Genomic DNA, 61,153 nt, shown 5'->3' with positions numbered 1-61,153 from the left:
TACGTAATAAGGCGAACCTTACTATCAACGACTTTACTTGGCACAACAAAGCACAAAACTAAGATAAGGAGAGGTTGCTACAGTAGTAAACAACTTCCAAGACTCAAATATAAAATAAAAGTACTGTAGTAAAAACATGGGTTGTCTCCCATAAGCGCTTTTCTTTAACGCCTTTCAGCTAGGCGCAGAAAGTGTGTATCAAGTATTATCAAGAGACGAAGCATCGACATTATAACTTGTTCTAATAATAGAATCAAAAGGTAACTTCATTCTCTTTCTAGGGAAGTGTTCCATACCTTTCTTGAGAGGAAATTGATATTTAATATTACCTTCATTCATATCAATGATGGCTCCAACAGTTCGAAGAAAAGGTCTTCCCAATATAATGGGACAAGATGCATTGCATTCAATATCCAAGACAACAAAATCAACGGGGACAAGGTTATTGTTAACGGTAATGCGAACATTATCAATTCTCCCCAAAGGTTTCTTTATAGCATTATCAACAAGATTAACATCCAAATAAAAAAATTTCAATGGTGGCAAGTCAAGCATATTATAGATTTTCTTAGGCATAACGGAAATACTTGCACCAAGTCACATAAAGCATTGCAATCAAAGTTATTGACCTTCATCTTAATGATGGGCTCCCAACCATCCTCTAGCTTTCTAGGAATAGAAGTTTCAAGTTTTAGTTTCTCTTCTCTAGCTTTTATGAGAGAATTTGTAATATGTTTTGTGAAAGCCAAATTTATAGCACTAGCATTGGGACTCTTAGCAAGTTTTTGTAAGAACTTTATAACTTCAGAGATGTGGCAATCATCAAAATCCAAATCATTACAATCTAAAGCAATGGGATCATCATCCCCAATGTTGGAAAAAATTTCAGCAGTTTTATCACAGGCAGTTTCAGCAATTTTAGCAGTTTCAGGCAATTTTGCACGCTTTGCACTAGGAGTAGTAACATTGCCAACACCAATTATTTTACCATTGATAGTAGGAGGTGCGGCAACATGTGAATCATTAACATTACTAGTGGTGGTAATAGTCCAAACTTTAGCTACATTATTCTCTTTAGCTAGTTTTTCATTTTCTTCTCTTTCCCACCTAGCATGCAATTCGGCCATCAATCTTATATTCTCATTAATTCTAACTTGGATGGCGTTTGCTGTAGTAACAATTTTATTTTCAATATCCTCAGGTTTAGCAGCCATTTTATTAATTAAAGAAGATTGTGACGCAGACATGTATGAGATTCGGTTTTCGGCATTTGCAAGTTTAGTTTGCAACCCAGAAATCTCCATATTCAGATTTTCAAGTTGATTTCCTATATTCTTCAACAAGGTAGATTGTTCATTCATAGTTTTAGTAAACAATTTATTTTGCTCATATTGTGATTGCATAAAGCTCTTGGTGGATCTTTCAATTTCTAACATCTTTTCCTCATTAAGTGAAACATATCTACCATAAGAGTTACCATTAGCAGGATATGGCCTAGAATTATTGTAATTGTTATTTTTAACGAAATTCACACCAACATGTTCTTTTTGAGCAACCAACGAAGCTAACGGAACATTATTAGGATCAACATTAGTCCTATCATTCACAAGCATAGACATAATAGCATCAATCTTATCACTCAAGGAAGAGGTTTCTTCGACAGAATTTACCTTCTTACCTTGTGGAGCTCTTTCGTGTGCCATTCAGAGTAATTAATCATCATATTATCAAGAAGTTTTGTTGCTTCACCAAGAGTGATGGACATAAAGGTACCTCCAGCAGCTGAATCCAATAGGTTCCGCGAAGAAAAGTTCAGTCCTGCATAAAAGGTTTGGATGATCATCCAAGTAGTCAGTCCATTGGTTGGGCAATTTTTAACCAAAGATTTCATTCCTTCCCAAGCTTGTGCAACATGCTCATTATCTAATTGCTTGAAATTCATTATACTACTCCTCAAAGATATAATTTTAGCAGGGGGATAATATCTACCAATAAAAGCATCCTTGCATTTAGTCCATGAATCAATACTATTCTTAGGCAGAGATAGCAACCAATCTTTAGCTCTTCCTCTTAATGAGAAAGGAAACAATTTTAATTTTATAATGTCACCATCTACATCTTTATACTTTTGCATTTCACACAATTCAACAAAATTATTGAGATGGGCAGCAGCATCATCGAACTAACACCGAGAAAATTGCTCTCGCATAACAAGATTCGATAAAGCGAGGTTTAATTTCAAAGAATTCTGCTGTAGTAGCGAGTGGAGCAATAGGTGTGCATAAGAAATCATTATTATTTTTGGTTGTGAAGTCAGACAACTTAGTATTTTCAGGAGTGGCCATTTTAGCAGTAGTAAATAAAGCAAACTAGATAAAATAAATGCAAGTAACTAATTTTTTTGTGTTTTTGATATAGAGTGCAAGACAGCAAATAAAGTAAAGCTAGCAACTAATTTTTTTGTGTTTTGATATAATGCAGCAAACAAAGTAGTAAATAAAATAAAGCAAGACAAAAACAAAGTAAAGAGATTGGATTGTGGAGACTCCCTTGCAGCGTGTCTTGACCTCCCCGCAACGGCGCCAGAAAATATGCTTGATACGCGTACAGCACGCGTCCGTTGGGAACCCCAAGAGGAAGGTGTGATGCGTACAGCGGCAAGTTTTCCCTCAGAAAGAAACCAAGGTTTATCGAACCAGGAGGAGCCAAGAAGCACGTTGAAGGTTGATGGCGGCGGGATGTAGTGCGGCGCAACACCAGAGATTCCGGCGCCAACGTGGAACCTACACAACACAACCAAAGTACTTTGCCCCAACGAAACAGTGAGGTTGTCAATCTCACCGGCTTGCTGTAACAAAGGATTAGATGTATAGTGTGGATGATGATTGTTTGCAGAAAACAGTAAAACAAGTATTGCAGTAGATTGTATTCGATATAAAAGAATAGGACCGGGGTCCACAGTTCACTAGAGGTGTCTCTCCCATAAGATAAATAGCATGTTGGGTGAACAAATTACAGTCGGGCAATTGACAAATAGAGAGAGCATAACAATGCACATACATGATATAATGAGTATTGTGAGATTTAATTGGGCATTACGACAAAGTACATAGACCGCTATCCAGCATGCATCTATGCCTAAAAAGTCCACCTTCAGGTTATCATCCGAACCCCTTCCGAGTATTAAGTTGCAAACAACGGACAATTGCATTAAGTATGGTGCGTAATGTAATCAATAACTACATCCTCGGACATAGCATCAATGTTTTATCCCTAGTGGCAACAGCACATCCACAACCTTAGAACTTTCCGTCACCGTCCCAGATTTAATGGAGGCATGAACCCACTATCGAGCATAAATACTCCCTCTTGGAGTTAAGAGTAAAAACTTGGCCAGAGCCTCTACTAATAACGGAGAGCATGCAAGATCATAAACAACACATAGGTAATAGATTCATAATCAACATAACATAGTATTCTCTATCCATCGGATCCCGATAAACACAACATATAGAATAACAGATAGATGATCTTGATCATGTTAGGCAGCTCACAAGATCCGACAATGAAGCACATGAGGAGAAGACGACCATCTAGCTACTGCTATGGACCCATAGTCCAGGGGTGAACTACTCACTCATCACTCCGGAGGCGACCATGGCGGTGAAGAGTCCTCCGAGAGATGATTCCCCTCTCCGGCAGGGTGCCGGAGGCGATCTCCAGAATCCCCCGAGATGGGATTGGCGGCGGCGGCGTCTCAGTAAGGTTTTCCATATCGTGGCTCTCGGTACTGGGGGTTTCGCGACGAAGGCTTTATGTAGGCGGAAGGGCAACGCGGGGGGCCACACGAGGGCCCCACACACCAGGGCCGCGCGGCCAAGGGCTGGGCCGCGCCGCCCTGTTGTGGCGGCACCTCGTGGCCCCACTTCCTTTCCCCTCGGTCTTCTGGAAGCTTCGTGCAAAAATAGGACCCTGGGCGTTGATTTCGTCCAATTCCGAGAATATTTCCTTTGTAGGATTTCGAAACCAAAAACAGCAGAAAACAGACAATCGGCTCTTCGGCATCTCGTTAATAGGTTAGTGCCGGAAAATGCATAAATACGACATATAATGTGTATAAAACATGTAGATATCATCAATAATGTGGCATGGAACATAAGAAATTATCGATACGTCGGAGACGTATCATCATCCCCAAGCTTAGTTCCCGCTCGTCCCGAGTAGGTAAATGATAACAAAGATAATTTCTGGAGTGACATGCCATATAACCTTGATCATACTATTGTAAGCATATGTAATGAATGCAGCGATCAAAACAATGGTAATGACATGAGTAAACAAATGAATCATAAAGCAAAGACTTTTCATGAATAGCACTTCAAGACAAGCATCAATAAGTCTTGCATAAGAGTTAACTCATAAAGCAATAAATCAAAGTTCACTTTGAAAGATATATCAGTAGGGCGTGGGTCTATCATTGGAAGAGATAATATAGAAGAATTTTTCACTCATGTTAGTACGGTTAAAGATTTTGAAGATAGATCCTTGGTAGAACTTGCTCCTACTTATGAAATTGCTACTGCCTCTTTAGTGCACATGTTGGAAGCTAGATTTGTTAATCTTAATCCTATAATGCAACATATGTTTCTTACACTCTCTGATATGGAAGAGGGAGAGAAGAAAGATTTTGTTTTAGAAACCATTCTTAAAGAATTTGGTGATATAGGTAGAGAAGCTAGAAAAGTATTTATTCAACATAAGATGCTTGGCTTTTATACCAATTTTGCAAATACCTTGAAAAGATGGAAAAAGATAGGGTAAAGTACACTAATGAAGTCAATTGTGAAGGGGAGATTAAAGTACCAATACCTTATAAGCTCATAGGAATGCATGAGGCACTAGAAAAAAAAATTGATTGGATTGTTCCTGAAAATTTATTTGAGGAAGATAGTAAGCCTAAAAGTAATGAAAGAGGAGCCTCTGAAACTTACATCGATAAGATACAATGCATTGTTGAGAAAATTCCCAACTCCTCTGTTGATGCTTCTTCTCTTGATGTTACTTGATTTACACTTTCTGCGCCTAGCTGAAAGGCGTTAAAGAAAAGCGCTTATGGGAGACAACCCATCATTTTATTTCTGCAATTTTTGTTTTATATTTGAGTCAAGGTGCTTGTTACTACTGTAGCAATACCTTTGTATCTTTACTTTATTGCATTGTTGTGCCAAGTAAAGTCTTTGATAGTAAGGTTGATACTAGATTTGGATTTCTGCACAGAAACAGATTTCTAGCTGTCACGAATTTGAGTCGATCTCTCTGTAGGAAACTCAGAAAAATCTGCGAAAATTCATGAGTAATCCTCAAATATGTACGCAACGTTTATTCAATTTGAGCTTCTTCATCTAAGCACGTTAAGTGCCTCTAAAAAATTCGTCTTTACGGACTATTATGTTTTGACAGATTCTGCCTTTTATTTCACATTGCCTCTTTTACTGTGTTGAGTGGATTTTTTGCTCCATTAACTTTCAGTAGCCTTGGGTAATGTCCAGAAGTGTTGGGAATGATTGTGTCCTCTCTGAACATGTGAATTTTTGATTATGCACTAACCCTCTAATGAGATTGTTTTGAGTTTGGTGTGGAGGAAGTTTTCAAGGGTCAAGAGAGGAGGATGATATAATATGATCAAGAAGAGTGAAAAGTATAAGCTTGGGGATGCCCCCGTGGTTCATCCCTGCATATTTCACGAAGACTCAAGCATCTAAGCTTGGGGATGCCCAAGGCATCCCCTTCTTCATCAACAACTTATCAGGTCACCTCTAGTGAAACTATATTTTTATTCTGTCACATCTTATGTGCTTTACTTGGAGCGTCTGTATGCTTTTATTTTTTTTGTTTGAATAAATTCGGATCCTAGCATTCCTTGTGTGGGAGAAAGACACGCTCCGCTTTTTCATATTGAACACTGGTGTTCTTAGTTTTACTTTTAATGTTCATGGCGAAGGTTGAAAGTTGCTTCGTTCATTGCTATTTGGTTGGAAACATAAAATGCTTCATGTGGTAATTGGTATATGGTCTTGAATAATTTGATACTTGGCAATTGTTTTGAGCTCTCAAATAGATCATGTTTAAGTTCTTGCGTCATGTAGTTTAAACCTATTAGTGAAGAACTACCGTAGAGCTTGTTGAAATTTGGTTTGCATGATTGGTCTCTCTAAAGTCTAGATATTTTCTGGTAAAAGTGTTTGAACAGCAAGGAAGACAGTGTAGAGTCTTATAATGCTTGCAATATGTTCTTATGTAAGTTTTGCTGTACCGGTTCATACTTGTGTTTGCTTCAAACAACCTTGCTAGCCAAAGCCTTGTACAGAGAGGGAATGCTTCTCGTGCATCCAAAACCTTGAGCCAAAACTTATGCCATTTGTGTCCACCATAACTACCTATCATGTGGTATTTTTCTGCCATTCCAAAGTAAATTGCTTGCGTGCTACCTTTAAAAATTTCATTCCTTGTCTTTGCAATATATAGCTCATGGGAAAGTAGCTTAAAAAACTATTGTGGTAAAGAATATGTCGCTTATGTATCTTATTTCTTATAAGTTGCTTGTTGAGCGGTAACCATGTTTCTGGCGACGCCATCAACTGTTATACTTTTGTTGAATATCATGTGAGTTGCTATGCATGTTCGTCTTGTCTAAAGTAAGGGTGATTTGCCATGAGTTGAATGATTTTAGTATGCATATTGTTAGAGAAGAACATTGGGCGCCAACCAAAGCCATGTATCATGGTGGAAGTTTCAGCTTGGACATTAATCCTCAATCTCTTATGAGAATATTATCTGTTGTTGAATGCTTAAGCATTAAAGAGGAGTACATTATCTGTTTTCTATGTTGTCCCGGTATGGATGTCCTCAAGTTGAGATCTATCAAAATTGAGAAATCAAATGCGATCTATCTCCTTGGACCTTTGTACAGGTGACATAGAGGTACCCCTTTGTGACACTTGGTTGAAACATATGTAATGCAATGATAATACATGGAAATCCGAGCTAATTAGGACAAGGTGCGAGCACTATTGGTATTCGATGCATGAGGCTTGCAACTTATAGGATGTTTTATGCATAACAATATGAATTATTACTACCGTTGACAAAATTGTTTCCATGTTTTCAAAATAAAAAGCTCTAGCACATGAGTAATCCCTGCTTCCCTCTGCGAAGGGCCTTTCTTTTACTTTATGTTGAGTCAGTTTACCTACTTCTTTCTATCTTAGAAGCAAACACTTGTGTCAATCTGTGTGCATTGATTCTTACATACATGCTTATTTGCATTCATCATATTACTTTGTGTTGACAATTATCCATGAGATATACATGTTGAAAGTTGAAAGCAACTGCTGAAACTTAAATCTTCCTTTGTGTTTCTTCAAAACCTTCTATTAAGAATATATTGCTTTATGAGTTAACTCTTATGCAAGACTTATTGATGCTTGTCTTGAAAGTACTATTCATGAAAAGTCTTTGCTATATGATTCAGTTGTTTAGTCATTATATTTACCATTGCTTTGAATCACTTCATTCATCTCATATGCTTTACAATAGTATTGATCAAGATTCTGATAGTAGCATGTCACTTCAGAGATTATCCTTGTTATCGTTTACCTACTCGAGGGCGAGTAGGAACTAAGCTTGGGGATGCTTGATACGTCTCAAACGTATCTATAATTTCTTATGTTCCATGCTAGTTTTATGACAATACTCACATGTTTTATATACACTTTATATCATTTTGATGCATTTTCCGGCACTAACCTATTAACAAGATGCCGAAGCGACAATTCATGTTTTCTGCTATTTTTGGTTTCAGAAATCCTACACAGGAAATATTCTCGGAATTGGACGAAACAAAAGCCCACGGTCTTATTTTCCACGGAGCCTTCCAGAAGTTCGAAGAGGAGACGAAGAGGGGCGACAAGGCGGCCACACCCTAGGGGGGCGCGGCCCCACCCCTGGCCGCGCCGCCCTATGGGGTGGGCCCCTCGAGCGTCCCCCGACTCTGCCCCTTCGCCTATTTAATCTCTCCATCGCGAAAACCCTAGTACCGAGAGCCACGATACGAGAAAAGTTACTGTGACGCCGCCGCCGCCAATCCCATCTCGGGGGTTTCAGGAGATCGCCTCCGGCACCCTTCCGGAGAGGGGAATCATCACCGGAGGGCTGTACACCACCATGCCCGCCTCCGGACTGATGCGTGAGTAGTTCATCCTTGGACTATGGGTCCATAGCAGTAGCTAGATGGTTGTCTTCTCCTCTTGTTCTATCATGTTTAGATCTTGTGAGCTGCCTATCATGATCAGGATCATCTATTTGTAATGCTGTTATCACCAGATTTTGGCTAAATCAGGAGGTGGGCCGCGATCAAGATGGGCTTGGAGATTACATACAGAAGAAATACGTGAATCGGCCTTGTATGCAACGTTTGGGCTAGTTTGCCTTGTATCATGTAACATATTAGATTACGTGTCGGTTAGGAGTTAGAGTTTTACCCGTGCACGGTTAGGTGCACGCCTGAATTAGAAAGTCCCTTGGACTATAAATATGTATCTAGGGTTTATGGAATAAACAACAACCAACGTTCAACACAAACAAATCTCGGCGCATAGCCAATTCCTTCGTCTCGAGGGTTTCTCCTGGTAAGCACCATGCTGCCTAGATCGCATCTTGCGATCTAGGCAGCACAAGCCTACCCACGTTGTTTATGCGTTGCTCGTGCTGAAGCCTTTTTTATGGCGAGCAACGTAGTTATCTTAGATGTGTTAGGGTTAGCATTGTTCTTCGTATCATATGCTGTCGTAGTGCAATCCTTATACATCTAGCCGCCCTTACACCTATCTCAGGTGTAGGGGCGGCACCCCGCTTGATCATAGTTTAGTAGATCCGATCCGTTACGGTTGCTCCTTGTTCTTCAAGGATTAGTTTAACATCCGCAATAGTTAGGCCTTACAAAGGGTTGGAGGATCCAGCGGCGTGTAGGGTGTAGTTTGCTAGCCCTAGACGGGATGTTCCGGGGATCAACCTCGTGTTGGTTTTTAGGCCCTGTCTAGGATCGGCTTACGATCACCGTACGCGAGCGCGAGGCCCAATCATGAGTAGGATGATCCGATTATGCGGTGAAAACCCTAAATCGTCGTAGATCGTTTTAACTCTATCTTGATCAAGCAGGACCACCATATATTCGTGCACCTCGTACGAATCATGGGTGGATCGGCTCTTTGAGCCGATTCACGAGACAACCCGAGAGCCGATCGAGGCTCGTATTTAACGTTTACGTGTATGCCCTGCAGGAAACTAAGCGAGGAATCATCCAACACCTTCCTGACCAGGTATAGGTCAGGTGGCACGCCCTTGCGACAGCATCGGACGTGTGACCAGAAGGCTTTGCGGGCCGTCGCTCTGAGGGACTGGGGCCAGCCGCAGCCCTAGTTGTTCCCGGCTCTACGGTGTTGCCAGTCGCTGCCCGCCGGTGGGTTTCTGACCGCAACACATTCTGGCACGCCCGGTGGGACGATCGTCGACATCCACCGCATCGCCATCTACATCCGAGATGGCGGAAAGCGCTCCGGTCAAGTACGAGGATCTGCCTGACGAACTCAAGAAAAAGCATGACGAGATCAAGGCAGTCCTCGAGGCCGACCTCATCGGCTCTTTCCACAGAACCCGCTCCCATGGCCAACCAGGACACTTGTTCAATATCAACATGGTGGGACCTGGGCACCACTCGGTAAGGACGGAGATGAGGGCAGCTGCTCTCATAGCAAAGACACGAGAGGAAGCCGCTCCACGCGATCGGCTCCGCCAAGACGGCAAGCGCTACGTCACGAGAGGGAGAAGTGAAGAACATAAGATATCAGCGACCTCTCTCTGATCACCTCCTCAACAAGCATGTGAGTCGGTATGACCAACGCCGGCGATACAACGACGATGATGAAGAAGATCGTCTGGCTAGGGACGACAGGAGACGTCGTCGGCATGATCACGACGAGGAGCGATACGAGCGCCACGCCAAGGAAAAGTCGAGGGAGCAAGACGACGTGGATAGGCACTGGGACTGCCCCTTCTTCAGACACTGCTGGGATTCAGGAATGAGCCGATTGCCAACAATCGGAAACTGCCCAGAATGCAAACAGAAGAAGAAGGATGTATCTAACGTGTCTGTGTTCAAGCGTCTAGGGCCTCTCCCGCCTCGGAACAAGCATGCTGAGTCCGCTCGGGTGGAAGATCTCGAGGAACTAGAGGACGATGATGAAGAGGATAAGTATCATCGGCCAAGATGGTGCCCTGATGGGCTCAGCCGTTCCCAGAAGCGAAGGGTTCAACGTCTACGTGGGTTAGAAGAAGCCGAAAGGTTATACACGCACACGTTGAGGAAGGCGCGGCTCTGATCCGGCCGCCAAAATTCAGCGAACCCTGGACGAAGAAGGTCGGCCACAAAGAAAAGAGTGGCGCCCCAAGCAAAGGAAAGCCGATGATGAGACATCGGCTGGCACAAACATGGTCTTCATCCTTCCAACAGAGTTTAGCGCTCCAAGATTATATGAAGCACCTGTGGCACAACTGGACTGCGGCCCACGGCCGGTCATCTTTGAGAAGTCACGAGAAAGGAGTTACAGGCATCTGAAGGCCCTGTACTTGCGAGGATACATCAATGGGCAGCCTGTCAACAAGATGTTGGTGGACACCGGAGCGGCAGTCAACATTATGCCATACTCCATGCTACGTCGGTTGGGACGCTCTAGCTCAGATCTGATCAAGACCAATGTTACACTGAGCGATTTCAACGGCCAGGCATCTGACGCACAAGGTGTTCTGAATGTGGATCTGACCGTAGGAAGGAAAACCGTCCCTACGACGTTCTTTATTGTCGACAGCAAGAGCACCTATGCTGTCCTACTAGGGAGAGATTGGATCCACGCCAATCGTTGCATTCCATCCACGATGCACCAATGCCCGATACAGTGGGATGGAGATGAAGTAGAAGTCGTCCACGCAGATGATTCAGCCGAGATTTCAACAGCCGGCATGGACGTTTGGGAGACATCAGGCCAAGAGCCACTCTCGAGCATCAATTTGGACGATCGCGAGCGCATCGACGTGACAAAGAACGGGGTTAGGCTGGTTTTATCCACCGGACTGACCATGTAACAAGAGCAACATCGATGGACAAATGTGGCGAGGCTGATCCTTGTGATCGGCCCCAAAAATTTGTGGAGGACATTACACAACCTTCATCAAACAAGCAACATGGAGGCCGATTCCAGCAATCGGCCAAAATTATCGTCACCATCCATTCTGCCTGGGTTCAACGTTTGATTCAGCAGGGAATACCTAAAGAGCCGATACCATCAAGTCCCTTGAAAGAATCGGCTCGGGGGGGCACCTAGGTGGATAAACACGAGGATATGCAGTAGAAGCATCTTACAATGCCCAGCAGCCCAAGATATCCTTTAATGATGGGTATTGAAGTATGGGGGCCGATACATAAATCGGCCGTAAAAAATTAAAAAAAAAAAAAATTTAAGCACAGCCGATGCGCAGACATCGACTTAAGGATAGAAAGCCGATGCATGGCCATCGACTCAAGGGATACAACTGTTATAAGCAGGGGTTCAATGGAGCAGGAAGTGAGCCACGAAGAGAGACTCTAATGGAAGAACTCCTCGATGGAGTGGTTTGATGGCTCAGATCCTCTCTTCAAGAACCTCTAGATTCTTTTTGCGAGTATTCGAGTCCGCAGTATCAGCTGGGGCAGGTTTGAGGGATCATGACCCTGACCAATGCCAAGAGCAGCATGAACATGCAGATCAGGTTAAGGATGGGTTGCATCAAATCCGCCAAAGGAAAGGAGCCGATCTGACCAGCAAGACGAAGAGGTGGACTGAAGAAGACTCGGGGGGCAGCTCACCTTGAAGGTTCTCTGCTCTGGGAAGCCGATTTTGTTGGAATCGGATAGCTCTGAGGCCAATGGCGGCACATTGGGCTGACTCACCACTTTTCTCGCCTTAAGTGAGGCTCGGAGGGCAGTTTGTCCTGAAGGACCCTTTGCTATAGGGAGCCGATTTTGGTGAAATCGGCTGGTGCTGCATCATGACTTGGAAACCGATGGTGACACGTTTGGTCAGCCCACTGCTGTTCTCGCCTCGATGGAGGCTCGGGGGGCAACTGACTGCGTAGATATTCTGTTCTTAAGAAGCCGATTGAGATTTCATCGGATGGCCCTCCATCATAACCTTTTTAAGAGGATTGGGCAGGTTTGAAGAGTATCATTGAATATCTGAATGTCCAGAGGTATCGGCTTCAGCATCAAGTCGTTTCAGCAGCGGTTCTGGGGCTCTCGTTAAGGCGTTGATCTGCCTCGTTGTCCGCCAGAGCTCAAAGTCATCGGTCGGAAAAGGCGAAAGATAGATCGTGAAGGAGTGATGTTAACATCAGCTTTTGAGCGTTGAGCAAGTTCACGATCACTCCGACGTCAAAAGGATGAAGAATGGATCATGAGAGACCGGTGCGTTGTCATCGGCTCATTAAGCATTGGCTAAGTGACGATCGGCGGGATCGGTATGAAGGGAAATCGGCTAAATTGGCATAAAGGAAATCGGCAAAATCAAATTGGGGAATTTCTTCATTGATAAACGAGATTTCTTACATAGAAGAGCTGATTGCTCTCAAAAGGGAGTACCAAGGGGATACATTGCCCCGTCTACTACTACTGATCCTATGCTAAGGGTCCTATCTACGGGCCGTCGCTGCCCTCGTCGTCACCCTCGTCGCCGCTGTCGGCGCTACTCCCGGCGGGCTCGTCGTCGCTCGCCGTAGCGGCCGCCGGCAGGACCTTCGTTGTCCTCATCCTCCTCGTCGTCGTCGTCATCGTCGCTGTCGTAGTCACTGAGATTCCCCGGCCAGGGGCAGTGGCGCTTGGCCGGCGGCTCGTCGGAGGGGCTGTCGTCGTCGTCGTCCTCCTCCTCCTCCTCCCTCACCTCCTCGGAGGTGGTAAAGTCATCCCAGGAGAAGCGATCGTCATCGCTCTCCTCCTCCGATTCCCCGTCGGCGAGGAAGCGGAGGTCGCTCTCCCCATCCGTCGAGGACTGATCGTCCTCGGACCAGATGGAGAAGTCATGGTCGGGCTCCTCCCCGGCCTCTATGGCGCGGCGGGTGTTGGCCGCATGGACCTCTTGTGGGTCCCGTTCTGGCGTCGGCTTGTAGGAGGAAGAGGACTCCAGGGAAAGTCCCGATGAGGCGGAGGAAGAGGAAGACATGGTGCGCAGAAGGGCTTTTGGAGTGCTAATGCGGGGAAGATGAGGAGGAGAACTGTTCGGTGCGGTTAAATAAAAGAAGTGGGGATTTAATGTTCGAACAGTTTTCGAGGAGGTGGTGCCAAAAAACTGTCAAATCGTGCGGAGAAGTTGGGAAGGCAAGTTGTCATGATGGAAAATACTGCGACGGTTCTCGCTGCTGCCACGACATGACCCCTCGGAGGAAAAAACAGAGTGGTTTTGAAATTATCATTACCAAAACCAGGGGGCATGTGTTATCACCAGATTTTGGCTAAATCAGGAGGTGGGCCGCGATCAAGATGGGCTTGGAGATTACATACAGAAGAAATACGTGAATCGGCCTTGTATGCAACGTTTGGGCTAGTTTGCCCTTGTATCATGTAACATATTAGATTACGTGTCGGTTAGGAGTTAGAGTTTTACCCGTGCACGGTTAGGTACACGCCTGAATTAGAAAGTCCCTTGGACTATAAATATGTATCTAGGGTTTATGGAATAAACAACAACCAACGTTCAACACAAACAAATCTCGGCGCATCGCCAATTCCTTCGTCTCGAGGGTTTCTCCTGGTAAGCACCATGCTGTCTAGATCGCATCTTGCGATCTAGGCAGCACAAGCCTACCCACGTTGTTTATGCGTTGCTCGTGCTGAAGCCTTTTTGATGGCGAGCAACGTAGTTATCTTAGATGTGTTAGGGTTAGCATTGTTCTTCGTATCATATGCTGTCGTAGTGCAATCCTTATACATCTAGCCGCCCTTACACCTATCTCAGGTGTAGGGGCGGCACCCCGCTTGATCATAGTTTAGTAGATCCGATCCGTTACGGTTGCTCCTTGTTCTTCAAGGATTAGTTTAACATCCGCAATAGTTAGGCCTTACAAAGGGTTGGAGGATCCAGCGGCGTGTAGGGTGTAGTTTGCTAGCCCTAGACAGGATGTTCCGGGGATCAACCTCGTGTTGGTTTTTAGGCCCTGTCTAGGATCGGCTTACGATCACCGTACGCGAGCGCGAGGCCCAATCGTGAGTAGGATGATCCGATTATGCGGTGAAAACCCTAAATCGTCGTGGATCGTTTTAACTCTATCTTGATCAAGCAGGACCACCATATATTCGTGCACCTCGTACGAATCATGGGTGGATCGGCTCTTTGAGCCGATTCACAGGACAACCTGAGAGCCGATCGAGGCTCGTATTTAACGTTTACGTGTATGCCCTGCAGGAAACTAAGCGAGGCATCATCCAACACCTTCCCGACCAGGTATAGGTCAGGTGGCACGCCCTTGCGACAGCATCGGACGTGTGACCAGAAGGCTTTGCGGGCCGTCGCTCTGAGGGACTGGGGCCAGCCGCAGCCCTAGTTGTTCCCGGCTCTACGGTGTTGCCAGTCGCTGCCCGTCGGTGGGTTTCTGACCGCAACAAATGCTACATGTTGTGTTTGTTGGGATCCGATTAATATGGAATACTATGTCAAGTTGGTTATTGGTCTATCATATATGTGTTGTTTCTGATCTTGCATGCCCTCCGTTGCTAGTAGAGGCTCTGGCCAAGTTGATACTTGTGACTCCAAGAGGGAGTATTTATGCTCGATAGTGGGTTCATGCCTCCATTGAATCTGGGACAGTGACAGAAAGTTCTAAGGTTATGGATGTGCTGTTGCCACTAGGGATAAAACATCAATGCTTTGTCTAAGGATATTTGTATTGTTTACATTACGCACAATACTTTTTAGGCATAGATGCATGTTGGATAGCGGTCTATGTTCTTTGTCGTAATGCCCTAAGTAAAACTCATAGTAGTCATCATGATATGTATGTGCATTGTTATGCCCTCTCTATTTGTCAATTTCCCAACTGTAATTTGTTCACCAAACATGCTATTTATCTTATTGGAGAGACACCACTAGTGAACTGTGGACCCCGGTCCATTCTTTTACATCTGAAATACAATCTACTGCAATCATTGTTCTGTGCTGCTCTTTGCAAACAAACATCACTCTCCACACCATACGTTTGATCCTTTGTTTACAGCAAGCCGGTGAGATTGACAACCTCAATGTTAAGTTGGGGCAAAGTATTTTGATTGTGTTGTGCAGGTTCCACGTTGGCGCCGGAATCCCTGGTGTTGCGCCGCACTACACTCCTTCACCAACAACCTTCACGTGGCAATCATCTCCTACTGGTTCGATAACCTTGGTTTCTTACTGAGGGAAACTTGCTGCTGTACACATCACACCTTCCTCTTGGGGTTCCTAACGGACGTGTGCTTCACGCGTCATCAGTGGTACATTTGTATTCAAATGCAAATTACTTATATGCACACATGTAGGGGGAGTGCCTCTATCCTTTGCCAACATGACGGTTCCTTCTAGTAATATTATTGCAAATCCGTATATTGTCATCAAACACCAAAAAGGGGGAGATTGAAAGAACATCTCTCATATTATAGTTCTGAATGTTTGATGACAATATATATGATACACTAATGTGTGTTGAGATAGTGTATAATATATATGTGGTTGTATTTGAGTGGAGAAACAAGAGAAAAGGAAGGAGGGAAAAATTCACAGGCCGGATAATCCGGGGCCGGATATTTGCAGAATATCCGGGACCCGAAAAATGACTAAGGACTTTTCGGCAGAGCTCTTAGTATGCCCCTGGATCCAGGCCGGATATTTGGTCGGACATTTCCAGGAGGCCAGATAATCCGGCCCTTACTTAGGACGGATAATCCGCCCTCAAAAATCCACCAACGGCTCGATTTTGGAAGGGGGTATTTATACCCCCTTCTTCTTCCACCTCAAGCTGCTCAATCCTGCCCAAGTTCATCCACCATTAGAGCCACCTCAAGAAACACAAGAATCACAAGATCTCCTCCTCCAACCATCCAAAGCTCTTGATCTCTGGAGAATCGAAGGAGAAGACCCCGATCTACATCTTCACCGAATCGATTTGCATTTTCCCCTCATATGCTTGAGGGCCCCTTTGCTAGTGTTCCTCTTTTGGAAACCCTAGTTGTTTGTGGTTGTTGTTGTTGTTGTTGTTGTTGTTGTTGTTGTTGTTGTTGTTGTTGTTGTTGTTGTTGTTGTTGTTGTTGTTGTTGTTGTTGTTGTTGTTGTTGTTGTTGTTGTTGTTGTTGTTGTTGTTGTTGTTGTTGTTGTTGTTGTTGTTGTTGTTGTTGTTGTTGTTGTTGTTGTTGTTGTTGTTGTTGTTGTTGTTGTTGTTGTTGTTGTTGTTGTTGTTGTTGTTGTTGTTGTTGTTGTTGTTGTTGTTGTTGTTGTTGTTGTTGTTGTTGTTGTTGTTGTTGTTGTTGTTGTTGTTGTTGTTGTTGTTGTTGTTGTTGTTGTTGTTGTTGTTGTTGTTGTTGTTGTTGTTGTTGTTGTTGTTGTTGTTGTTGTTGTTGTTGTTGTTGTTGTTGTTGTTGTTGTTGTTGTTGTTGTTGTTGTTGTTGTTGTTGTTGTTGTTGTTGTTGTTGTTGTTGTTGTTGTTGTTGTTGTTGTTGTTGTTGTTGTTGTTGTTGTTGTTGTTGTTGTTGTTGTTACAGATATTGGGAGGCTCCAATTCAGTTGTGGATGTGTGCCCCAAGAACCTTGTAAAGGCCCGATTTCTGCCTCGAGAAAACCCTTAGTGGAAGTGGGCTAGGCCTTCGTGGCGTTGCTCACAGGAGAAGTGAGTGAAGCCTTCGTGGCGTTGCTCACAGGAGATCTGAGTGAAGTCTTCATGGCGTTGGTCTGGCTTTCGTAGCGATCACACTCCTCCAAACGTAGATGCACTTCCCTTCAAAAGGAAGGAACTACGGGAATCATCTCTGTGTCTCCGCGTGCTCCACTCTAGGTTACCTCTATCCTTATTAGCTTCCCTATATATTGTCTAGCTATATATTGCTTAGTAGTTGATCTTTTCATATAGGTAAATTCAGTGTCTTGCTTCTCGCATTTCCGTGTAGCCGCGAATATCAAGCATGGATTTATTTGTCAAACTGCAATTTTTCGTTGATTCTTTCCTGAGAAAGTAGCGCCATGGTAATTATCCTCACCAATCACCATAGCTGTAATTTCAGCATGTTAGAGATATGCTGATATAAACGTCCCAATCTTCGATGCTTTATATATATCACATATAAAGTATCTTCTCTTGCAAGGTGCCAGGGGATTGACTAATATAGAAATTACACTTTAAATACATTTGTTAATGCTCTTATTTTTCTCACGTTTTCACATTATTTTATATATGCGTTCATTTCCTTCTCTTATTTCCTAATAAATTTAGTTGTACGTAAGGTCATACTTCATTTTTTATTTTTCTTCTTCTTCAGTAAAGAATTAATGTTTTCATTGGCCTCATTGTAAATATGACTTTTATGAATAGTCATTGGAATTTCTATGGATCATAAAGTTCTGCTATCCTAACTTTTTTTTTCTATAGATGCAACTACTACTGGAAAGCTACAAGCAAGGACAACCTTAGTGGACTAATATGTATTTTTGATATGCTCACAACATTACGGATCTAAGTCCCTCCAACATTGGGTAATATGTATTTTTGTCACACGGATTCTATTATATATTCCGTAGTTTTTGTGCACCAACTCCGGACATAACACATTTAGTGTTGCAAATATTTGAACTCTGCTGGCACGGTAGTCTATCTGATTTTTCAAATCGTGAGTTAAAACTAGCAGGTAGCACCCCAATCATGAATGAGATAGTGAGATTTTGAAATGTTTTTTTCCAAGAGAATCTGAGAATACAACGGTACAATATACTCTCTATTTCATGTTTCTTCATTCGCGGTCAACAGAGATGTATAATATTCATTGCCATACTACAACTTTACCCAGTTATCAGGTACATCTTCAGATGATTGACGGTGGTGCAAATCTCTCTCTAGAGCATCCTGAAGACGTCCATTTTGTTTTTGACGGTGCGACGTCCATGACAATGATAATCAGCTCAGCAGAAAGTCTGCAGTGATTATTCCACAAATCGAGCGGTTATTTTCAGATCTAAATGTTATTGAGGTTCGCACGGAGAACACGCTAAGAAGGTATTTGTAGCTCAAGTATTCCATCATTATATATTTACCGTTGTTTGTGGATCGTGTTCTAGAAATTCCATGTTACTCAAAAACTATCACTGTGTTGTACCTTGGAGAATAAATCTATGATCTACTGGATATTCCAGGCACAAATATGATCAGGTAAGGCTGAATAAAAATTGTTTTTATTTTGAAATATTCAAGTATTTATACTTAAGCATATACTGCAAGGAGGCAAAATTTAAAAGCTAACAAACAGATACTTAGGTATTTAATTATTCATGTTTTTATTTAGAAATATTCAGGTATTTATAAGTTGTTCAGTATCAAACATATACTCTACAATGAAATAGTATACTGGTACTCCGTCTTACATAAATTAAAAAAAAACTAACCAAGAGTTATCTATATATACATCTTAAAGGACCACTCAGTACTTGATAACACCTCTTGCAATTGCATTTTCGGACTATTAAAAAAGTTACATAATATATGCGCTCACACATGTCTTCAAAACCAGTGGACACACCAAGGCTGAGCACACCACATGCTATAACCCAAATGTTCACCCGTTATTTAAAAATGCTTAGAAAAATACATCTTTGATATATATAGTTTAATTTTTTTTAAAGATGAAGTGCTAGAGTTGCATAAGATGAATAATAAAGAAGAATATCCACATGAGATGAAATGGTACCTTTCTGATACATTAAAGTTGATGCCCTCGCATTTGCGAGGGCCACTGTGCTAGTGAACAAAATAGTAGTAGCCTATAATTTTTGTAACAACGACTGAGCAAAATAGAAGTTATGATGGCTACATCTACAGAGCAGGGAATGCAAACCAAAATGTTCAATCGCTTAAAGTTAGCAATGAACTAGAAAATAGCAAGGTGTTACGGTCATAGCTAGGAGTGAACTGAAAGAGCTTCAGACAAACAAGCATCTGAACCCAGAACATGGCGCTAAAACAAGAGACTTACATTAGGAGAAGCACTCTGTGTGAGTCACAACAGATCTTCCTGGGGTTGATAGATCCGGTGATGAAGTACACTACATGTGCTACTTGGGGTTGGAGAGACGGCCATTACACTTCATGGTTACTCATCTCATCTGCAAAAACGTAACGTCGCGTCGTTAGCACAAACAGATTCCCCCAAGATTAAACAAGAACTTGCAGGCAAGCAATAGAAAAGCGACAGTAGAAGAGTTTAGATCATGCACGGCGCTGGTGAAGCAGATCCGGTTCATGCACAGCGGTGTCGGTGAGCAAGATCCGATGCGGTGGACGACGGATCCGGTGAAGCGGCTCCGGTGGGGTGGACGATACCGCAGCTGAAGCGACTGCGATAGACTGCTGGATGAGCATATGGTTTCGAGGTTCGGCGGGGATGATCCGGTCCGGTTGATGACGGCGTCGATGAAGCGGCTCCGGCAGGCAGCCGGATGATGAGGATCGTGAGGCCTGGGGTAGACCAGGGAAGTCCGGCGGGGATATTCCGGTGCAGTGGTCGTGGAGGTGGGAGAGAGAGGGACTTGGGAAGTTCCGGTGGGTGCTCTCAGAGGAGAGACTGAGGGAAATGAATTTTTTTCGGGGAGTTTCCGGAGCTAGGGAGGTGGTGATCGAAAAAAATGACGCGTAGATCCCCCACCAACCGACTTATACATGGACATTGTTGTCATCTTTACGAGGGTAGAATGGGAAGTTAGAAGCGTGTGAAATATTTGTATTTTTCGGGCCGGAAGTTTTGCCGCTGGAATGAGATTTCGAATTTGGCTACAGTCCAAGTAATAAAAAAATATAAGACCGTACTAGTACGGCCAAGTGTCACATCAAGTCATCATCACGTTGAAAATCGGTTACCACGATCATAATCATGATGTATCTTGAAAATCAATTTTGAAAAGCCCTTCCGAAATATATCGGCATTGGTAGGAGATTTTGCAGCTTGACTGGGAATTGATTTTGAATAAGGCTATGGTCTAAGTAATTTTTTTCCTTCGAAAAGGGGATATGACTCCAGCCTCTGCATCATGGTGATGCACACGGCCTTTATTAATAATCCAGTCGCAACAAAAGTATGTTGTACATATAGTCTAAGTAATATACTCGTGATTGTAATATAATGCAAGGGGTAGACCGGAACCATATCCTCTAACGTAGAGATGACAAGTCAGGTAAGCACAGTGCTTAAGTAGTGCACAACGTAGAAGAAAATTCAGGAAACTGTAACAAATACTGTACGTATTTACTGTAGCAATCACTATATATTTTTACTGTATAAAAAATTGTATAAATATTAAAAAAAGATAGTCATAATTTTGATTGTTACTAATTATTGTAAATGCATATGGCTTACATATTTTATGGAAGTTAATTTAGATCAAATTAGACTTAATCATGTAGAGAGGTGAAGCTTACCTGACTTGTCTGTTGCACGTTAGTGGATCTGCTTCCGGGGTAGACCATGCTACTTAGACTAATCATAGCGGGAGTAACTAAGGAGTATTAACATAGAGCTACATGCATTGCCAACTAGGCAAATTGATGACATTGCATGATATTAAATGAAGAAAGAGATGGTTGTGGTAACTAGCTATGTTACCATAGCACTTTTCAAGATAGAATGAGTCTACATGCTAACTAATACACTCATGCAAGATAGTACTACATCTAAGTTTCTATGCATTATGAAGGTAGTAACATAGAGTAGTGTCATATGCATACGGAAATTCAATTTGGCTCCCAGGTGCATATGCTCCCTCTACCAAAAAATCATATTTTAAAATTTCAAAAAAATTAGCACAAAAATTAACATGTACATATTCATAATGTATGTTCGTTCATCAAGTTTCACGAAAAACCTATTATTTTTGTGATCTATGTAAAAAAGAGAACACTTATCTTGTGAAAAACATTATTTTTAGTACTGAGTTTTATCTTTTTACACACGTCACATGACAAGTCGATTTTTTATGAAACAACTTTATAAGCGCGTAGCACGAGAAGATGCACATGCGAATTTTTTGTTTCAATTTTTTTGAAATTCAAAATATGTGTAAGATGCATTTCAAAATAGAGGGAGCATATGCTCCCATGTTTCAAAACACCACTCCCGCATGCGCATGACACTACTATATGTTACTCCCCACTATGACCAGAAAGAAAGTCTTAGAGCATCTCTAGTGGCTCCTCTATATGATCCTCTAAATGTGTATAGATGACCATGAGCTGAAAAAACGCTTCCAGTGGCTCATCTAAATGGCCATCTAAATATAGAGGACCATCCATTTCCTCTACTCATCCTCCAAATTTGGAGGACGGAGCGAGGACCATCCAAAGCAAAATCCTTCCCCGCGCACACGTCCCCACACACCTCTGAGATCAAGAGGTCCACTTGACAGTGACTATATCAAAAATATAGATGGTCTACATATAGACGTTCCACTGAAAAACTTAGAACATCTAAAAGGGAATCTTTATAGATGGTCATCTATATGGAGATATAGAAGTCCTCATTTAGAGGAACCACTAGAGATGCTCTTAGTAGCTCAGTTCAGCAATTTAAGGCCAGGGGTCCCATCAAGCCATCATCATAAAATCATTTACACCCAAGTTCTCCAAAGTCCAATTCGAAAACGCGTCTGAAATATTTCGGATTCATTTTGCAGGGGGTGCCTCTTGACTGACATTTTGAACTTTGCTACAGTAGAAGCAATATAAGTACTAGAAAAATTGTAGACCGGCGTAGTGCCTCTGTTAAAGAATCCAAGGCCTACGGTCACATCAAGTCATAATAACAACCAAAATCAGTTCTCATGTACTATCTTCTAACAAAACTTAAATTCAAAAACGCGTAGCGAATATTTTGGATTTTATTGGCGGGAGATTGTAGCACTTAACAGATATTTTCAATTTAGCTGGCGCTAAAAAATACTGTAATAGAAAATTTGGTAGCTTACTGTAGTACTACCTCCTTTCAGGGATACAAGGACAGGGACCCATCAACTAAAATAATGTATGAAAATGGTCACCAATGGGCCAACTAATACTTATGCTTTTCCCATGCAGCGCAATATAAAAAAATACTATAAATCAGATTAAACCTTGATTAAATATTGGTGCATCCAATCCATTCAGTTTTCATTAAATCCACATCACCAAGGAAACAACCACCCGGTACATAACAAGTGCAGATAGAAGCACCAACAAAATAGTTCAGCATCACAAACCCTTTCACACAACCAAGGGACACCTTTGATCATCGGTGTTCACTGTGGTATTCAGCATCTCCCACACTTTCTCAGGATGTTGCCCAGGTGGGCTTGACTTGCTTCTAATACTGCAGTTATGCGGTGGATGACTACTGTTTGTGCAGCCACTATTGCTCGCTCCTCTTTGAGTTGTTCCTCCAGAACATAAAAACACAATGACATGGACCTCAACCTGCGCTTGGGCTTTGACTTGGACTTGGACCTCGAAAAATTAGTTGTGAACCCAGCATTACGCAGGAATGTGTTGTTGGCTATACCATGACATTGTAGTACCTTGGAAAATGAATTCAGACATTCTTCCTGGGTTTTTTCTGTACCATCTTTCTTTGGTTTTGCCAGCTCCACTTTCATGTCAGACTGAGGAGTTTTCAGTTGTTACACATGTGTAAGAGAAGAGATTATAATATGAAGACATGTGTATGAACTACCTCTAATAATCCTACAAACTGGCATGGCTGATTACCGCATATACATTTTAGTAAGAGCATGTTACATCATATTGACATGTCTTCTATTGCTAACACGTCATAGCAGGACTATAAAAATATGCATGGATCCATGTGTAGAATTCGTAATGTGCATGATATTGCTGAGAAGTATATAAGTGAATTGTACTAGCCCTTTCCACCAGTTCGGACATTTGGTTGTGTTGGCTAGATTCTCTCTTTCATTTCAGAATATAAGACGTCTTTTAATTTGCACGATATTTAATACATGATTTTAATTACAAGTATATGTCAAGTTACATGTATAGGATTTGTATAAATGGCACTGTTGTTGTGATTATCTTGTAAAAATACCTTTTTCATAAAGCCGAGCCTATGTCCTTATGTTAAAAAAATATCTTTTTCATATGAATTTATACAAACTAGCATGGTGGCCCTCACAAATGTGAGGGAAACATTTAGATATGTTACATATTTTGTATGATGTATCGAAACTTATATAGTATGTAATCGTTACTATATACTAATATCTAAATAATCCTATAAGAAAATCATAATACTATCAAGCATTCAGTTTTAAGATATATGTCAATGTCGATTTATGGCACATATATTCTTCTTGTGTTAACAATGTAGAATAAAAGTTGAAAACATAAGGATGGAACATTGTAGCTATTTCACATATTTTTGAACCAACCTCTTACAGAAACAAAGATATGTTTTTTCTAGAAATTTTTGCTATTAGATTCTTTGCAAGGATATTGGTTTCGAACAACATAAATTTGATGGCATTGAAATCCAAATACCGTAATACAGCAGACTTGTGTAGTGATATATCCGTTTCCTCCTTAATCTTATCAAATAATTGTTGATAATGTTCACAGATACTGGTGTAGAACTTAGATTAATGATTTCACATGAACACCGATGGATCATTATAAATAACTGTGTTCTCCTCTTTCCACCTACATGTTTAGTGGTTGTATTACTATCATATGTTTGTTGCACATTTTTCGATAAAGGAAATATATTAATATCAAAAAGATACCAATTACACCCAGCCTCTGCAACAACGCACCACCCTAATGGCACTACGGATGCACACAGCCAAAAAAGGAAAAGAAAACTAAGATACCAATTACAACAGCAATACATCCACCGCCAAGACAACACCTGAAATGCAGACTCTCCAAAAACGACGCCTCCAAGAAGGGAACAGTGCTCTAACACCGTCGTTGTCCGATCAACGATCTTAGGTTTTCACCCTGAAGATAGTCCCCGCTCTCAAAAGAATGCCTCCAACGAGGTCATTGCCAGGCACAACCAGTTAAGGCCAGACCATGGGTTTTCACCCTGAAAGGTAGGACTCTGAACTTCACCTGTGTTGTCGCCCCCACTTTCATATCGCTGCTATGAAGCCCGGAACACCGAGCAAGTCCCTCAACAGCGCAGAGACTTGAACCTCCCTTAGCTAGTCCTCCCCTCCGGCCTTCATGAACTTCTCTTCTTCCGACTTTCATCATGGATCCATAGTCACTTGATGTCAACACAGAAAAAGAGCTTCGCGCCGCTCCCTCCAGAACCAATCGGTCGGAATAAAAGCATGGGTGCGCACGACCGAATACCACCGATCCAGCAAACTCCAGGCAAAAAGCATTGTTACATTCGCCGGCGGAGCATTCCGGAACTCAACACTCCGGCCAAATCACGAGTCCAGGCCGTCGGTAGGTCTTCATCTTCACGCAAGAGAGACCCTAAGACCACCGCCTTTATTCAGGTCGGAACCCCACGTCGGCGACCATCCCGGGTTGGCCACTCCAACCCTCCACCGGCGACACCGGCGCCGGCTTCCATGCTTCTCCATCTCGCCACCGGAACACGGTGATAGATCGATAGATCCACCACCACCAACCGCAGGCCGACCCTCTCCGGCGAAGAAGAGGGCCACCTCCACCATCGTACCCAAGGCTGCCGCCCTGGGCGACCTCGTGTCGCGGGTGAAGCCCGAGATCGCCTCCACTCACCGACGAGAGGCGGAGGGGAAACTGGCGCATGCCATGGGCTTGGTGCCGCCCACCACCAGCCCCTGCCGGAGTGCTGCGGAGAGCCGATGGGAGGAGGGAGACCGCGGCGCAGGCCGCCGCCGCCCATCCCATCCGCGCCGGCCGGTCCACCAGGGGAGAGCCGACGGGAGAGGGGGGCGCAGCGCAGGCCGCCGCCGCCCATCCCATCCGCGCCTGTCGGTCCGCCATGCGTCGAGGAGGGGAGATCCGGCCGCCGTCCACCACGCATCGACGAGGAAGGGCCCCCGCCGCCGCCACGCCCCGTGGGTCTTTGCCCCGGCGGCGCTACCGGCGGCGGCGGCGGTTAGGGCTGGGAGGGTGGGGTGCGGGAGGGTGGGGTAAGGATGACTGAAATTAGATCGGGACCCCATGTTTGTTGCACATATTCTTGTTTACGTTAATTCCATCAGCCGCGTTATCATCACTGCGATGTAAAATACGCCAGCTTACATTCATTAAATAATGCAAGAAATTCTATCTAACCCATACCATCCCTTGCTTCATATATTTTACTGTACCAAGTCTCTAAAATTTCACTGCAGTTTTTGGCATCACTAAAACCACTCACTAAATACACCCCATGTTACCAATATGAATATGTGACTTTTAGTGTTCTTTGACATAGTATGATATTTTTGAAATAAACACGCAATGATGCATTCAATACATTAGGGCTCAAGCAAGACGGCATGATACCTATGAGGTAGTTGAATTTGACATGCTTTACTATATGTCTAGTTAAATAATTTTTTCTCCCTTTTATGTGAACACAGGATAATACTTTGTTTTCTCGTATTGTAATGCGCACTCTATCATTGTATATTGCAAGCTTGTTGTCATACAAATTAATCGCGAGCTTCATATATAGATCCGTTTCTCAAATTTCATACTTTATATATAAACCTACATTCGTCTTCACTAATAAACTTGCATAGTTAAGGTGAATTTTAGAAAATCACCATCACCACCACATTTATGGTTAATCTTAGTCACCATCTGCACGCAACATATATGAAGCAAGGGACGATCTCACACTGGTTTATGCGATGCATACACAATATAATTCTCCTCTACGAATCGTGTAATATCTGGCCGGTCGAATCGGGATTTCAAGGAGCAGTTTGGATACAAGTACCTGAACGTAGCTCTAATTTGATATATACTTAGATATCAAATTAAAGGCAAATTCTTTTGTTTGACATGAAGAGGGCCAAGCCCAGATTTCCGAAATATCGCGCAAGCCGCTTATTCCGATTACCACCGAAAAAAACATTTTACCGAACGAAATGTACCGGTATTTATTAAATTGCTCAAATTGAAATATTTTGGATCAATTTTGGTAAAATATATAAATTCATTTGTCAAATCTTGGGCGCTATTATGAACAGTAGTTTTGAAAACCGAATACATGTGCCTAGCGGAATTGTTTTTCAAGCGAGAACAAAACCCTTTGTTAGGTTGAGCTGTTAGTTTTTCGTCATTTTTTCACGATTATATGATGATTATATAGGATTTTTATTTTATTTTTTTCAAACAGAATCATGTCGTTATTGCACCTAGTTTCTCATTAAACTATGTACGTTTTTATTGGACATGTTTTTTTAAGAGATAAAATTTATCAGCATATATAGTTAGCTCTGCTTAAGATTTGATTTATAAAATTTACCCACACAATTCCCTTTCATAGTGTTAGTTAAGATCTCCATCAACTGTACTTCAAAGTGGGAAAAAAAGAACTATGTGGTTGCCCGTTTAGAAAAAGACACGGTTCAAAGACAACAAAAAAACGCCACCTTTAAATAAAAGGACATGACCTATGTCCGTTAAATAAAAGACACTAGCTATTTCCATTTACGAAAAGGATTATTTGAAAGGGAATAAAAACTACACACTAGCTAGATATAGGAAGAGAGCTATATACACATGCTAGCTAAAAAATTTAAAAAAATTACGCAGAGCTATAGAATTTAGTATACCCATCGATGTATATACATGATTATATACAAAATAACATAACGCTGCTGGATTTTCTAATTTGAGTAGCATGCATGTGAGGATGGTTGCATGGAGCTGCTCGAGGCATGTGCTCACATATTAGACTATTTCTATACCTTTATGGTGGCACAAAAGCAAGGTTTTATTTTCTCGACCAGTATTTTCGGTACCTCACCAGAAATGCACAAAATAATCAATATTCGGGAATGCAAAAAATGATAAATATGAATAGATTTGCAAAAAAATAGATATGCAAATTCGCACAAAGATTGATCAAGCGGGCGGAAGGTTAGTCCAGTTCGTGTCATCGAAACTCCATGCCTAATACTACAATAGGTTAGGGAGAAAAAGTAGCTCATATCATTAAATTTCCGCAAATATGTTTCAACTTATCAGTAGATAGGTTAAAGTTACACCTTTGAGAATATATCCATATCTAAACTATGTGTAATTTTGAATCAAGAAAATTAACCAAAGGAAGAAATATGGATACGACTAGATAGTTTTTATAAGTTTTGGCACAATAAAGATGATACCCTCGCATTGATTTGGACAACAGAAATAACAAAAATGCTTATCATGTTGTTTTCCTACCCGTCTATTAGGCCTTCACATACCTTAAAAAACTTTAATAATTGATTTGGTCAACAAAATAAACTGACACAGAGTTAGTGTTAATCATAAAATGTGTGTGACCATATAAGACCATATTAGTTGTAATCTAATAATATTTGTATCGATGGAGTCATACATATATTTTCAAGACATTATCTAGATGTCGCCCTCGCATTTGCGAGGGATGAAAGGCAAAATATCCAGCTAACTCGCAACTCATTGAGGAGATCTATAAGTACAACTGTATTGCCCACATCCAACTTCATCACACCGTATGGTGAGGCTTGAACATCATCTCTATCAAACAGGTCTTCTAGCAGCTATATTTTGTATCGTGAAGGGCTGTTGGCACCTGAGAACAGATGCCAAGTTGCCAGCCACCGACCGAAATCAACCAAATCAGAAACAGTCACGAGGCAAAGAGCCTTGGAGCCACGTCCTGCTGGTCGTTCGGGAGGGTATAGAGGCCGAATCATCAGCAATAGTGGAGAGATCAAAGCACAACTATACGCAGGATTTTGATGTTCCCTCAATCTTTTTATAACTAGATGATACCCCGTGCGTTGCTGCGAGAAATCACGTTAATACCTATTGCTAAAACCCTTATATTATTGCAAGGATTAACAAAAATATCCTATTTGATCTGAGAAATAACATAGAAATGAAAATGCAAAGTACATCTAATATCTAAAGGTACTACTGTCAGATTCTTTTTCTGCCGGGAACACCAATGTTTGAGATATGTTGTTTACTCTTGAGATGTGAATATACATATAAACTAAAGTGAGTATACAATGTTTTACAACGATCGTCGACGAAGTTGACATATATGGTCCACCGGTTGATTAGTTAATATCTTTCATTGCCCCATTTTCCGCCCCGCTCCTTGTGTAATTCCGTGATGTGCTTTTCTCAAGCATGGCTGATAAAAAAAAATACCTACGAAAACAAATTGATTGTGAATTAACTTTACCAATAGACTGTCAAATACACTACGGATTACCCTTTTCTTTTGGCTTATCTGTTCGTAGTCTGTTTCATATTTTGTAAGGTTAAATCGTGTTAGACCAGATTGTTAGACCAGGCTACCTATTGTTTTATGGACCGGACTGCCCAGTTACGTGACAAAGGCCATGTCAAATCAGAGTGCACTTTTACGTAACTTTAATTTTTTGTTAAATCTTAGCCACATATTTTAGATCTAACAATCATAATAATCTTAATGATGTGGCTTAACGTGGTGTCTCTATTAAAACATCCTTATTTTGCTTTTAGTATATAATAGATAATAGATTTTCGTATGTCAGGTAGCTTTTTTCCGTCTTTGATTGCAAAAATAATTTTTCTTCTATTGGTAAAAGGAAAGGCCAGAATACAGCTAGGCTCTGGATGCAATGCAATGTGAGTGTGTTTTCTACTGGTTCTAAATGTATGTACTGTACATGTTTCACTTCCTGAATTATCTTGAAAAATATTACTTTTATGACAATCGTGGAGTACTTTATTTGGCCAATATTCCCGAGTGCAATCACTGAGCACTATGATCATTTTGCACTCAATATTTTCATGCCAAAAGTGCAATGTATATTACTCCCCGATTGCAATCGGAGGGGGTAAGCCAAACAAATATATTACTTTAGGCACTTAATATTTTCATGTTACGTTGCCTAGAATAAATGCAAGCCAAACAAATGTATTATATATATTAAAATAGCGAAACTTATTATGCATTGGACTGGGTAATTTATTTCCGTTTCTATGCTTAATATAGAGGTGGCGGATTTTTCAATGACCGAGTAACAAGTTAGATACGAGAAGATGTGTTACTTATATTAGTATTAGGTAAGACTTTTGTTTCAATTTTTGTGTAGTGGGACATCTTTGAGAATTGAAATCTAAGTGAAAATAAAAACATCTAAAACGATGGTACAACCAAAATCTAGGTATATTTCAAACATTAGATGTTTTGTTTATTTTAATCCCGTTGCAACGCACGGGCACTTCTGCTAGTATTACTAATGTACTGATTTGTCTAAAGTGATCTAAGCTGGCGCGTTGAAAAATAGATCTAAGTGTGTCTGTGGTTGCCAGAGCTTAGGGTGTATTCGAAGGACGAGAGTAACATTATCTCAAAATTTGAACGTGATACCAATACGATTACGTATCAACAGGCTAGCGTTGAGTGTTCCCTAGGGATCAAAATGTGCAATCCCCTGCATGGAGAGGGCGACATGTGTCCTCCTCCAATGGTCAAAACGAGTGAAATCACATGCTGACCAAGCCCCAGATCTACCTGCAGTGATGAGGCTCCCCTAGAAGCACCTCCCCTAAGTACGCATAGCATCTACCCTCCCCTGGATGTATAACATTTCTCCTGTTGGAAGCACCTCGCTCGTAGCAGCACCGCCACCACATAGCAGCACCATCACCATCGCGAAAGAATATGCCATCGTTTTTTTGCTTGCAGATCTGGTGTCGGACGCATGCAGCTCTGATGATGGCCGTTTGCAGTACCGCCCGTTCCTTCTCAGCTCCGCCACCTGCCGTTGGTAGCATCGTCCTGAGCCAGAACAGTGGTGATGCATGGCCATGGCGGTGCGAAGCTAGCGCGACGGAGAAGCATATGAAGGAGAAAGAATGTTGTACAAATTACCAAACCTACCAATTATGCCTGCAAGGGATGTTATATCATATCAGACGTGAGAACAATATTGGATTAGTGAACAGAGAGTTTTATTCGATTGTGCAAAGATACACCAACACATTTACCCGAAAACATAGATACTGGACGACCACAACAACAACGGTGTGTTTTTGTTGGCGTCCAACATGGACAACATACGCGTGTGCATGTACAAGCACGACAACGGTTGTGCTCATATCATCTGAGCTTTTATTTTTCCAGGACGGAACGTCTCATATTATTACGAGCTTGAGAGATCGATCAGTGTTTCTTGCAGGGTGGCGGGCAGGGCACGAAGCCGGCGGCTTGTGCATCAGCGCACCTGTACTTCTTCACGGGGTGCTCCTGCACCACAACGCAGTTCCCGCACTTTGGATGGCACTTGTCCATGGTGTCGTCACAGACCAAAGCCCCCGAGAAGGAATTGCAGTTGTCGCAGCACTTCGGAACATACCCATCGGCTTCACATGAACACGCATTAATTGCAACCAAATTACATCAGTTAATCACTAGACTAATTCTAGGCACAATCGAACATTTTTCAGCAAAAGATAAAATCGCATCTTACCGTTCACCACTGCTACGATTCCCATGACTAGGATGGCCTGGAGAACAAGGACCACCACAAGCGTGTTGTTCTTCATTGTTGCTTTTGAACTTCACGTCCAAACCTCTCGCCTTGTCCCGGCTGCTTGTCGAGTGCTTTATGTGTTATAGTTGTTTCTGCCAATGCTACAAGCAACTCTATATGTAGATGTACATTTTGAAACCTGACAACTTGATGTGTCATCCATCAATTATTATTGCGGCGGGTAGGTGGAGGATGGATAAAACTTGTCTCTTGTTTGGGTCATGGCTAGCTTGGACTTGTTTCCTTTTTCATGAAAGACGGCTTGGACTCACATGGACAGCACATCGCCTAGCCTATTTTCTCATGATAGGAAAATACAATTTATCCCAACGAATCGGTATGTCAAGGTTGTATGTGCCGCCTACGGTATGAGTACATATTTTAAACTCTGCACCAGACGATACCGTCATGTCAAGTCAGCAGGCCTCTTGGCTTTTCTCCGGCTTGGAAGGCGGCTACAAGACTTGGAACGAGCCCACTTCTGACCTCGATCCATGCCAAGCATTTTTTCACAAACTTTGTCACATGCAAAGATTTTAACAAAGTGGAATCGGTGCCTTTTCTCCAGCATCAAAGTTAGGCTACATGTGTCTCTCCTCTTCATCCTTCACTTTGATATGGCGCAAGAAAATAGACCGTTCTCGGCGAGGGAGAGGGGCATGAGGGCTCGTTTAAAAAGGAAGGTTATTGTGGTTGCCTTTCTAAAATGGGCTAGGAAAAGCAAAATGCTCCCATAGAAAAATCTCAAGGAAGGGGATGCAAACACAAAGGCTTTTCACATAACGTGAACTCGGAGAGAAGGAAAAAAACAACATTCACCGCCTTAAGCATCAACCATGCGGAAAATGAAGAGATTATCCATGCCTAGTTTAGCTCGATCATTCTCCTTGGAGGTGCTAAAAGCCATGCCTTTAATTGTGACGAACTCCATTTTGAAGATCCAGATTTGCAAGAGCTTGGAGATCCTTTCACCGAAGAGGAGGCCTGAAATGCAGTAAATCAAATGCCAAGTGACAACCCCCCACCCACACACACACACGCGGTTTAGATGGTATTTTTTAAATAAATGTTGGGCTATTATCAAGTAATAAAAGGAGTGGTCGAGGAGGTCTCCGACTACAGGAAAATTAGACTCATCTAAGCGATCGCTAAAATAATCTCGAGGATGCTAGTTCATATGCTTGAACCTCTCATGAATGGCCTTGTTTCTGACACACAAAGCGTATTCATCAAGAAAAGAAGCATTCACAAGAACTTTCGTTACATCAAAAATCTTGCCAAAAGGATTCGCAGAGGGGAAATTCCGACGCTCCTATTCAAGCTTAACATCCGTAAAGTGTCTGACTACATTATATGGGACTTCATTCTTGAGCTCCTTCAACACTGTGGGTTCCCTAGGTGGTTTCGGAATTGGATTACCATCTTTCTATCCCCGACATCTTAACAAGTACTCTTAAATGGCATAGTCGGGCTTCCTACCATGCATGGGTGTGGGCTTCACCAAGGCGACCCCTATCACCTCTACTCTTTGTGATCACAATACATTTTCTTAATAAAATCTGTGAGTATGTAATGCGCTTAGGCCTTCTTCATCAGCTCCGTGGGAGGGGATCAATCTAAAGACATATCTTTATGCGGTTAACGCGCCAGTGTTTGTGGCTCCTATAAAGGAAAATATTCAAAACTTGGCCACTATTCTTGATTGATTTGGGTAGTCTCTGGCCTTTGCAAAAAATTCGAAGGAGCATTGTTTCTTCCAATTAGATGTGGGGAAATAAACCTGATGACATCCTAGAAGGAATTTGGGTGACTAGAACTTCATTCCCCTTGAAATATCTTGGGCTACCCCTTTTAGTTTGGCAACAAAAGATAGTGTAATTTCAACATCTAGAAGACTTATGTCTCGAAAATCTTGCTACATGGAATGGAAAATATGACACCAAGACCGGACACACCGCCCTTGTTAATTCGGTTATAACCTCGCATGACACATACTACTTGACGCTACTGGTGGATCCCCGGGAACATTAAAGTTCATTAATAAAATCGAGGGAGATTTTTTTGGGTTGGCTAATGATACCACTACTCGCTCAAAATACAAATTTAATTGGGAGACAGTATGCCGTCCAAAAAAATCTTGGTGGTCTAGGTGTGATACATGTATAGAAGTTTGCTGCGGTGATTTTCCTACAATTGCCATGCATGGCTCGAGTGGACGGACTCCACCAAAATTTGGTGGACTCCGGTAACCCTTGTTCCGAGGACATTTCCTATGCCACCACCGATATCACAGATGGAAATGGGCGGAAGACGCCTTTTGGAAGGCCCCTTGGCTTCGTTGCCGAAAGCCTAAAGATATTGCACCCCTCATCTATGCAATATCAAAGAGGAAATCTTGGAATTTTTTCCAATCCACGAGAGACAACAATCGTGTTGGAAAAGTGGTGTTGGGAGAAAAAAATTGTTGGCGCATTTCTCTTAATTTGTTGAGCTTTGGCTTAACCTTCAAGATGTGGAACTTGATCAAAATGTTGATGACGAGATATGTTGGAAGCTCCCAGCCAATCGGCAATATTCGTCCAAGTCCACTTAGGAAGTGAAATTCCTAGATTCTATCTCCTCAGACAAGTACAAGTCGGTGTGTGGCAAGCTTGGGCACCCCCTAATGCAAACACAAATTGCGTGGATCCTCACAAAAACTAGAGTTTGGATAGCGGACCAACTACGAAAGGGTGGTTGGCCTAATTGCGGGTTGTGTCCCTTTCGCAAGGAAGCACCGGAATCGGCTTGTCATCTTTTGGTAAATTGTAGGTTCACCAAACGCATTTGGCAAGGCATCAAATCATGGATCGGCATCCCTGATATCCATCCTAACCAATGGACGGGTCTCTCAATCAAGTGATGACAGATGGTTCATTTTCCAACGGCAAGGCCATTGCTTCCCCTCACATCGCTAGTCACATGGGAAATTTGGAATGAGCGCCAACACAAGTTTTCAACAACAAACATGTGCCTTAAATTGTTGTTTTAGAGAAAGTTAAGCAGGAATCCAATTTTAGCTGTCTGCGGGCGCAAAGTGTTTGGGTGAATTAATGATGGGAGACTAATTCCTTGTATTTCATTTTGGTCTGGACTATCATGTTAAAACACTTATTCTTAATTAATAGATTGGAGCAAGACTTTGCCCTAGTGTATCCTCTCACTGAGCATTTGCGTGCAACCGGTACACTTCACAACAAATATCAATGATAACGATTTACAAAATTATGAAGATAATTATGTACATTGCCACAATATACAATCAAGGTAGTCAGAGTCGGGATTCGGAGTCGGATCGATTTTCGTCAGGCATAATCGAGTCGTAGTATCGAATCGTAGAATCTGGGATCCTACCATACTTACTCAGAGAAGATATTTTTATCACACAGAAAGTTTGTGTAATAGTATAATGGATATAAATATTATAATATATTAAGTTTCTAACAATAATGTTCTATCAATAGATCATTTGAGATTTTGTAGGTAATTAAATGGTAGTAAAGCAAGTGAAAAGTGCTTGGGATGTTTAAGCAGTATCCTTGTATGGTTTTGCGAATGGGAAAAATAATAAGTTAGTAGAATCAGAAAAATTCATAAAAGGGATCGAGATTCTACATTATTATAAAGGATTCTATGATTCGGATTGGGACTCAACATGGATTCTACGCAATTGGGATTCATAGTGGGATTTGAATCGATACATCGTCAAATCGTAGGATTCCGGTAGTATGATTGGGATTCTGACTACCTTGTATACAATCATGTCGAAGTGTTATCACACCCAGAGAAACACACCTCGAGAAATAAGAAGGGCATATTATGTTGTGAATAATAGTTATTTTGAGCTAGACCATGAATTGAGCCCATTAGTAATGTCATAGCTCAATTTGCTATTTTCAAGTATCGAGCTATGAGTTAAATATGTAACTGAAATAATCTCAGCTCTTAGTGATGTTGATAAGTATGTTTGGTTGCTTTTTCCTATAATAGAGGTGTCACTACTCTTGTCGGCGCCTTGTGCATAACCTTGGTATTGCAAGTCAAAATTATGAGAGTACTTTCTCTGTCTCAAAATATATATCTTACTTTTGCCTAGATATAATTGTACCTCTAAGGTGTCTCAGTTTTATCTAAATATAGATGTACCTGTAGTTTTATCTTAATCTATAAATCTATAAACAGTATTAATGCTGTTACAATCCCTGGCTTGTGAGCGTTTTGACGGTGCGCACATCGCGTGTGGGCCATCTGGCTATCGCTGACAGGTGGGCTCACGATCAGTCTTTCTGCCCTCACGCGTTTGCCTTTCGCCCCTTCCTGTCTCTCCCCTCCCTCGCTCGCACGCCGCAGATTCTAACAAAAAAAAAAAAACCCAGCGGCGCTAGGGGCCTAGGGTTAGCGCAGCCACGCCACCGGGCTCCGCCGAAGTCGCCTGCCTCCTCGCCGCTGGCTTCAGCCTTCTCCATCCTCAGCTGATGCCGCCCGCCTCTTCTCCGGCTCCGTCCTCTATTGATGCCGCTCGCATCCTCTCCGGCTCCGTCCTCCGCTGATGCCACCGACCTCCTCTCCGGCTCTGTCCTTCTCTGACCATTCTCCCTCACTGTGTAGATGCTGGGGATGGTGTGCCGTGAGATCAGGAGAGGGCACGCCGTCCACGTCGACGATCTCGCCCTCAAGCTGGCCAGCGACGTCATCGGGCAGGCGGACTTCAGCCTCGAATTCTCCCTCTCAGCGCCATCGTGCAGTTATGATTCATGTGTTCTTTTCGTCTTCCCCATGCCGTTTTCATGGTTGTTGGTCGGGATATGCCCTTTCCTTTAATTCTGGTTGATTGCGTTGGTTTTCTGGTAGTATGAATTTTCTCTTTCAATTCGGTTAATTACGTGAGTTTAATTTTGGGTCTTCTGGCTACTCTTATACAGAATTTTCCTCGTGGATGCAGGTCTACCAATTCCTCTTTACTTCCAATAATTTGTTATGGGTGTCCAATTTCTCTAGAAAGTGAAGATTTAGTGGAGCAGATTTGCAATGGCACTTTCAATTAGATAAGATGGTTGCTGTCTTCGGGGGACTATGACGGACTCCTCTTGACAATCATGTGGTCCACAGGGTCATCAACACAGTACTATGCATTACAATAGAGCGGAGTGGAGGGGTTTTGTCCACTATGGCAGCTCGGCTGGTTCCTGCCCGTGGAACTGATGTGCTTTTTCGGTGCCTTTGTTGTGCTCTAGGCCGCTGTCAGCTTCGATGCGGCCGATGCGACGCCCGTGGTCATGGTTGGCTCCATCAAGTGCTTGGATTGCTCCCCCGACGACGCCAATGCTGAGGATGCCTTCAAAGGTACGTGCAATTGCTCCTTTACATCTAGGTGTAGCCATGTAAACTCTGGTCTTCTCACAAAACAACAATTTTTGTCTAATTTGATACATGATTTTCTTAAGTGGTAGTTTAATTAGTTCAAAAAACTCACTAGGAATTTTAATTCTCAAATCATTTAAACTGTAACTACATATCCTATAAGATCTAGATGTAGAGAAGTATTTATGCCCATAATAAAATAGTGTGGTTGGTAATTTATAAGACTCACCATAGAAACATGTAGGTAGAAAACACAACATCTATGATTGCGTCAGCATGCATAGCCACATCAAGGAGTGGGGGCCATGGGAGGATGAATTAGCATGAACCAACACACTGTTTCAGAAAAAGAGTACTGCCAATTCCTGCACTTCAGTTTCAGCCATCTAAATTCTGTAGGCACCAGAAACCGGAATGCAAGAAGAGACATGAAATTTGATGGCTTGCATCGACGGGAGACCATTGCTGCACTACATGTACTCTCATTGGATTATACTTCTGCCTGTCTTCTGCATTGAATGTTTGCTAATTTCATCTATGCGGATGTACTGAGCTTTGAGTTATTGGGTTTGATCTCCTTATTATCTTCTTGGAGTTTTTTTAGCTTTTGTCCATATGAAATAAAATGCTTTAGTCTTGCGTCAGCCATCTACTTGCTTAAATTAGAAAAAATAGGAGTGCAGTCTAAATGCTAAGAAAATGCATGTTATGCTATCAAGGATTCCGTCTTCTACAATTGCGTAATTTTAGATTCCGTCGTCTACAGAAAATCTTTACAATAGTCTGATAGAAAAGACTAACACAATTTGTTTTCACATGAGCATGGTGTAATGAACCAACCAAACCATTGGTACTTGCATAGAAAGTTATCTCATGTTCCACACGCTTAAACTCTCTTCACCTTGGTGACCTTCAGGCTGAGTGGTCAATCAACAACTCTTTAATTCCATTGATTAATTAAACCACAAAGTTCAGATCTATCTCTTCCTTTGGCATTCACAGCCTGTACAACGACTGCAAAATCACTCTCAAAATTAACTAGGCCATGACACTAGAAGCAGCAAGGTCGACGGCTTATTTCAGAGCACAAAGTTCAGCTTTAAGAGCACGAAGTTCAGCTTTCAGAGCACTCACAGTGAGATCAAGATATAGATATTGTCATCTCTTCTCGGCTTTTTCTTTCTTTCTCATATTAATTCCTCCAAATGGTCACTAGATATTGTCTTTTTTATTTATTTATGTTGTTTGATGAAATAAGATGCTAAAATATTTGTCCTGAACTTCATATGTGGAAATAAAGCACTTGGCCCATAGCAAGGTGTAATGTTGTTTGGACCACCGTTAATTTGTTACTGTTCTCACCAAAATGTCATGTTTTGTAGTTTCTTTGGAGGAGTCCTGTTTTAATTTGATACTGATGCACTTCTTAATATGACCAGAATGTCATGTTCTGTAGCTTCTTCAGAGGAGTCCTGTTTTTTTTTTCATTCCCCTTAGATATTGATGCAATTTTTATTTGTGATTGTTAAACAACTGAAAATTCTTGACTTATTGTCCATTTGTTCTCTTACAGTTGCAAATAACTTAAAAAGAGAGTTGCCTTCAACCTTTTGCAGGCTCACAAATATGGCAGATTATATTCATTCATGTTTTTTTGTGAGAATTTTTTTCATTCATGTTTGATTAGCAAATTTCTTGCTTCAGTGGCATGTCATGAAGAACTAGATAATGTACTCTTATCATTGATTGATTATTATTGCTATATTATATATGTGTCTTCTGAATTACATAGAGGTGAAAGAGAGAATGCATAATGATTGATGCTCCTTTCCTTTGTATCGATATTTCCTATATGTACTATCATCTTTCACTGCGGGTATGCTATTCTGAGTGCCATTAGGAGTAACAAAGATTATTATAGTATTAGAGCAGTCAGGAGGATTGTGACACTTACGCTCATTCAAAGTTTAAGTGTGGTAAAAAAATGTTGTAATTTCTTCTATTTTTCGGTAGGATATTTCACATCAACATGGATAATAACAACAGTTGTTCATCTAACTTTCTCGAATAAATTTATGCTTGGAGCAGGTAGGAGGCGATGCATCTGAAGTCGTGTGTGTACATCGTGTCTTGGTGTGATGGAGGAGGCGTTGGTGCTCTGCAGATTTTGTTTCAGGTTGGTTGTACCTCCTCTAATACGTCTAGGCGTTGGTTATACCTCCTCTAATAAATAGATCTGCTCTCATCTTTCTTTAAGGCTGTAGGTTTCAGTATGCATACTGCCACTTGAGAAGAACTGCTTCCGAGTGTAGTCAGAAGATTAGGATTGAAAGTAAATCTCATGCCGTTTGGTTGTATGGGGCTGGTATGTCGAGATTGATTAGTGTCCGTCAACTCTCATCACGATCGATACACAGGCAAGCAATCTGTTGTCATCTCTTTTCTGCAGTAGAAATACATCCACGGTCTGTTTGATGATTGTTTACTTGCATCAGGTGCTGGGTCTGCCACTATATCATTTTGGTGGCTTTTCTTTGAAGATCAATCAGGTGAACTAGGAGCCCCTCCGGATTTCGTAAAAGGGTTACCCTTCGTAAAATGGCTGGTGACAGAACAGGCAGCGTATTACTTACCTCTATATGATTGTAACAAATGATTTGATATACCATCTGGGATGTGAGCTCCCTTTCTTCGCCTTGGAATCACTAAACGGGACGATGACTGCCGCCGTGCCAGCCTTCTTAGTTGTAATCAAAGAAGATAATTATTTCTCACAAAGCACAAAGTGTATAAGGTTTCACTACCAATGGTGTTGTTCCATGTGGTCTACAGCTCTGCAATGTGAATGATGGGTATCATATTTATATTTTACACACTGGCGAGTCCCTTTTCTGTATAAGCCAAATTACATGATGCTAATCGTTCTAGAGTCTACTATTTTTACAATGTTATTATGTCAGTTATGAACTAAAACCTGGTCCTTCAAAACTTAAAAAAGGTTTAGATGTTGAATTCAATATGCTAAATCGCTTGTTCTATGTAGTATTCGCAAGCTATTGCTGGTTGCTTTTTTGCAGAGAACTTTAGTAGTCTTTCTTTCCACCTTCACCAGTGGTGTATTCTGTCATGTTCTCCTTTTTTTCAAATGAGATGCCAAATAGATCATATTTGCATGGTTAATTCTTCAGTGGTCGTGATAATGGTTTTACATTACAAAAGATGGTCAGGTAGTTAGAAAGTTTGCTACACGTTTGATGATTTGTTTTAATAATAATAACGCAGAGACTTCCTTCAAACTTTTTGCTGACATTTAATTTGCAAGACTTACAACTTGATTGTAATTTTCAGGACTACTACAGTTCAGTAGTACACAATCATTCTTATTGCTGGATGATTTATTAGAACTGGGTGCAGAAACCTTTGTGTGTGTGGGGCGGGGTGGGAGTTGAAGCCTTGAGATGTTTATCGTTGAATGAGGCATCTGATAGGAATGGTAAACTTACAAACGGAGTGTTTTGTCTTCGTCAAAATTAAGTTCTTTGTCTCCATGCCTTTTATGGAAAAAATTCCCACCAGCAATATAAATCTCATGCTATCATAATTTATTTCTATTGTTTTTCAATGCGTGTTTATAAAGAATTAATAGCCAAATCAAATTATGTACCAAAAATAATCCATATTCCTCTAAAAGGAGAAAACATCATCTATTTGTTTTGCAAGTGAAAGAATACCACTAAATGGACATAGTTTTTTTGCAAATAATTGAACTCAAAGCTCAATACTAGCATCCCCAAATTACGGTGTTGTACAACGCATGGACACCTTACTATCTTGCTAAAATGTTTACTCATCTTTTCTTAAAAGACCATGAGAATGTAATTTCTTAACCTCTATTAATTAAATATGATTGTAAGTTCAAAATAACATGTTTGCTGAATGCTATGTGGTTAGCAATAGGTGTGGCCATCTTTGGCCGTGATGGATGCGAGAGACTTGAGGTACATTCACCAAGTCATCTCTTGAGAACAATGGGCTCTAGGCACTAGAGCATAGATTAGGTTTACTCTTTCTTTACCAATGAGGATGAGGCTGTTACCATAGCTGACTTTTTTTTTTTTGCGAAAGGGATGATATATTAATTCTCCGAACTTACAGAAAGGTCCAGAAACAAAGGAAAAATTACAAGGAAGGCCTCTGGATCCCGACGATGACGATGAGCCGGAGCTGACGATGGCGCGCCGCTGCTGAAGCTTCCCAAACATTGGATCGCCGGAGCCCACCACACCGCAGACGGGAAGTCACCGAGCACCGCCTCCGAAGAGACTACTGCCGGGAACGTCGGCGCCGCCGCGAAGAACCTCTGTATCATCCTCTTATTGAACTGCATCCAGATCCACCGCATACCTAGATCTGGCCGTGGTGCAGGGAAAGTCGCACGCAGGTCGGTGAAGCCCCAGAGAACTCCATCGCCGGAGGGGATCTGCGCGGACAACGGACGAACCAACAGCACCTCCGCCTCCGAAGAGACCGCCGGCCGGACACCTGCCAAGCCCTACCATGAATACACGCCGTGAGACGGGCTTCCCCACCCTCCCGCCGCCGGAGCAGCCGACGGAGGGGAGGGAACCCACGCCTCACCGGCGGAAGAGGTGGACCGGCGGTGGACTCTCAAAATCGTCTCTCAGATCTGTATCGGGGAGAGGAAAGGGAGGGCGACGCTTCTGTGTTACCATAGCTGACTTGAAGAAGGCAAAGTCACCTTTATATAGTGCAATCAAATCTTTTTCCATACATAAAGCCATGCATGTAGCAACCAAAACGCCACATCCATACTACTCTCAGGCCCCAACGGTCACGCACGTAACACGTTCACATACTGAAACGACCGGCCTGCCCATGACATCTCCCGCACAGGTCTTGGAGCCCAAACATATTACACCACCCACCATTTTGCAATTACATGCCCCGTTAAATTGCACTACTAACAAATGTTACAGACAGATGCAACCGCCGATAAATGTGTCACCATACCCGTGTCATGCGGCAACGCCTGGTAGGCGGCGCGGCGAAGCGCGCATATCCATCTAGTATAGATGTATCTCTAACTAAAATGCATCCAGATACGTTTATATCTAGTTAAAAGTAAGACACTGATTTTTAGACAGAGTAGTGCTCAGAGTAAGTACAATAAGTCATAGTCAGCCAGAAATTCAATTCAACACATGGGAGCATATGCTCCTGCCACCGGAAAACATTTTAAAATGTAAAAAATAAATCCGAACAACAAATTTCTCGCTTTCGTATCGATATTTTACGTACGCATATCAAGTTTTGCGAAAAACCGATTTTTTTGTGAATTGTGTGAAAAAGACAAACAAAATGTCTCTTGCACAACTTTTTTTTACAGTAAAATTTGTCTTTTTTACGGATGACACTCAAAATGTTGGTTTTCTGTGGAAACACTTTGTGAACTTGTAGAATTTTGAGATATACCCACTAAATTTTGTGTTTGAAATTTTCAACATTTTGAAAGTGTATTTAAAACACCACTTCCTTTTAGCTAGCTATAAGGATTAAAATAATATATTATTGCTTAGTTGGAGGAGAGAGAGATGAGAAGAGAGAAGTGGAGTGAACTCTTATGCAAGAGCAATCTCTAGCACGTGCTTCTAGGTACTATTTTAGTATGTGAGAGTGAATGGTGGACCATGCACTAATAGAGTAGTATAAATTTATAGCTCAGTATTATACATGTTCGCTCTAGAATGACTATAAATGATATGGAACTTAGCTTATAGCTCTACTAATGAACTTGCTGTCAGAAGGTCCTGCAGTTGTGTAGCACTTCACGAATTTTGCTGCAAGGACGCGTGCAATCAAGTTAATTTTAGTAACCAACTACAAGGCAGCATCTTCCGAGTAATTGGCATATTAAAATATAATATTTTAGTTGGCTAAAGTATCCTACCAAAACATTTTACTCCCGTAGAATCCGCGTCATGGGAATCCTCCACGCGAACAGTGCGTACCCGATGATTATCGGCATTTTAATCATGCATATGTTCCGCAATAAAGTCCAGTTTTTATGCCGTCGCGGTGCTATGCTTGTGTTGTACTAATAAGACGCACGCGTATTCCAAGACGAAGTTTGACCATAAAAATTGAGCAATTTTTTTTATTATATTATATGTAATTAGTATCGTTAGATTCGTATTGAAAAACACTTTTTAATGATATTAATTTCATACAAATATTTTTTATTGATTTGAAGTAATACTTGGTCAAATAAAAAGCATGTAAAACAAGAGTGCCTTATTCCTTGATATGGAGGTAGTAGTTTTTAAGAATCCTATCTGAGGCGGTTTAGGGCATGTGCAATGGTTGATAAGACTGTCGTATCTTAATCCTGCCAAGTAATCTAGATATAACAATAAAACATGATGTACAATGGATTATTTTTTAGTCTTATATCTTTAGTAACGAGACATCCTAAGTTTGTGGTGAGAGAGATTGTGCTAAGAGATCATCTCTTAGCTAAGAGAAGGCAAAGTTCTTTTTATCTTCTCTTTCCTTCACTCAACGTTTATCCTAGGTGACACTGCTAAGATATCACCATTGTACATGCCCTTATATGACTATCCCGTAGAATCCGCGTTCGGTGATATGTATTCCAAGATGGTTGTGTTTGGGACCTGCCTATGGTTTGAACCCTTGTGGTGGGCCGTTATTTGCCTTGATGGGCCCACCTGGTACCTATGACCTCGTCACTCGACAATGGTAATTCATATATTCGGTGCCTAACGACGATTAGGCTGTTTAGTTGTTTCTTCATGAAATATCGGTGTTGATACTTTTATCGATGTCGGTTGATTACTTTACTAGCTGCGCTGTTCGCGTAACTTGGCATTGCAGATTAAAATTGTGAGAGAACTTTGATTAAAAACGTACAACATTATGTCTTAAAATAAGTAAGAGTTTGATGGAAATTGAATTTGGTTTCCAGGTGCATATGGTCTATCTACCAAAAAATCATATTTTGAAGTGTCGAAAAATTTCGACAATTTTTTTATATGTACAACTCGACAATATATGTGCGTTGGTCAAGTTCTGCGAAAAAAACAATATTTTTGTGGTATATGAAAAACCATGCCACACGACAAGTCGATTTGTCATGAACAACTTTGTGAGTGTGTAACTCATGAAGATACAGGTGCAAAGTTTTTGTTTTAATTTTTGAATAAAATGTGCACAAGATGTATTTCAAAATAAAGACAGCACAAAACTCATTTTTCTCTCCCGGGACGCTCTCGGGCGGGGGTGACTCCGGAGAGGCCCAACCCTAGGCCAAAGCACCTCCACAATCCTCCCCCCTTGACCGTTGCCACTGATACGTCTCCGACGTATCGATAATTTCTTATGTTCTATGCCATATTATTGATGATACCTACATGTTTTATGCACACTTTATGTCATATTCGTGCATTTTCTGGAACTAACCTATTAACAAGATGCCGAAGTGCCGCTTCCTGTTTTTCGCTGTTTTTGGTTTCAGAAATCCTAGTAACGAAATATTCTCGGAATTGGACGAAACGAAGACTCATGGGCCTATTTTGCCACGAACCTTCCAGAAGACCGAAGAGCATACGAAGTGGGGCCACGAGGTGGCGACACCACAAGGCGGCACGGCCAAGGAGGGGCCCGCGCCGCCCTATGGTGTGGGCCCCTCGTCGAGCCCCGACTCGCCCCTTCCGCCTACTTAAAGCCTCCGTCGCGAAACCCCGATGCGAAAAACCACGATACGGAAAACCTTACCGAGACGCCGCCGCCGCCGATCCCATCTCGGGGATTCTCGGAGATCTCCTCCGGCACCCTGCCGGAGAGGGGATTCATCTCCCTGGAGGACTCTACACCGCCATGGTCGCCTCCGGAGTGATGAGTGAGTAGTTCACCCCTGGACTATGGGTCCATAGCGAGTAGCTAGATGGTTGTCTTCTCCTCATTGTGCTTCATTGTTGGATCTTGTGAGCTGCCTAACATGATCAAGATCATCTATCCGTAATACTCTATGTTGTGTTTGTCGGGATCCGATGGATAGAGAATACCATTTTATGTTAATTATCAAGTTATTACATATGTGTTGTTTATGATCTTGCATGCTCTCCGTTACTAGTAGAGGCTCGGCCAAGTTTTTGCTTTTAACTCCAAGAGGGAGTATTTATGCTCGATAGTGGGTTCATGCCCGCATTGACACTCGAGGACGATGACGAAAGTTCTAAGGTTGTGTTGTGCTGTTGCCACTAGGGATAAAACATTGGCGCTATGTCCGAGGATGTAGTTGTTGATTACATTACGCACCATACTTAATGCAATTGTCTGTTGCTTTGCAACTTAATACTCGGAAGGGGTTCGGACGATAACCTCGAAGGTGGACTTTTTAGGCATAGATGCAGCTTGGATGGCGGTCTATGTAATTTGTCGTAATGCCCAATTAAATCTCACTATACTTATCATGCCATGTATGTGCATTGTTATGCCCTCTCTATTTGTCAATTGCCCGACTGTAATTTGTTCACCCAACATGCTTTTATCTTATGAGAGAGACACCTCTAGTGAACTGTGGACCCCGGTCGATTCTTTTAATACTGAAATACAAATCTGCTGCAATACTTGTTTTACTGTTTTCTCTGCAAACAATCATCTTCCACACAATTCGGTTAATCCTTTGTTACAGCAAGCCGGTGAGATTGACAACCTCACTGTTTCGTTGGGGCAAAGTACTTTGGTTGTGTTGTGCAGGTTCCACGTTGGCGCCGGAATCTCTGGTGTTGCGCCGCACTACATCCCGCCGCCATCAATCTTCAACGTGCTTCTTGACTCCTACTGGTTCGATTAAACCTTGGTTTCTTACTGGAGGGAAACTTGCCGCGTGCGCATCACACCTTCCTCTTGGGGTTCCCAACGGACGTGTCAACTACATGCATCAAGCAAATTTCCGGCGCCGTTGTCGGGGAGATCAAGACACGCTGCAAGGGGAGTCTCCACTTCTCAATCTCTTTACTTTGTTTTTGTCTTGCTTTATTTTATTTACTACTTTGTTTGCTGCATTATATCAAAACACAAAAAAATTAGTTGCTAGTTTTACTTTATTTACTGTCTTGCACTTTATATCAAAAACACAAAAAAAATTAGTTTACTTGCATTTACTTTATCTAGTTTGTTTTATTTACTACTGCTAAAATGAGTAATCCTGAAGTTGAAGTTCGTTCATTTAAGAAACAAGGAGGAGAATGTTTAAAAGATGCTTGGTATAGAATTAGTGATGCCCATAATAGGTGCACTAAGAAACACTCCACTACTATCCTACTCGAGAATTTTTATGTTGGTATCTCTAGCTGGAATAGATATGTTCTTGATTGTCTCGCGGGGGTAACTTCCTAGGTGCTCCCGCTTTAGAGGCTAGTTGCATTATTGAGAGTTTATTTGGAACACCACCTGTTAATGAAATTAAAATTGAAACCTCCCTTGAGGATGTTATGAAAAAATTGGAAACCATAGAGAAAAATTTTAGTGTTGAAACTAAGTTGGAGATGTTACTTGTTAAAACCGATAAACTTGATAAATCCTTAGGAGGAATTGATGAAAGAATTAGTGTCCTAGGAACTTGTGTTGACCATGATAATCAAGTTAATAGGATTGGCGAACTTGAAAAAGCTATGGGAACTTTGGGTTCAACCTTTTCATCTTTACAGTTTAGAGAGAAAGCTTATGTGGGAAAGGAGCAAAAGTTTATGTATGCCTCTAAAGTGCCTAAACCAAAGAAATATTATTATAGGCCTAAAATTGACAAAGCCCCTAGTATCACTACAAATGGGGGAGCTTATGATATCAATGCTCCATCTCGCGATAACACTTGAGTTACACTTTCTGCGCCTAGCTGAAAGGCGTTAAAGAAAAGCGCTTATGGGAGACAACCCATGTTTTTACTCCAGTATTTTTGTTTTAAATTTGTGTCTTGGAAGTTGTTTACTACTGTAGCAACCTCTCCTTATCTTAGTTTTGAGTTTTGTTGTGCCAAGTAAAGTCTTTGATAGTAAAGTAAGTACTAGATTTGGATTACTGCGCAGTTCCAGATTTCTTTGCTGTCACGAATCTGGGTCTACCTCCCTGTAGGAAGCTCAGAAAATTAAGCCAATTTACGTGCATGATCCTCAGATATGTACGCAACTTTCATTCAATTTGAGCATTTTCATTTGAGCAAGTCTGGTGGCCTAATAAAATCCATCTTTACGGACTGTTCTGTTTTGACAGATTCTGCCTTTTATTTTGCATTGCCTCTTTTGCTATGTTGGATGAATTTCTTTGATCCATTAATGTCCAGTAGCTTTATGCAATGTCCAGAAGTGTTAAGAATGATTGTGTCACCTCTTAACATGTGAATTTTTATTATGCACTAACCCTCTAATGAGTTGTTTCAAGTTTGGTGTGGAGGAAGTTTTCAAGGATCAAGAGAGGAGTATGATGCAATATGATCAAGGAGAGTGAAAGCTCTAAGCTTGGGGATGCCCCGGTGGTTCACCCCTGCATATTACAAGAAGACTCAAGCGTCTAAGCTTGGGGATGCCCAAGGCATCCCCTTCTTCATCGACAACATTATCAGGTTCCTCCCCTGAAACTATATTTTTATTCCGTCACATCTTATGTACTTTGCTTGGAGCGTCGGTTTGTTTTTGTTTTTTGTTTTGTTTGAATAAAATGAATCCTAGCATTCACTTTATGGGAGAGAGACACGCTCCGCTGTAGCATATGGACAAATATGTCCTTAGGCTCTACTCATAGTATTCATGGCGAAGTTTCTTCTTCGTTAAATTGTTATATGGTTGGAATTGGAAAATGCTACATGTAGTAACTCTAAAATGTCTTGGATAATTTGATACTTGGCAATTGTTGTGCTCATGTTTAAGCTCTTGCATCATATACTTTGCACCCATTAATGAAGAAATACTTAGAGCTTGCTAATTTGGTTTGCATATTTGGTTTCTCTAGAGTCTAGATAACATCTAGTATTGAGTTTTTAACAACAAGGAAGACGGTATGGAGTCTTATAATGTTTACAATATGTCTTTTATGTGAGTTTTGTTGTACCGTTCATCCTTGTGTTTGTTTCAAATAACCTTGCTAGCCTAAACCTTGTATCGAGAGGGAATACTTCTCATGCATCCAAAATCCTTGAGCCAACCACTATGCCATTTGTGTCCACCATACCTACCTACTACATGGTATTTATCCGCCATTCCAAAGTAAATTGCTTGAGTGCTACCTTTAAAATTCCATCATTCACCTTTGCAATATATAGCTCATGGGACAAATAGCTTAAAAACTATTGTGGTATTGAATATGTACTTATGCACTTTATCTCTTATTAAGTTGCTTGTTGTGCGATAACCATGCTTCGGGGACGCCATCAACTATTCTTTGTTGAATATCATGTGAGTTGCTATGCATGTCCGTCTTGTCTGAAGTAAGAGAGATCTACCACCTTTATGGTTGGAGCATGCATATTGTTAGAGAAGAACTTTGGGCCGCTAACTAAAGCCATGATTCATGGTGGAAGTTTCAGTCTTGTATGAGAATAATAATTGTTGCCACATGCTTATGCATTAAAGAGGAGTCCATTATCTGTTGTCCATGTTGTCCCGGTATGGATGTCTAAGTTGAGAATAATCAAAAGCGAGAAATCCAAAATGCGAGCTTTCTCCTTAGACCTTTGTACAGGCGGCATGGAGGTACCCCATTGTGACACTTGGTTAAAACATGTGCATTGCGAAGATCCGGTAGTTCAAGTTAATTAGGACAAGGTGCGGGCACTATTAGTATACTATGCATGAGGCTTGCAACTTGTAAGATATAACTTTCATAACTCATATGCTTTATTACTACCGTTGACAAAATTGTTTCATGTTTTCAAAATAAAAGCTCTAGCACAAATATAGCAATCGATGCTTTCCTCTTTGAAGGACCATTCTCTTTTACTTTTATGTTGAGTCAGTTCACCTATCTCTCTCCACCTCAAGAAGCAAACACTTGTGTGAACTCGTGCATTGATTCCTACATACTTGCATATTGTACTTGTTATATTACTCTATGTTGACAATTATCCATGAGATATACATGTTACAAGTTGAAAGCAACCACTGAAACTTAATCTTCCTTTGTGTTGCTTCAATACCTTTACTTTGATTTATTGCTTTATGAGTTAACTCTTATGCAAGACTTATTAATACTTGTCTTGAAGTACTATTCATGAAAAGTCTTTGCTTTATGATTCACTTGTTTACTCATGTCATTACCATTGTTTTGATCGCTGCATTCACTACATATGTTTACAAATAGTATGGTCAAGGTTATGATGGCATATCACTTCGAAATTATCTTTGTTATCGTTTTACCTCGCTTCGGACGAGCGTAACTAAGCTTGGGGATGCTTGATACGTCTCCGACGTATCGATAATTTCTTATGTTCTATGCCATATTATTGATGATACCTACATGTTTTATGCACACTTTATGTCATATTCGTGCATTTTCCGGAACTAACCTATTAACAAGATGCCGAAGTGCCGGTTCTCGTTTTCTAGCTGTTTTTGGTTTCGAAATCCTAGTAACGAAATATTCTCGGAATTGGACGAAACGAAGACCCAGGGGCCTATTTTGCCACGAACCTTCCGGAAGAGCGAAGAGCATACGAAGTGGGGCCACGAGGTGGCGACACCACAAGGCGGCGCGGCCAAGGGGGGGCCCGCGCCCGCCCCGACTCTGCCCTTCCGCCTACTTAAAGCCTCCGTCGCGAAACCCCTGATGCGAAAAACCACGATACGGAAAACCTTACTGAGACGCCGCCGCCGCCGATCCCATCTTGGGGGATTCTCGGAGATCTCCTCCCGCACCTCGCCGGAGAGGGGATTCATCTCCCGGAGGACTCTACACCGCCATGGTCGCCTCCGGAGTGATGAGTGAGTAGTTCACCCCCGGACTATGGGTCCATAGCAGTAGCTAGATGGTTGTCTTCTCCTCATTGTGATTCATTGTTGGATCTTGTGAGCTGCCTAACATGATCAAGATCATCTATCCGTAATACTCTATGTTGTGTTTGTCGGGATCCGATGGATAGAGAATACCATGTTATGTTAATTATCAAGTTATTACATATGTGTTGTTTATGATCTTGCATGCTCTCCGTTACTAGTAGAGGCTCGGCCAAGTTTTTGCTTTTAACTCCAAGAGGGAGTATTTATGCTCGATAGTGGGTTCATGCCCGCATTGACACCGGGACGATGATGAGAAAGTTCTAAGGTTGTGTTGTGCTATTGCCACTAGGGATAAAACATTGGCGCTATGTCCGAGGATGTAGTTGTTGATTACATTACGCACCATACTTAATGCAATTGTCCGTTGCTTTGCAACTTAATACTGGAAGGGGTTCGGACGATAACCCGAAGGTGGACTTTTTAGGCATAGATGCAGCTTGGATGGCGGTCTATGTACTTTGTCGTAATGCCCAATTAAATCTCACTATACTTATCATGCCATGTATGTGCATTGTTATGCCCTCTCTATTTGTCAATTGCCCGACCGTAATTTGTTCACCCAACATGCTTTTATCTTATGAGAGAGACACCTCTAGTGAACTCGTGGACCCCGGTCCATTCTTTTAATACTGAAATACAAATCTGCTGCAATACTTGTTTTATCGTTTTCTCTGCAAACAATCATCTTCCACACAATTCGGTTAATCCTTTGTTACAGCAAGCCGGTGAGATTGACATCCTCACTGTTTCGTTGGGGCAAAGTACTTTGGTTGTGTTGTGCAGGTTCCACGTTGGCGCCGGAGTCTCTGGTGTTGCGCCGCACTACATCCCGCCGCCATCAACCTTCAACGTGCTTCTTGACTCCTACTGGTTCGATTAAACCTTGGTTTCTTACTGAGGGAAACTTGCCGCTGTGCGCATCACACCTTCCTCTTGGGGTTCCCAACGGACGTGTCAACTACACGCATCAGCCACCGCCATTACCGGCGGCGGTGTCGGCGCCCTACTGCCAAAGACGGGAGGGAGAGGAGAGCGCGCCCCGATGCCCCCTCTACACGCGGAGAGGCCGCGACCTGGCGGTTGGAACGGCGGCGGCATGGTGCCTAGCGCGGTGAGGCGAGGTAGTTCTGGGTGGGCGTGCCGCTTTTGCCAACCGGCGACGCAGGGGGTGGTCTGCTAGCGACCTCGCGGTGGACGCGCCCTGGATCTGGGCGGACGGCCGCAGGCGTTGGGCGTCTTCGGCTCCGGCGACGTGATGGTCGTCGTGCGGGTGGTCTTGCGCTCTGATGCGACCTGCCTATCGGGGACCCGCTGGGATCTGTGAGCGCAGCCGTGGAGGCAGGTCTTTGAAGGAGGGTTTTGGTGTTGCGTTGCATGCATCTATCTACTCGGACCTGCGAGCTACGTGAGATGAATGTCACTGCTCTATGAGAGTGTTGCATCCTTCCATCCTTTGCAAGGAAGCGCAGATAGGGGAAGGAGGCCACGGTGCAAGACCTTGCTACGAGCGTCTTGGCGAGTTGGTGGTGTCTAGAGGGGAGAGGAATGGCTGCATGGCGAGTGCTCACTACTGGAAAAAGGCTTATAGCCACCAGACGTTTAGTGACAAGCAGAATTATGCCTGTCACTAGTACAAGCACTAGTGACAGGCTCGTATAAGCCCGTCACTGGTACAAACATACTAGTGACAGGCACATAAAAACGACTGTCACTAGCATATTTTGTGGAGATCAGTTGAAGGGGAAAATATGCTAGTGACGGGCATCTATAAAACCATGTCACTAGATGGATAATTGTTTTTTGGGCAGCCGGCTAATTATTTTGAGGTTAAAAAAAGACCACATGAGTCATGAATCCCATGGGAATGTTGAGAATGCGCCCGGGGGAAAATAAGAGAAAAAAGTTTTTAATACACACGTACATGTTAGATGCACAGAGCCACTTCTTTTTTCCCCTCTCCGACGGTTCCGAAAGGATTTGCCTCAGTCTACCCACGACCGAAAACCGCAAAGCCTGCCTCGCAGTCATATCTTCTCCTCTCGATAGGGTTTCCTCCCTAGTACCGCCGCCGCCTCTAACCACTCCAGCGGCCGCCTCTCGCCCCGGCGCCACCACCTCCCCGCCTGTCCCGCCGCCACCAAGTCCTTCCCCGCGCTGCCCTATTTCCGTTCCATGGCGGAAGATTAGGCTGCGGCCACCCCATCTCGTCAGCCTGGATCGAGCCGAACTCGAGCGAGCCGACCAGGGTTTGATGCACTGCGGCCATGAAAGAAGTCCAAATAACCCCCCTAACTATCAGATTTGGGATGGAGAACCCCCCTAAGTTTAAAATGGGGCACTTAACCCCCCCTAACTATGCAATACCAGCTAATTGACCCCTTTGCATGATGAGAGCAGTTTAGCTGGGTGGTATTGCTGACGTGGACAGTGGTTTGAGCCATGGTGGCGTTTAATGGTCATGATCATCGATTCTAAAAAGAACGGAGAGAGCATGAGCGCTGCGGTGCCGCCACGCTATATCTCCTCTGGCTTGGAGTCGCTGCGGGATTCCCATGCCGTGTTCTTACTCCTCATGGCAACTGGATACCAGGGATGTAGATGCGGTGTGAGGTGGACCTGGTGGCCTCGTGCCGCTGGTCGAGCAGAGAATGTCCGAGAGGCAATCTCCAGGAGCTCGAACAACAAACGTACACGTTTTGATCCAGCCGGCCGCGGAGTGAGTCGGCGACGAGGGAGGGATCAAGAGAGATGCGCGCGCCGTGCACGCACAAGAGAGAGAATCGGCACGGCTGGGCTAGAGCTGTGGTGGCCGCCATTGATCTCTGCATCTGCGATGGGACCATCGTACATCGTTGCGCTCGCAGCCACGCGCTCCCTGCGCCACGCCCACCGTTCCTTATCTGCGCCGCCATCCACGGTGACGCCCGCAGCTGTTCCGTCCTGCTCATCTCCGCCATCGAGTTCATGCGTCTCTGCCATCGATGCCAGACGTCGCTACGATGCATGCCGTTCCGTCCTGCTCGTCTCCGCCATCGAGTTCTTGCCGTCGCTGCTCTTGAGGATGAAGCGCTCGGCCTTGCACCCGGCCAGAATCACCGTGGCGTGTTGGACGTCATCGACGAGCCACGTGGTGTCGGTGCCGCGGTTGTCGCCCGTCGGGCACCCGAGGAAGCAGCTCCCGCAGTGGTGCCCCTCCGACAAGTTTTGAGTGACGACGTCAACGGGCAGCCGGAGCACCTCGCGCCAGCGAACACTGGGAGCCCGTGTTCGCGCGAACTCTCCTGCAGGATGTCCCGTGGAGTGCCGATGCTGATGCTGATGGCCGACCAGTTCGAGCCGTCGCCGACAATGGTGCGGGTGACCGGGTGTACAATAACCCTTCTCAACGACAACCACCTTGTGTCCCGCGCGGTGTGAGCCCGATGCGGCCAGCTTTACTGTTAGGTGAGAGTCCGCGAGTGAACCTGAGTAGGACTGCATCGTCTAGCTCCCTTTGTCTCTACGACGCCGTTGTCAAGAGAACACAGTGTCGTCGCTTCTGTTAATTTTTTCTTTCGTTGCTCTTCCACGTCTGCCCGGGCTGGCGCTCAAACCACTGTCCACGTCAGCGATACCACCCAGCTAAACTGCTCTCGTTGTGCAAGGGGGTCAATTAGCTGGTATTGCATAGTTAGGGGGGGTTAAATGCCCCATTTTAAACTTAGGGGGTTCTCCGTCCCAAACCCGGTAGTTAGGGGGGTTATTTAGACTTCTTTCCTGCGGCCATCCATCAGTGTTCCGCCTCCGGTCGAACTGCTTCTCCCACAGCGGCCCACCAAAACCCCCGCTTGTTCAAGGGCCAGCATCGAGGAAGAACTGTTCATGTACAATCGGACTAGGACGTACGACGCTGCTGGCCATGCCGGAGAGCAAGCTCAAGGAGGGGACGTGTAGAAGCTGGACGCATAGGAGAAGCACGGGCTGATGCAAACCCATCCCCTGGGTCAGCAACAAGCATGAGCGCTTCTTTTTATAAGGGCATCTCCAGCGGCGCGACGCAAATGGACGCTGAGCGACCGTTTGTGTCCGCCGTGACCGAAAATGCGTCGTGCACCACCTCCAGCGGCGCGACGCAAAGTGACCGGGCCGTCCACAGAGACGCAAACCTGGCTCAAATATGCGCCAGGTTTGCGTCTCGGCGGACGCTGCGCGGACGCGCAAAGTGTCCGCTCGGTCCTCGCACGGGCCCGCCTGGCAGCGGCACAACTGCTTCGTCTTCGGGCATTACTTCCGGGCGGCGCGCTGCAGCCTTCGCAGGGCCGCGTTAATGGCGTGCCTCGGCTTCCGCGAGCGTGCGCAGCTAGTAGACGTTGCACTGGCAGGCCATTGAAGGCGATATGGCGTCGGAGCCTTTTAAATGGACGCTGCCGGCGTCCATTTCGACGACCAAACCATTGCCAAATCCCACAGTATCCACCCCACCGACGCCATGGGAAAGAAATGCTGGCCGTTCCGCAAGACGAAGAACGACCAGGAGGTAAGCGGCTCGCGTTCCGGCAAGAAGGCAAGGGTCGGCCGGTACGTCCGCGTTGAGCTCACGCGGCAGCTATGGGAGGAAAACCGGCCTGTGCCATGGCCGGACGCGAACTTGCCGGGAGGGGGCTGGTACCCCGAACTCGCGGCGCGTGCCGGTCCCCCGTGTCGCGCGAGGGCCGAGAGCGGCGGGACGAGGTGCGCCACCACCGAGCGATCTTGCCGCCGGATCTGCGGGAGGATCAGGCATACGCGCTGAACTCCTACAACTGGATTTCATTCGGGACGTGGGAGTTCGACCGCGAGATCGTCGCAGAAGAAAAAGAGAACGACCAGGAGGACACGGACGAGGACGTGGACATGGCAGACTACGACCACGACGATGGCGGGCCGGCGTGGGATCCGGAGACCCAGCCGCCGGACATTTCCGAGGAGGAGGCCATTGCCATGGCACTGGCCAACAACGAGCATGACGAGCTCAACGAGCTCGCTTTGTGGGACGGGCTCGCAATCCAGCTCCGCGAGTCCGCGCTCGCGCAGGGGAGGCCGGCGACTCCTCCGGCGACGCCGACGCGTTCCAACGACCGCGCTCCGCCTGCTGCTCCGGCGTGGGATCCCTGGCCATAGCCTCCTGCGCATGCGGCGGTACCTCCTCCACCGCCGGCGTACGAGCTTCCATGGACGACGCCGGAGTTCATTGACCTCGTCAGTGACGACGAGCAGTAGGCATCACCTACTTTTACCACGCCTTTATGGCTTTTTTATGTTTTTTATTAATGTAAATTATGGCTTTGTGAATGGAAAAAAAAATGCGTCGTGCCACTGGAGCCACCCCCGACGCAAATGGACGCCCGAACGATTTGGACCGACGCACATCTGAAATACGTCGCGCCGCTGGATATGCCCTAAACAAGAGCTTGACTCGCCAAACCACACTGTAACGATCCTTGCCGCTGGCGTCACGCACAGGGATTCAGATCATCACTTTAGATACCACATGGATATAATCAGAAGAGAATTCAAGAGAGAAGAGCACAAGGGAAGGGAAAGTAGCAACTGCTACAGTTCAGTTCATCATCGATAACCCTAGACACTCTACAACTCCACATTACATTTTTTTTTGAGGGATTACAACTCCACATTACATATGCACCTCTCCCACAACACTGGACACCCCCAGGTTTGGGTCGGCCTTGGTCCAGTGGGCCTCGGAGTTGCGTCTGTCCTCTTAGTCGACCCTGGCTAGGCCCAATACATGGCATAGAGCGGGTACATGACACACACGCACACGTGAGACATGACAGGGTCGCTGTCGCCGGCCAACAATCTGTCACGTGTTCGCTGCGCGGTGCGTGGGCTGCGGCTCAGAGCATGTAGCTGCGTGTCCCTCCCACACTCCATTCATGCCCCGTGGTCGGCCCAGAAGATCCATGATCCATAAAACGCCAGAAACCAGCCCAACCAAAAGTGCACGCTGGTCTCGCGCATGTAAGCCACTTAGGGAGCAGCTAACCATCACCCCTTAGCGATGGGGAGCCGATAATGGGCCTGATCCATTAGTTCGAAAATTGAAATTTTCTCATATTCGAAAATTGGTTAGATTTCAAATTTTCCCAGATTCAAAATTTGCTTAGATTTTAAAATTGCGCAGATTCGAAATTTGCTTACTTTGAAATTTGTTTGAATTTGAAATTTGCTTAACTTTAAATTTTGCTCCACTTTAAAATTTGTTAAAAAAGAAAAAACAGAAAAAAGATAAAAACGAAAAATCGAAGAAAAACCGAAAGAAAACTGATACCAAGAAAAATCAGAAAAAAACTCGACAAAAACCGGAAAACCGAGGCCTACTGGCTCCTGCCTGTTGATGGGCCGCAGCCCAAACTCTCCCCGCGGGCGATTGTTTGTACCCATAACCCGCAGGGTGATGAATAGGATTTCCCAGCCACGTCCCCCGCCTCGCTCGCCTTGTGAGCCCTGATGACCCACAAGTATAGGGGGTGTATCGTAGTATCTTCGATAAGTAAGAATGTCGATCCCAACGAGGAGCAGAAGGTGTTGACAAGCAGTTTCGATGAAGGTTTCACTGTAAATGCTCACAGACAAGTATTCAGGGGATTTTGATGTAACGGATGAAATAAGTACGAGTAAGTAAAATGCGAGAGAAATAATTGCAGCGAGTGGCCCAATCCTTTTTAGCACAAAGGACAAGCCGGTTTGTTTACTTATAATGACCAAACGTTCTCGAGGACACACGGGATTTTAGTCTAGTGCTTTCGTTACATACAACTGATTAATCTTCATTGTTTTGATAAGTGTTGTGTGGGTGAACTCTGTGCTAATGTACCGCCCTTCCTAGGACTAATACATACTTGTGATTATACCCCTTGCAAGCATCCGCAACTACAAGAAAGTAATTAAGATAAATCTAACCACAGCCTTAAACTGCGAGATCCTGCGATCCCTCCTGCATCGATATACCAACGGGGGTTTAGGTTTACGTCACTCCGGCAACCCCGCAATTGGCAAACGAGTACAAGATGCATTCCCCTAGGCCCATAAATGGTGAAGTGTCGTGTAGTCGACGTTCACACGACACCACTAGAAGAATAACACCACAACTTAAATATCATAACATTGAATATTACTCAACCATAGTTCACTACTAACAATTAGACTTCACCCATGTCCTCAAGAACTAAACGAACTACTCACGAGACATCATATGGAACATGATCAGAGGTGATATGATGATGAATAACAATCTGAACATAAACTTGGTTCAATGGTTTCACTCAATAGCATCAACAACAAGTGTGAATAGATACCGGGAGAGTTTCCCCTATCAAACAATCAAGATCAAACCCAAATTGCTACGGCGGTGACGAGGTGCTGCGGAGGAGATGGCGGTGATGATGGTGAAGATGATGATGATGGTGATGGAGATGATGTCCAGCTCGATGGCGGTGACGATGGCGTCGATTTCCCCCTCCGGGAGGGAATTTCCCCGGCGGATTCCTGCCCGCCGGGGAGCTCTTTTCTCTCTGGTGTTCTCCGCCCCGCAGAGGCGGCTGTAACCCTTCGTGAGGATTCCTCTCTTGCTTAGGTCTTCGGGACGAAGGGTTTCGCGAAGAAAAGGAGGCGAAAGGGGTCGTGGGCCCCCCAGACCACATGGCGGCGCGGCCGGGGGCATAGGTCGCGCCGCCCTAGGGTGTGGGCCCACCACGGGTCCTCCTCGGCCCCTCCTTCGGCTCCCTTCGTCATCCGGAAAAATAGGAATTTTGGTAAAACTCCCTTCCACGAGTTGATCTTCCGAAATATTGCATTACGACGGTGCTTTTTCCAGCGAGAATCCGACTCCGGTGCTTGATCTCCAAATAATCATGAAACATGCAAAATAGATGAAATAACATAAGTATTGTGTCCCAATATGAAATATATCAATGAATAACGAGCAAATTATGATATAAAATAGTGATGCAATTTGGACGTATCAACTCCCCCCAAGCTTAGACTTCGCTTGTCCCCAAGCGAAACTGAACTATGGAAACAGGTCCACATGTTTATGGAGTGAAGAGTCGATAAATAAAATACGGACAAGAAGCATCATATTCATTCACACAAGACATTATAGTAAACAACTTCCTCATATAATTCAATCTTGAAACAAGTATAAGGTAGTCACAAATAAAGGTGCATAAGGAATCATAATTGGTGATGGCAAACTTTGTTCTTGGTCAGAGAACATTTAACAAATTATATTCATCTATTGAGCAGTGCTCTCATATTAGAAGCTTATGGTAAACTTGCATACTCAATCATATTAATCATTGATGACTTTCAAAGCTATATTCATTCAAGGTAAAACTTGTACTAAACAAGAAAGAGTAAAGACATGATGAAGCAAATCACAATATAATAGTTTAATCACAACAACTCAAATGCTTGCTTGAGATGGAGGGAAATAGGTTTACTGACTCAACATAAAGTAAAAGACAGGCCCTTCGCAGAGGGAAGCAGAGATTAAATCATGTGCTAGAGCTTTTTCAATTTTTGAAATCATATAAAGAGAATAAAAGTAAAGTTTTGAGAGGTGTTTGTTGTTGTCAACGACTGGTAGCGGGTACTCTAACCCCCTTGCCAAACAAACCCCCAAAGAGCGGCTCCCATGAAGGACGTTATCTCTACCAGCAAGGTAGATCATCCCTCTTCTCTTTTGTTTACACATGTATTTTAGTTTATTTTAAGGATGACACTCCCCCCAACCTTTGCTTACACAAGCCATGGCTAACCAAATCCTCGGGTGCCTTCCAACAATCTCATACCATGGAGGAGTGTCCATTGCAAAATTAAGTTGCTTACTGATGAATCAGGGCAAAACATGTGAAGAGAATTATTAATGAAAGTTAATTAACTGGGGCTGGGAACCCCGTTGCCAGCTCTTATTGCAAAGTTATAGGATAAGTGGATGAAGCCACTAGTCCTTTAGTGGAGGCTGCCTAACAAGGCTCGAAAGATAAAACACCACATACTTCCTCATGAGCTATAAAACATTGACACAAATAAGAAGTAATAAGTTTTGAATTGTTTAAAGGTAGCACATGAAGTATTTACTTGGAATGGCAAACAATACCATGCGGTAGGTAGGTATGGTGGACACAAATGGCATAGGTTTGGGTTCAGGTTTGGATGCACGAGAAGTATTCCCTCTCAGTACGGGTCTTTGGCTAGCAAGGTTAATTAGCAAGCATAAGAGTTGAGGGAAACAAACAAATATACATGTGATAGAAACAATCATGTATCTTACTTGTAAGCACAAACAGTTTTAACTTTAGAATACTAAGCTAAGAACTGATAAGAAAGATAATAACATCTTCTACATGTATTTCCTCTATTCTTCCTAAACTCAAGGTGTTGTTACTATTGACCATTGCTAAGTTTGCCAAAACCAAATAGATTAACTCAATGCTCCCAAAGTGGTACCAATACTAAAATCAAGATCAATCATATAGTAGAAATTGCAAACTAAAATAAGGTGTGCAATATGTAAATGATAAGACTTCTCATTAATATTCCATAACGATAACTCACACCAAGGGATACATAGACAAACTAAAGGAGAGATACTCCACACTGCAACCCATCTCATACGATAACTTCCCTACTCATGATATGACACTACTTGATAGTAAAAAGTAAAAGGTAATGATAATGTGATACCGCGGCACTCCCCAAGCTTGGAACAAACCAAGGGGATGCCAATACCGATGATGGATTACTCCTTTGGTGATGGTGGTGATGAATTCTTCCCGCGCTTCTTAATAAGCTCCTTCAACTTCAGTTTCTCAGCTTGACAATTCTGCACTAAGATTCGAAGAGATTCATTGTTATCTGAGGTTGGCGATGACGACCTTGTGATGCGAATCGAATGGTATTCAATCATTCTTCGGAGACGGCAATTCTCCTCCTGGAGTATCTCCACTTCTCTTCTCAGAGCCCGATATTGATCACAAAACTCATCAGTAATCCGTAGAACTTCTTCCATCATGGGGAAGGAGTCGAGGCTAAGAGCGGGTGGTAGAGATCCCCGCAAGTTATGAGAAAAAGAACGTTGAGTGTCAACGGATCCCACCAAGATTTGCTTGCTCCCTCCGGCTTGCTGATCTTGTCTTGATGGCACCTCCTTCACTTCTTCCTCCGAAAGCCCCTTGCCCTTGTTCTTGGAGACCATGGTGCCTCTAAGCTGAAAACAGATCCTGGCAGAAACAGCTCGAAACAAAACACGTCGAGAAAACGATATACGGACCTCCAGGGGTCCGGTGGATTTTATAGTAATTTTTTTTAGAACAAACGGAAAGTACCAGGTCGAACCAGAGTCGGAAAGGAGCGACGAGGCGGTGATGGCGTGTATTTCACACGTTCGTTGGGCAACCCCAAGAGGAAGGTATGATGAGCACAGCAGCAAGTTTTCCCTCAGAAAGAAACCAAGGTTTATCGAACCAGGAGGAGCCAAGAAGCACGTTGAAGGTTGATGGCGGCGAGATGTAGTGCGGCGCAACACCGGAGATTCCGGCGCCAACGTGGAACCTGCACAACACAACCAAGCTACTTTGCCCCAACGAAACGGTGAGGTTGTCAATCTCACCGGCTTGCTTGTAACAAAGGATTAACCGTATTGTGTGGAATATGATTGTTTGCGAGAGAAAACGGTAGAACAAGTATTGCGGTAAATTGTATTTCGGTAAAGAGAATTGGACCGGGGTCCACAGTTCACTAGAGGTGTCTCTCCCATAAGACGAACAGCATGTTGGGTGAACAAATTACGGTTGGGCAATTGACAAATAAAGAGAGCATGACAATGCACATACATATCATGATGAGTATAGTGAGATTTAATTGGGCATTACGACAAAGTACATAGACCGCCATCCAAGCTGCATCTATGCCTAAAAAGTCCACCTTCAGAGTTATCATCCGAACCCCCTCCGGTATTAAGTTGCAAAACAACGAGACAATTGCATTAAGTATGGTGCGTAATGTAATCAACAACTACATCCTTAGACATAGCATCAATGTTTTATCCCTAGTGGCAACGAGCACAACACAACCTTAGAACTTTCCGTCACTTGTCCCGGTGTCAATGCGGGCATGAACCCACTATCGAGCATAAGTACTCCCTCTTGGAGTTACAAGCATCTACTTGGCCAGAGCATCTACTAGTAACGGAGAGCATGCAAGATCATAAACAACACATAAGCATAACTTTGATAATCAACATAACAAGTATTCTCTATTCATCGGATCCCAACAAACGCAACATATAGAATTACGAGATAGATGATCTTGATCATGATAGGCAGCTCACAAGATCCGACAATGATAGCACAATGGGGAGAAGACAACCATCTAGCTACTGCTATGGACCCATAGTCCGGGGGTAGACTACTCACTCATCACTCCGGAGGCGACCATGGCGGTGTAGAGTCCTCCGGGAGATGATTCCCCTCTCCGGCGAGGGTGCCGGAGGCGATCTCCGGGATCCCCCGAGATGGGATCGGCGGCGACGGCGTCTCGGTAATGTTTTCCGTATCGTGG

The 61,153-nt window shown here is 43.3% G+C and overlaps 1 protein-coding gene and 1 long non-coding RNA gene across 5 annotated transcripts; one reads left to right on the top strand and one right to left on the bottom strand.

Annotated features, from left to right (window-relative positions):
- Positions 1–30,694: 30,694 nt before the first annotated feature.
- Positions 30,695–31,077, bottom strand: LOC124689333. Its single transcript, XM_047222881.1, has 2 exons — positions 31,002–31,077; positions 30,695–30,894 (listed from the first exon to the last, which is right to left on the bottom strand). Exons 1-2 carry the CDS (start codon positions 31,075–31,077, stop codon positions 30,695–30,697), a joined length of 276 nt encoding a protein of 91 aa, XP_047078837.1.
- Positions 31,078–35,482: 4,405 nt separating this feature from the next.
- Positions 35,483–39,369, top strand: LOC124691417. Of its 4 annotated transcripts, none has more exons than XR_006998940.1 (5): positions 35,483–35,950; positions 36,046–36,446; positions 36,864–38,640; positions 38,722–38,796; positions 38,960–39,369. It is a non-coding gene; the product is annotated as an uncharacterized LOC124691417 (long non-coding RNA). The 4 variants fall into 4 exon arrangements; XR_006998943.1 differs by lacking the exon at positions 38,960–39,369 and having other exon boundaries at positions 36,864–36,940; positions 38,553–38,640; positions 38,722–38,877; XR_006998942.1 differs by lacking the exon at positions 38,960–39,369 and having other exon boundaries at positions 35,483–35,847; positions 38,722–38,877.
- The last annotated feature ends 21,784 nt before the right edge of the window (positions 39,370–61,153 follow it).

This window comes from Lolium rigidum, chromosome 2, assembly GCF_022539505.1.
Source record: "Lolium rigidum isolate FL_2022 chromosome 2, APGP_CSIRO_Lrig_0.1, whole genome shotgun sequence".
Classification (NCBI taxonomy): domain Eukaryota; kingdom Viridiplantae; phylum Streptophyta; class Magnoliopsida; order Poales; family Poaceae; genus Lolium; species Lolium rigidum.
The sequence above is the reverse complement of the archived record's forward strand: the minus strand, read 5'-3'. Positions and strand labels throughout refer to the sequence as shown.

What these genes read in the sequence shown, in the direction of transcription:
- LOC124689333 (XM_047222881.1), bottom strand. Translation starts at nt 31,077, where the DNA reads ATGAAGAACAACACGCTTGTGGTGGTCCTTGTTCTCCAGGCCATCCTA. An exon ending in AATCGTAGCAGTGGTGAACG is followed by an intron (nt 30,895 to 31,001) that starts GTAAGATGCGAT and finishes GTTCATGTGAAG; the next exon opens with CCGATGGGTATGTTCCGAAG.